Source organism: Vipera berus (genome assembly GCF_964194415.1).
Source record: "Vipera berus genome assembly, chromosome: 1".
In the NCBI taxonomy this organism is placed as follows: Eukaryota; Metazoa; Chordata; class Lepidosauria; order Squamata; family Viperidae; genus Vipera; species Vipera berus.
The window spans coordinates 100,495,909-100,566,544 of record NC_138202.1 but is presented as its reverse complement, the minus strand read 5'-3'; the positions used below and the strand labels follow the sequence as shown (position 1 = coordinate 100,566,544).

At 38.6% G+C, this 70,636-nt stretch overlaps 1 protein-coding gene across 1 annotated transcript; it reads left to right on the top strand.

The window, feature by feature from the left end:
* Positions 1-13,812: 13,812 nt before the first annotated feature.
* Positions 13,813-63,547, top strand: SWAP70 (switching B cell complex subunit SWAP70). Its single transcript, XM_081323656.1, has 12 exons — positions 13,813-14,335; positions 32,651-32,791; positions 39,889-40,062; positions 40,956-41,183; positions 48,287-48,433; positions 48,775-48,883; positions 49,574-49,755; positions 52,507-52,614; positions 52,774-52,940; positions 53,829-54,027; positions 55,277-55,373; positions 57,220-63,547. Exons 1-12 carry the CDS (start codon positions 14,237-14,239, stop codon positions 57,327-57,329), a joined length of 1,761 nt encoding a protein of 586 aa, XP_081179782.1. The 5' UTR covers positions 13,813-14,236; the 3' UTR covers positions 57,330-63,547.
* Positions 63,548-70,636: the final 7,089 nt, after the last annotated feature.

The following is a 70,636-nucleotide window of genomic DNA, read 5'->3' as shown; positions in this document are numbered from 1 at the left end:
CCTCCTAAAATATGGGATGTACTTGGCATCAGGGTTAGTACTAGGCCAACCACCAAGAACCCAGGTCATAATGCTTTTGAGAATATGGTCTTTTTTAGTAGCCTCAGCTATTTCTTTAGCAGTTAAGGGGCATTCAGGAATTTCCTGTAATGACATAATTTGTCCTACTGGGGCAGGGTCCTCCTCTGTGTTGGTTAAAGGCAGTCTACTAAGGGCATCTGCATGGCCCATTTCCTTACCAGGTCTATGTTGCAGTGAGAATGAATATGCTGAGAGGAAAATTGACCACCTCAGCATTCTGGGAGACATTATTTGGGGTGTCTGTTTATCAGTGGTAAACAGTCCCAATAATGGTTTGTGATCAGTGAGTATGGTAAAGTTCCTACCATAAAGGTAATCATGGAACTTTTTTACTCCTGCCACGATTGCTAATGCTTCTCTATCAATCTGTGCATAATTCCGTTCAGCTTTGGTAAGCGTCCTGGAATAGTATGCAATTGGCTTTTGAATGCCCTGACTATCCATGTGACTGATAACAGCCCCCACACCATAAGGTGAAGCATCACAAGCTAAATAAATTGGTTTATTCTCAATAAAATGAGTAACTGTGGATTGGCTTGAAAGAATATCTTTTAATGTTTGAAAACTGACTCTATGTTTATCTTGCCACTGCCATGGGGTTTTTCTATCTAATAGTCTATGTAGTGGTTCCGCGATGGCAGCTTTATGTGGCAAGAATGTATGATAAAAATTGACTAATCCTAAAAAGGCTTGTAATTCCGCCTTGTTTTTTGGTTCTGGTGCCAATTTGATTGCCTTAATTTTATCAGGTGTAGGGTGAATTCCATTTTTATCTATCCTAAATCCTAAAAATTCTGTGGATTTAACTCCAATACAGCACTTTTCCTTTTTTAATTTAAGTCCAGCCCTCCTAAATCTTCCCAGTACCTGTTCCAGACGCTCAGCTAATATTTCTTCATTTCTTCCAGCTATTAGAACATCATCAAAGTAAGGGCATACACCAGGTATGCCCTTTAAGGTCCTCTCCATCACCTCCTGGAAGATACCTGGAGCTGCTGCAATACCAAATTGCAGTCTGTGGACTCGGAACGCCCCCTTGTGGGTAACAATAGTTTGAGCTTCAGCAGCCTCCCTGGAAACAGTAAGTTGCAAATACGCCTGCGCCAAGTCTAACTTGGCAAATATGGCGCCGTCCTGTATCGTGGCGAGGACCTGCTTCACCGTCGGGACCGGGTAAGCATGCTTTTTCATTCCTAGGTTCAGGGTGGCTTTGTAATCAGCGCAGATCCTCACATCCCCATTAGGTTTAAGGGGTGTGACGATCGGCGTCTCCCACAAACCACCCTCGACCGGTTCTAGAACGCCTTGGCCTACAAGCTTATCGAGCTCGGCCTCGAATTTTTGCTTAAGGGCGAAAGGCACCCGTCGGGCCTTAAGCCTGATGGGTTTAACCGATGGGTCTAAATTAAAATTAATTGGGGGTCCTTTATATCTACCCAAAGACCCATCAAATACGTCTGCGAATTCATCGCAGACAGATTTGAGGGTCTTATTATTAATAACGGTGTTTATTCCCCCGACCCAAATTCCCAGGGCAGGAAACCAGTTAAGGCCTATTAAACTAGTTCTATGGCCTTCTGTAACTATTAAGTCTAGTATTCCATTAAACCCCTTATATTTAACTCTAAGGGTAACTTTTCCCTTAATTTTTATTGGGGTTTTTTGGAAGTCTGCCAATTGAATTTTGGTTGAACTAAGTGGAATTTTGCGACCACTTTTAAGTTCAATCTTTTTAAGGGTCTCACTTGAAATTATGGACACTGAGGCCCCAGAATCAATTTCCATTTTGCAAGGAATTCCTTGCAACTGGACTACGATTTTTAATTTTGATCCCAAAATGTGATTTATTTTTCTCTTCCCTATGTGATTAACTCGTGCCACCTCCCCGCGGTTGGGGTATTGTGCCCAAGGTCTAGGGGTCTCCTTGCCACTATAGTGAGGGGTTACCTTACCTTCGGGCCAAACGTCGATTTCGTGTAGACGATTGTCGCGTGCACGACCCCTGCAAATGGCTTGAATGTGGCCGGTCTTTCCGCACAATCTGCATCTGGCAGAGCGGAATCTGCATGTTGCTCGGGCATGATTTCCCCTGCAGCTTCCACATCGGTTGTCGCTGTCGCGCTGTCTAGCTGGAACTTCTCTCGGTTGTCGTTGCGGTGTTGTTGGTTGTCGTTGTGGTGTTGTTGTTTGGAATTGGCGACTCGGTTCTGGTCCTTCACTGTGGAATGGTTTTGCCGCCATTTTTCCAAACCGCCTGGTGACTTCGGCTATGTCGGCTTCCCATTGTGGGTCCACCTCCCCGCAGTCCACAGGGCTTTCTTGGTTTATTTCGGCAGAAGCAGCCATGCTATTGCGGGGGGGGTCGTGATACCCAGTGGATTCATAAGTCAAAAGTTCATCAAGGACTTCTTGCAAGTCGCCGGTGGGCTTTGCGATAATTCTATTTTGTAACTGCTCGTCGCGTAACCCGAGCACCACTCTGTCCCGGATTCTTATTTCTAAGTTATCATATTTACAACGTACCGCTGCTTCTCTGACTGCCGCAACGAATTTTGTTATTGACTCGGCCGGTCTCTGATTTCGTTTTTCAAAGATGCGCCGCCAAAAGAGTTCTGATCTTCTTGGTGTAAAATGTACCTTTAATTTGGCCAGTAAGTCGGCGTACGAAACGCTTGATACTGGCAATGGTTGACAAAGTCCCACGGCAACCCGGTACACAGGTGTGCCACAGATAGTCAGTAAGGCAGCCGCCTTTTTCCGGTCGTCGGTTATGCCGTTCACTAGCAAAAATCCTTCGACCTGTCCCACATATTCTTCCCAGTCCTCTGGGAAGTTTGGATCGAATTCTTTTAAAGAACCAATTTGCGCCATTCGGAGGTTTGAGGATTCCGCCGCGGCCGCTTGCGGTTGACTGTGAATTTTTTAAATTTTCCGCTTTACGCGCAGCTGCTTGTCGCCGATCCTTCACTAGTCCGCCGTCTATCCCACCTTTGTCGCCAGTTGTTTGGTTCAGACAGACGAATGACTCAGTGAGGTTTAACAGCAAAAGGTTTATTCAATACACATATGTCAACTGACAACTGTCAAATAACTCTGGCTTTTATACTCGAGCTGTTTAAACTGTATCCAATCACAAGCCCGGGTTTTCCCGCCTTTACAACATTAACCAATAATTGCACCAGAATCTCCCGCTTCAAAGGAACCTACTTTGCAAGAAGCTACTGACATATTTGCAACAAAGCTACTGATATAACACCTAGTGTCTCCATGGCTTACCATGACCACAAGCTCCAACACTGTAGATGCTCCTCTAGTCACCAAATCATTGATTAGCCCACCAGCATTCCTTTGCAGACCATAAAGATTTTTAATTTATCAGTGTGGGCCTTTCCCTTCTACACGTTGCACAGACCTCTTCTAGATTTTCCTCTTGCCTTTCCAAGTTAACTCCTTGGTTTGTTATTGAGCAAGAATTGACTTTGTAGGGAAGCATATTATCATTTGATGTATATTTAACATATGTTCTTTTATTTACCGATTATATAATATTTGTATGCAATCCACATGGCGAGGTTTGGGGCAACTTACAATAAAAATATTTTTTTAAAATCATAAGATTAAAACATAAAAGCAGGGTTTTTTTTCTCATTGAACGCTCTAAATGGCATTCTGGCACCTTTTTTTGCACACACACAAAAAGCTTTTGCACAAGCTATGCTACTCCCTCCCTCCCACAAGCTATGCTACTTGGGAGCTGCTGAGAGCGCCAAAAGACCCGGCCAGCAAACGTTGCACCGGCAAGTTGTCTGTAGCGAAGGTGAGTTGGCAGGAAGTTTACATCCCTCCCTGCTGCCCAACTACACCATCTCAACTAGGTAAGTAAGAGAGGACAAGAAGTGGGAGGTGGGTTCTGCGGAGTCCATGTGCACTCCTTCCTTGTGCTCACTTGTGTCAGCCAGGCTGGTGGCCTACCCAGTGCTGGACCTGTGCCACCATCACCTCGCCCTGCACGCCTAAGTGGCCGCCCTGCATCGCCTGGCCTGCCATGCCTCCGCTGCCTGTCCCGCACAGCCCCGCCATATAGAGCGGGCCCTGTTGCTCCCACTGCACCAGCCCGCTGCCAACACCCCTCACGCCCATGACCGCAGCAGCGCTGCCCCCCCTCCCCTGCCCAAGATGAGAGTTCCGGCACCTTATTTTTTTTTTAGAAAAAAAGCCCTGACCAAATCTATAGTTTTCTGGAGACCATTCTTTTTTGAGGATAGTTACATTTGTCCTCTTCAATTATTTGGCAAATTCTGTACTATATTTATGTAGTTTGGATCAGACTGTTAGTACGTATCCAGGATAAAATTTATCTGAGGCTAATGCTTTAACTTGGGAAAGCCTTAAGTTTTTTCATATTGCAGGGATCAAGTCAAGTAGAGCTGATTTCCTCCATATTACTCTACTCCCTGAAAGAGAGAGTGATCGTCGGCAAAGCAAGTCACAAGTTTCTCACAGACTATGTGTGGTAGATTATTTCCCTCCTGATCCTGTCATAATTAAAATCCTTCACCGCTGCTATTTCATACCTCCTAGAAAGGTCTGCATTTTTTAAAAAACAACACAATTTTTCCTCTTTTCTTTATCATAATTACCATGTTCATTTTCCCCCTCTTTTATTATTTTAAAAGCAATAATAAATAAGTCATATTTCTCTTCATATATGTTATGAGTTCAAGCTCATTTGAACTCTTATAATGCTCATAGTCTAAGCATTAATAAATAAGCAACAATGGCTATAATCTTCATAAGCAAATGTTCTTCCTGTTAATTATTTTAAAAATCTGTGGTCAATCCTTCACTTCCTTCTTGAGTGTGCAAATTTTTATCTGAACTTCTCAGGTCTGAGTTTCCATTTCCAACCCTACCAGTTTTGCTTAAAGCTCATCAGCCTTATGTTTCAATATAATTAGTTGAAACATTTCCAGTTTTTTTATTACGCAACCCATCTTATGTCATTTTCTTTATCCAGAAAATATAGCCTTGAATCATAGAATCATAGGGCTGGAAGGGACTTTGGAGGTCTAGTTCTAGCTCCACCCACCATGACAGGAGACCTTGTATAAACATAGACCAGGGGTAGACAACCTTGGCTCTTTTATGACTCATGGACTTCAACTGCTAAGCACATTTGATTTGTGCTTAGAATGTAAGCTGCCCTGAGTCTTCGGAGAAGGGCGGAATATAAATGGGATTAATAATAATAATAAACTCCCAGAATTCCTGAGCCAGTCATGCTGAGGGGAAAGGGAGTTTTCAAGCTGAGCCATGCTGGCTCAGGAATTCTGGGAGTTGAAGTCCACAAGTCATAAAAGAGCCAAGGTTGTCTACCCCTGACATAGACAAATGGTTGTCCAATGTTTTCTTGAAAATCTCCAGCGATGGTGCACCCACAACTCCAGGAGGCAAGCTATTCCATTGGTTAATTGTTCTCAGTGTCAGGAAGTTTCTCTTTAGTTCTAGGTTGCTTCTTTTTCTAATGAGATTCCACCCATTGCTTCTTGCCCTACCCTCAGGAGCTTTGGAGAATAGGTTGATCTCCACCTCTCTGTAGTAGCTCCTCATACAACAAAAATAGCTATCATGTTACCTTAATTCTTCTCATTAGGCTAGTTCCCTTAACTATTCCTCGTATGATTTATCCTGCAGATGCCTTGTATCAGCATCTTTTTTGTATTGTGGTGACCAGGCTAATGCCTCCTTAAGTAACACCAGCTGCCTGCAATTAATGCAGGTTCGCATCCCACCAGGCTCAAGGTTGACTCAGCCTTCCATCCTTCTGAGGTAGGTAAAATGAGGACCCAGATTGTTGGGGGCAATTAAGCTGACTTTGTAATAATGCTACTTGGGGTGTGTGTGAAAGCCCTAATAAGCAGGCATATACATAGAATGAAGGCTACTGCTAAGCTTGTAAGCCGCCCTGAGTCTTCGGAGAAGGGCGGGATATAAATGGAATTAAAATTAAAAAAATAAAAAATATATAAAGTATAAAGTATAAAGCAGTACTATAACTTCTCGTAATATTGATGCTATTCCTCTGCTGATGCAGCCTAGGGACCAAATCTCTTACCTGATACTATTTCATTTGGTTACTCTTCCTTCCTTTTCCAGTCCCCTTCCATGGCACAATATTCCAATCCCCATCTTAAGTGCTTTCTTAAGTTCTAAATCTTCTTCCGGTCGTCTAAATCAGCTCTCTCTCTCTTCTTAGTGTTTTCAGAAAGGGAGAAAAGCATTTCTCTCTCCATTTTCTCCACACCATGCATGATTTTACTACATCTGGATCATGTGTATAATGTTCCTTCAGTTAACTTTTCTCCAAGCTAAAATGCCCCAATCTTCTAGACTTTTCTCATATGGATGGTGCTTGAGACACATAATTACAATTATGCCTTACTCCTGGGAATTGCCATTTTACAATTGCCAAACCCTGAGCTGTCATCTTTGTTGAGCTCTCAATACTACATTTCTGAGATCTTTTTCCTGGTTGGTTGAAGACAGTTCAGATACCATCAGTCTATATATGACTTTCTTTTGGTGGCGTGGGGGTGGTGGTGGAAGAATCCCATTATGCATCACATTAAACTGCTTTGCATTTGCCATTTAAGTGACATTCACTTTTCAGAAGCTCTTCAGATCACTCTATCACTCTGAATAGTTGCATCCAGAAATATGGCCAGTTCCCAATTTACCCTCAAGTCAAGATCATTTTTCAAATTATAATCCTCTGATTCTTGAGGCTCCAGTGAGATAATTGTCCATATATTCCTGTTATTGACTTTCTGGTCGAGTTAGCAGTCCATACAATGGTTGTTTTTTTCATTCTAGAGCTGCTTAATTTACTCAAGAGCTGTTGACTGGGTTTCCCCCCCCCAAAGGCTTTTGGAAAATCCAAGTATACAATGATAAGAGGTCATCTTTATGGCTGGATCTGCTAATGATCTTAAAAATTATAGTAGTTTAATAAGGGAAGATTTAAATGTTGAGGATCTCTGCTAATTCCTTCAATTAGGCTTGATCCTATTGCTTAGTTTGCCATTTATACCCATGGAATAGATGTTGAACTTTTTCAAGTTTTTCCAAATCTTTTTCTCCTTTAAAAATATATTCCTGCCTCTGGCACAGAACAAAAATTAAAGAAAAAAAATACTTTTGGTAGATAGTGAGCAATTTTACATTCTGTAGAAGAGTAGATGCTCTCAGAACCAGAATTGTTTTTTTTATCGTTAATCCCTCAAAATGATCCAGAGTCTCTATCTGAGTATCTCAATTTGCTTTAACAGTCTCAACTTCCTCTCTGGAAAAGTATAGGTCTGTGGTGGTGAACCTATGGCACGTATGCCACAGGTGGCACACAGAGCCCTCTTTGTGGGTATGTGTGTTGTCGCTCCAGTCCTAGGCCTTCAGCTGGATTTTATAAAACCTTTTTGCTTTAGGCCTCCACCGCCGTGTGCAAAAAAAAAGGTTCAATCAATCAATTTCAACTTCTCATGTGGAAAAAAAAATCTCGCAAAGTTGGAATTGATTGATTGAACTTTTTAGTCCCACCCAGTCTGCTGTTACCAGTCCACCCAATGGGCCATGCCCACCCAATTGGCCACACCCACTCAATTGTCCATGCCCACCCGGTACCCGACAATACTTAAGTGGGTTTTGGGTTACAGTTTGGGCACTCGGCCTCTAAAAGGTTTGCTTTCACTGGTATAGGTCATGTCTCCACCTTCTACTGTAAAGACAGGTGGAAAGAATTAATCCAGGTTTTCTCTAATCCTCGTATTTTCCTTTTCTTCTGTAATGGTCCAAAAACTATTCTGGCATTTTTTTCTGATTCAAATATATTTAAAGAAGCATGTCTTAATGTGTTTTGCCACATGTTGGTACAATAATCACCCGCCAGTGTTGTGTGGGGCTGATGTGGTTGTGGGGCTTCTATTCTCTGAGACAGAAGACAGCTATACCAGAGGTTCAACCAGAGGATTCAGACGAAGAGTGTTTCTCCCATAAACAATATGGTCACAAGTATTTTACAGAAATCCATACTAAATTGGTCATTGCCTGGGTCAACAAGGACCGCACTAAGTGCTGGAGTTCCAGGACATCTCATAATAAATGGGATATAGGACTGAGGATGCAGGATTAGTGGAAGAAAAACTGTTTACCTATTGCAATTGTTCTGTTGAAGGAAGTCTTCATCAGGGTTCAGTCCAAGCTGGGGATAAACAACATGGCAACTGCTTTAGAAAGAAGGTTGCATTTTATTGAAGAGGAGGGCGACAGGAAGATGGCTCTGGAAGAAAGAGAGTGAGCACATGTAGGGAGGGAGTGGGTTTTTATACCCTCTGGAGCCTTTTGTTTGGAGTTGTTTCCTGTTCCTGTTTGAAGCTATTTCCTGTGTCATGTATTCTGACCCGAGTCTGGGTGTGGCCTTTGGCATCTGTGGTTAATCCTATTATGTCCTGTCTTAGAGTTTGTGTGGGGTATGTAGATTTTAGGTGTCTTTGTCTTCCTAAGCTTCTAGCTTCAACTTTCCTGAATGGTTTACATCTGCATTTCTATAGAGGTGGTTTCTGCTTGGAGAGGGAGACTTGGGGCTATTAAAAAAACTGGCCTTGCTTTTCTGCCTCTTTAAGATCATTTGAGGAAATATAATTTTCTGCCCTTTTAATATTTCCTTCTCTGGGGGACTGATTTCCCAAAGTACAAAGATTGAAAACAAAGAAATAATGATCTATCATTACAAATCAAGCCCAATGAGAAGAGGATATCTTGGGGTCCAAAGTCCTAGGAACCTATTTTAAGGAACGCTGCTTAGGCTACCTAAAGATGTGGTTTCCTTGTTTTGGAGAAATAAAATAAACTTATTTTGTTTTTTAATTTCCATATCATGGTTTGAGGTATGATACATGTACAGTATGCACCTGGGCAATGTGCAGTTTTGGCATTGTTAAGGAATTTGTTGTGCAGAGGTCTCCTTGTGCTACCAAAGAGTTGCACAGACAAGGAAGGGTACTGAGAGCAGTAAGAGTCACAGTAAACACAAGAGTACACTGAGTTGTAAAAACAAAAAGTAGTTTACTTTTGAGGTGGTGTAAAAACAAAAAATGCACAGTCAAAAATAAACAGTCCATGTCATACACAATAGCAACAGTCCAAGGAGTAATCCAAAATACAAAGTCTTCTTACCAGTCCAGAGGTCAATACACAGTTCAGGTTTACACAATAACAGAGCAAAACAGTAATAGTAGAGAGCAGGGAATTCAGAGAGAGAAAGAAGCTACGTTACTAGGTCCCTCTTATGGCCATGAGAACACTTACACACCCATTGGCCAATTAACATCTTAAAGACATAACATCATGGTTAATATATTTTCAACCCAACATTGTAGGCTAACACCATATGCCTAACAGGCATCAATATAATTAGCTTATTGTTAAGAATGCACAAAACATTCAATGTATGTACTTACTATTTTTGTGCACAGAATAGTTGATTTTGGCTGAATCAACACCTAAGTATTTTGGAAGCTTGGGATCACATAGAGAACAAAATTGTTGCATATGGTAAACAGTTTGGCAGAACTTCTTGAATGCAATGGCTTGTTCCAGATTCAAAACAAAATTTGTTTTCTACTTTGCACATGCTTACCAGTTGTACAAGTTTTGTAATAGATTTCAGGACCAACTGAAAAACTGTCTTCTTATGTATTTCCAAATACATAATACCATAATGAAAACCATTGATACTGAATGCTCTAAGTTTAAATCAAAGCAATTAAAGGACTTTTAAGTCCTATTAGAAACTTCATGGATTACTGCCTTGTCGTGGCGAAGGGGCTTGCGTAATTCAATGAAGCTATGAGCTATGCCGTGCAGGGCCACCCAAGACGGACAGGTCATAGCAGAGAGTTCTGACAAAACGTGATCCACTGGAGAAGGAAATGGCAACCCACTCCAGTATCTTTGCCATGAAAACCCTATGGACAGTACCAAAAGGCAAAACGATATGACGCTGGAAGATGAGCCCCTCAGGTCAGAAAGCATCCAATATGCTACTGGGGAAGAGCAGAGGGCTAGTACTAGTAGCGCCAGAAAGAATGAAGTGACTGGGCCAAAGCCGAAAGGATGCTCAGCTGTGGATGTGTCTGGTGGTGAAAGGAAAGTCCGATGCTGTAAAAAAAATTTCTCCATAGGAACCTGGAATGTAAGATCCATGAATCAAGGAAAGCTGGACGTAGTCAAACAAGAGATGACAAGACTGAACATCGACATCTTAGATATCAGCGAACTAAAATGGACAGGAATGGGTGAATTTAATTCAGATGACCATCAGGTATACTACTGCGGGCAAGAATCCCTCAGAAGAAATGGAGTAGCCTTCATAGTCAATAAAAGAGTAGGAAAAGCAATACTGGGATACAATCCTCAAAATGACAGAATGATCTCAGTTCGAATCCAAGGCAAACCATTCAATATCACAGTACTCCAAGTCTATGCCCCAACTACCAGTGCTGAAGAGGATGAAATTGACCGGTTCTATGAAGCCCTACAGCACCTTATAGAACTAACACCAAAAAACGATGTCCTTATCATCATGGGGGATTGTAATGCTAAAGTAGGAAGCCAAAAGATAAGTGGAATAACAGGCAAGTTTGGCCTTGGAGTACAAAATGAAGCAGGGCACAGGTTGATAGAATTTTGTCAAGAGAATACGATGGTCATAGCAAACACTCTTTTCCAACAACCCAAGAGACGGCTCTACACATGGACATCACCAGACGGTCAACACAGAAATCAGATTGACTATGTGCTTTGCAGCCAAAGATGGAAAACCTCTATACAGTCAGTAAAAACAAGACCAGGAGCTGACTGTGGCTCAGACCATGAGCTTCTCATTGCAAAATTTAGGCTTAAACTGAAGAAAGTAGGGAAAAGCACTAGGCCACTCAGGTATGAATTAAATCATATCCCTGTTGAATATACAGTAGAGGTGACAAATAGTTTTAAGGAATTAGATTTGATAGACAGAGGTTTGCAACATTGTACAACAGGTAGCATCCAAAACCATCCCAAAGAAAAAAAAATGCAAGAAAGCAAAATGGCTGTCTGAGGAAGCTTTGCAAATAGCTGAGGAAAGGAGGAAAGCGAAAGGCAAGGGAGAAAAAGAAAGATATGCCCAATTGAATGCAGAATTCCAGAGAAGAGCTAGAAGAGATAAGAATGCCTTCTTAAATGAACAGTGCAAAGAAATAGAAGAAAACAATAGAATAGGGAGGACCAGAGATCTTTTCAAGAAAATTGGAGATGAAGGGAACATTTTATGCAAAAATGAGCATGATAAAGGACCAAAACGGCAGGGACCTAACAGAGGCAGAAGAGATTAAGAAGAGGTGGCAAAATTACACAGAAGAACTATACAAGAATGAGCTTTACGTCCCTGATAATCACAGTGAGGTGGTCACTGACCTCGAGCCAGACATCATAGAACAGACATGTCAAACACAAGGCCCGGGGGCCGGATCTGGCCCACAAAGTGGTTTCATGTGGCCCGCGAAGCCATCCTGGAAACAGTGAGGGAATGGCCCCCACTGCCTTGGCCCTGGCCCAGATACCCTTCTTCTGCCAGAAACCCTCAGATCTGTCCCACTCCTGCGCAGGCCCCCATAGGCACCCTTGATGCGAACAATGTAGAGCTGGCCATGCCCACCCAATAGGCCATACGCACTCTAGCCACGCCTACCCAGTAGGCCATGCCCACCCTGGCCATACCCACCTGGCCCCTTGAGGGCAACCACAATGCTGATGCGGCCCTCAATGAAATTGAGTTTGACACCCCTATCCTAGAATGTGAAGTGAAGTGGGCCTTAGAAAAGCTGAGCAACAACAAAGCTAGTGGAGGTGACAGTATTCCAGCTGAGCTATTCAAAATCTTAAACGATGATGCAGTAAAAGTACTACACTCAATTTGCCAGCAAATTTGGAAAACTCAACAGTGGCCACAGGATTGGAAAAGATCAGTTTACATTCCAATTCCAAAGAAAGGCAGGGCCAAAGAATTTTCAAACTATCGCACCATTGCACTCATTTCTCATGCTAGTAAAGTTATGCTTAAAATCCTACAAGCTAGACTCCAGCAGTATGTGGATCGAGAACTACCAGAAGTACAGGCAGGATTTCGAAGAGGTAGAGGAAGTAGAGATCAAATTGCCAACATACGCTGGATCATGGAGAAAGCTAGAGAGTTCCAGAAAAACATCTACTTCTGCTTCATTGACTATGCTAAAGCCTTTGATTGTGTGGATCACAACAAACTGTGGCAAGTTCTTAAAGAGATGGGCGTACCAGACCATCTTATTTGTCTCTTGAGAAACCTATATGTGGGCCAAGAAGCAACAGTGAGAACTGGACACGGAACCACTGATTGGTTCAAAATTGGGAAAGGAGTCCGGCAAGGCTGTATACTGTCGCCCTGTCTATTTAACTTATATGCAGAGCACATCATGAGAAAGGGAGGGCTAGATGAATCAAAAGTTGGAATTAAGATTGCCGGAAGAAATAGCAACAACCTAAGATATGCAGATGATACCACTCTAATGGCCGAAAGTGAAGAACAATTAAAAAGCCTCTTGTTGCGGGTAAAGAAGGAGAGTGCAAAAGTTGGGTTGAAACTAAACATTAAGAAAACTAAGATCATGGCATCCGGCCCTCTCAATTCCTGGCAAATAGATGGGGAAGAAATGGAGGTAGTGACAGATTTTATTTTCCTGGGCTCCAAGATCACTGCAGATGGAGACTGTAGCCAAGAAATTAAAAGACACTTGCTCCTTGGGTGGAAAGCCATGACAAATCTAGACAGCACACTAAAAAGCAGAGACATCACCCTGTCAACAAAAGTGCGTATAGTCAAGGCTATGGTCTTCCCAGTTGCAATGTATGGCAGTGAAAGTTGGACCATAAGAAAGGCTGAGCGCCAAAGAATTGAGGCCTTTGAACTATGGTGCTGGAGAAGACTCCTGCGAGTCCCTTGGACTGCAAGGCGATCAAACCGGTCAGACCTAGTGGAGATCAACCCTGACTGCTCTTTAGAAGGCCAGATCCTGAAGCTAAAACTCAAATACTTTGGCCACCTAATGAGAAGGAAGGACTCACTGGAGAAGAGCCTAATGCTGGGAAAGATTGAGGGCAAGAGAAGAAGGGGACGACAGAGAATGAGGTGGCTGGATGGAGTCACTGAAGCAGTAGGCATGAGCTTAAATGTACTCCAGAAGATGGTAGAGGACAGGAAGGCCTGGAGGAACGTTGTCCATAGGGTCGCGATGGGTCGGACATGACTTCGCAGCTAACAACAGAAACTTTTTAACTGATAGGTTGAAAAACTTCTTTTCTGTGGGTTCTTGCATAGCAAAGCTGTACCATCATGGTAGACAGATGTTGTCCAGGAAGCAATAGTGGCATACACATAGCAAATGAAGTCCTGTATTATGTTCCTTCCAATTTACACCAGGTAGAGAACAACAGGTGATATTTTTCTTTTCCAGTTTCAAATCTTTTCCATTTTTTCTCAGTTCTTGTTCTCCCCCCCCACCCACCCCGTAAAGTAAAAGGAAGACGACGGGAAAGCTTTTTTGAGATCAGCGCCGCGTCCCACGAAGGCTGCAATTATCCACCCCAAAGGTGGTAAAACACGAGAACTAGACAGGTCTGCGGCGAAGGGCAACGTTTTAATATCAGAGTTCACCCGGATTTGAGGAAGATCTGCCTGAATTTCTCTGCATTTTTCTTTGGAAAGGCTTTGCAATTTAGTCCCGCCCATCGTCACAGATGAAGTCAGAGCCTGGTCTGGGAGGAAGACGCCTGTCCTCTCCCCTTGGGTCCTTCTCTCTGCAAAGCAGCGCTCCCGGTCCGAGCTGAGACGGAAGCACAGCCGTACGACGTTTTCGTAAACCTGGCGGTGCGTAGGCCGCTCTCTTCCTAGAGCGGCCGTCTGCCGGAGCCTGCTGGAGGCAGCCGGGAGTGGGCAGGTCGCGGCTCCAGCGGCACACCAGCTCCCTCCCGGGAGGCGCGCTTTGAACCAGGCGCCGGGAGGCAGAGAAAGAGCGCGCAGCGACGGGCCATGGGGAGCCTGAAGGAAGAGCTCCTGAAGCCCATCTGGCACGCTTTCACCGCCCTCGACTTGGACAGGAGCGGTAAAGTCTCCAAGTCGCAGCTGAAGGCAAGTCAAGGAGAGACGGGAGAGCGCCTCGAGCCCTGAACCGGGCGAGGGGATGGGGCGGCGGGGGCAGTTTCTGGGGAGCCCTTTCGCTGCCCCCCCCGGCGGAGCCTTCCCTAGGCACTTCCCCTTTTTGGCGGACCCGGAGAGCTTTCCAGGCTGGGGTGAGAGCGGCAGGGAGGGGCGACAGAGAGTCAGGTGCTGGGCTCCATTGCTAAGCCCAGCTGGCTGGCCCACCTAAAGTCTTCTCCACCAGGAAAGCTTTTCCTTTGCTTCTCACAGTGACTTTGGGAAAACGTTCTCGGAGCATTTTGTCTTTTGGACTCAGAGCTAAAACAGAGAGCGTATCCCTTAGGATGGGAGGTGTAGTTGGTACAGGCAGCTGATTCCTTCCAGGGTGAGATGGCTGTATTTGCAGAGAGGCTTCATTTTGGGCATACTTCTTACAGGACCTTACTTAAGAACCTTGTTCACATTAAGCCATTGATTGCTTCATCAGACTTTATTAAATAGCAATAGCACTTAGAACTATATACCGCTTTACAGGCCTCTCTCTAAGTGATTTACAGAGTCAGCATATGGCCCCCAACAATCTGGGTCATCATTTTACTGACCTCGGAAGGATGGAAGGCTGAGTCAACCTTGAGCCGGTGAGGAAGGCGATTGTGTGGGTTCACACAACGTGCTGACCGTAAAGCGTGTTTTGGAGTCCCAGAGGCTGGGCTCAGCCAACACTTGAAGCTAAAGCCAAATAAACCATTAGTGAGTAATTAGTGAGTAGGATATTTGAACCCAGGCAGGATCTGGAGTTGATAACTCTTGATTACAGTACTCTTAGGCTCATTTTGGGAGAATCCAGAAATCAATGTATGTTCTTTCAAGGTGGGCTTGCCTATTGTAATAGTCCCTTCCCCAAGCCCACTGTTTTGTTTCTGTAGGTTGGGAGACTGAAAAAGCTTTTTTCTTCAGATGACATTTTATTTTTTGGGGGGGTCTAAATGAAATAATTCATTGGCACAGGACCTGATGATTTCAAATTATTAGCCCATCTTTATCGAGAATTCTAGAGGAAATCTAAAAAGAGAAAATACTTCCCCCTTGATATCTGAATTAAGGATATTATGTAGTAACTCAGATGCTCTTTTGTTTTAACTAATGTAAATCAATAATAAAAATACAAGAAACTAGTGTGGCATTTATATATATTTTCTATGTAGCATGACTTTTAGGGCCGCTTGGCTATCAGCCATGCTGTACTTCAGGTAAACATGATGATGTTGGCTAACTAATTTTGCTATGTGCTCATTTTGTAATTTAGGATGAGTTCATTGTCCATTTAATTATAGGTATGCTAGTGTTCTGTAAATGCTGAAATAGCTAAATGTGCATGTGGGGTGGGGGATTAATCTCAAACAGCTTGCATGTCAAAATGTACACATGCAGGTGCTTCAATGCAGATTGAAAGTTACATCCATGTACTCAAAATATTTGGTCTTGTGGATAGACTGTTTAAAGACAGTGTTACACTATTAAGCAGTAATTTATCTTAGATGGTCAAATGAGACATACTTGTAAAAGGACAACAAATTGTTAATGATTGATCTCGTTGCATTTGTCCAAGAGAAGAATCTGGGCTAGAGTGCCTAATTTGCATGGAAAAAATAAGGTTTAGTCTTTCATAGTTCCACATAAAACCTGGAAATTCCCTTCTCTTGAAGAGCCAGTCAGCTAGACAAAACTGCTTTAGCAAGATTAATGCCTTGATGCGGAGTAAAGTAACTTCTGCTGTTTTCTAAATTTTTGCAGCTTTGTGATGTGTTATTTGTCTACCTCAACCCTATCAAAATATTTTGGCTGTTTCTAAGAATGTTCCCTAATACACCTTGTTGTGGGTGTAGATATGTGAAAAGTGAATCAAATAAGATAAAGATGGCCTTGAGTTGACTTCGGCTTCTTGGTGACACAACCACAGTGACATGGAAAATAATATGCAGTTTTCTTGGCAAAAGTACTGAAGTGATTTTATTTTATTTTTTTATTTTAATTCCATTTATATCCCGCCCTTCTCCGAAGACTCAGGGCGGCTTACAAGCTTAGCAGTAGCCTTCATTCTATGTACATGACTGCTTATTAGGGTTTTCCACACACACACCCCCAAGCAGCATTATTACAAAGTCAGCTTATTGCCTCCAACAATCTGGGTCCTCATTTTACCTACCTCGGAAGGATGGAAGGCTGAGTCAACCTTGAGCCTGGTGGGATGCGAACCTGCAATAATTGCAGGCAGCTGGTGTTACTTAAGGAGGCATTAGCCCACTGCTCCACCAAGGCTAGCCACCAAGGCTTGCCATCTCTTCTGGGATATTTTTCAACTTCCCAGTTCAACTTCTAGGTTTGATATTTATTTATTTTACATTTTATCCCACTTTTATTATTTTTATCAGTAACTCTAGGTAGTGAACATATCTAATATTTCTACCTTCTTCTATTTTCCCCACAACCACCACCCTGTGAGCTGTATTAAGCTGAGAGAGAGTAACTGGTCCAAAGTCAACCAGCTGGTGAGACTAGGACTCACAATTTCCTGGTTTCTAGCCTGATGCCTTAACCATTAGACCAAGCTGGCTCTCCCTGATTGTCACAATCCAAGTATTAACCGAACCAATTTAGTTTCTTAACCCAGACATCGTAGATGTGTTTAGACCAGGGGTAGGCAACCTTGGCTCTTTTATGACTTGTGGACTTCAACTCCCAGAGGAATTCTGGGAGTTGAAGTCCACAAGTCTTAAAAGAGCCAAGGTTGCCTACCTCTGGTTTAAACTAATGAAAGTAAATAATTGTTCTTATTCTAGAGTTATCTCTAATTGATATATTCTAGTTAATAAAATGTAGCTTGAATTTTGGGAACAGTTTAAGAAAATATAAAGCTGGCTTACATAAAAAATACCTTTTAGTTCTTGGGTAGAAAGTAAAGAATCTAGAGAGAGATTGAGCTTTTCCTGTTTTTTCCACACACTGATCCCTTTCTTAGTTGCCACTGGTTTATAGTAAAGTAAATTAAACTTAGTAGTTTTAAGAAAACGTACGGTGGAGGAAATCCATATAGGTAATCCTCATCTTACAACGGAGCTTATAATGGAGCCCAGAATTTTTATCATAAATCAAGACAGTTATAAGTTGAGACAACCAGGTGACTGGACCCAATTTTGTTATTTGTTTTGTGGTGTCATTACGTGAACCAAAGTATTCCTATGGATGTGTTTTTTTTGCTGGAAAACAAACAGTGTTGTAAATTGTGGACATGTGACCATGGAATGCTACAACCGGACATAAAAAAGAGCTGGTTGTCAAGCGCCTGTCATATGACGTGTGTCCGTGTTGGAACTCTGGAACTTCAAAGAATTGCTAAGTGACTGGTTGTAAGTTGAGAACTACCTACATATGGCTTTTAAAATTGTACTCTATTCTTGAGGCACCCACTTTCTGTTTTACCATATCCAGTTTTGACCTTCCTCTGATTGCATGAACTTCCCCCAAAAAACCATAAAACCCACTTTATCCTAAAGGAGTTTTAGGTAAGGCTTTCCCATCACTTGTTATTAGGTACATTTAATTGTGAGGGATTAAACCCAGAACTGCTGCAAAGTTCTAGTACTGAAGTGTGGTCCTTTTATCAGTATTTCAAATAATAGGACAAGAAAAATGGTTTGACATTTTGAAACAAAGACATAATTCTACGATTAGTTTGGGATGTGGACCTCCCCTGTTTAAAATTTTTTAAGTGATTTTAGCACAGTGATATCTGGCACATATAACTATTGAGCAAAAAATTAAATTTGGCTTAGAAGACTGCCATTTTTGCTGTAGGAGTGTCCATTCAAGTACTGACAAATTATAATTGCTCATCACTGTAGAACTTTTTGTTCTGTGAAAATGAAGAGCGTATAATGTTAGCTATTTCAGGCCATGATTGGACTGCCAGGCACAGTTGGAATGAAGCCATTCTTATTATAAGAAATACTCTGTCGTTGTAATTCACATTTAATGCTGCAAAGCATAAAAATGTAGCATGTCTTACCCCCTTCCATTCAGTTGGTTGTTGCTCTTTCTACGCCAATGGTCTACAACATTCAGACACCCGAATGAAAAAACTAGCTTTTGTTTCAACTCCATGTGGAGTTTACCAAAGGGAGATATTCTGTACTGGAGATGAAATAGTACAAGTAGTCAAGAGCTCCATTCTTGCTATACACTCTTTGGAGCATTCACCATGGCAGTCTTGCACAGTTTTTAGATCTTTGATCTGCAAATCTGGATGTATTCCAGCAGGCTCCCTTGGCCCTCATTTCCTCTGGGTAAGCCAACATTAGAAATGTTTGAATAGGCTTCTACACCTGTGGAATGCCTCGGATAGTAGATCATTGTAACATCACTAGTTTGGCTGGAGTCTGTGCTGGCAACTGTGAATTCTGTTAATAATTCATGGCAGTCTTAAGAGACAGGACTGAATGAAAACCCAGAATTCCTAACTGTATTTGTATGTGTTCTGAAAGTTGTCTGTGGAATTTTTATGAACATTGCTTGGAATCTTACACAGTTCTTCAAAAGTGTTCTGTCTTTTTATTTAAATTGAGACTATGGGTAGTAATTTACAAAGGGTTTTTAGAGCTTCCAAATTTTTATGATCAGTCTACACCTCAAAAGTAATTCCCCCCCTTCCCAAAAATGGTGCGGGGTTAGTAATGCCCATCTTACTAAAGCCTCTTACTTCCACATGGCCCATCTCCTGTCCATGTCAGTCAGCTTTCGGGATGTGTAGGCACAAGGTTGTAGCTCCACCCTGTGATTTTTTTTTTTGTAAGAGGACAGCACCCACGGCTATCTGCTTGAATGACGAACTGCTTTTCAGGATCAGGGTGCTTAATGACAGGTTCGGCTGCAAAAAGACTTTCTAGAGTTTCGAATACCGCTTGGCATTCTAGCGACCATTGCAGAGGCTGACAGAGTCAGGGTTTCCCCACCTTTTCCCATTTTGAGTAAATCAGTGATTGACATGGCTATCTTTGCAAAAGAGGGAATATATTATGGTAAAAGTTGGCAAATCCCAGAAAACATTGAAGCTGCTTACGGGTCCATGGGGGTTGCCATTCCAGTACTGCCTTCACTTTAGCAGGTCCATGTCTTTTTCCTCACTTGAAATCTGGTACCCCAGATAGTCAAGGCGTGTCTGGTGAAATTTACACTTTGACAGCTTTGCATACAGTTTGGCTTTTAACAGTTTCTTTAGCATCTCACGGACCAATTTGGTGTGCTCTCCCATGGTTTTGGTATAAATAATGTCATCAAGAAAACTAAAAAAAAACCCTTGTATAAATGGACATGGAGCACCTGATTTATCAATTGCATAAATACAGCTGGGGCCCCCAATAATCCAAAAGGCATCACTTTAAATTGGAAGCTTCCCAAAGGACAATTGAAGGCGGTGTTCCACTTGTTCCCCTCCTTAATACGGACCCAAAATTATGGCCTAAGTCATCAGGACCACCACAAAATGAACGATTTCCCAATGCTGACCCATTTCTGTTAGGTGGAAAGCAGGTGTACCTCCAATAAGGGATCCATCAGCTTGCTCAAACCTCATGGGTAGGGGCAGCTTGGCTTGAATCCCCAGCTTGAGCACTGTGGACAGGTTAATTAAGCACCGATGTTTAAGTTCATATGGGTCTCTAGAATATTAGCTTGACAGGAAAGGCAAAGGAAGGAATGGGTTGACTCACCATTGGATCTTCCTCGCCTTCCTCATCACTGTTGTAGGACGCCGGCATCTGTAATGGCTGTGGCTGGGCTCTTGCCTTGGGCTTGGCAAGAGGTGGGATGTGCAATAGCTGGGTGTTGATGTGCCCAGTTGGTCTTCTCTCTTCCACCTCTGGGAGTTTTTCATGGCTTTGCGGTGGCAGTTGGTGCGCTTCTGGGTTGGGGCTTGGGAACTGGGCACTCCACAGCATGGTGACCCATGAGACCACATCGGTAGCATTTGATAGGAGGCCTGGCTGGTGCTTGGAGGATGCTGGTGTTCATAGTGCCCTGGGAATATCAACCAGAACAGTGTATCTCCTGGATGCGTAATGGCTTGGGTTCGGCTGTGCCTGGCTTTCTGGGGCAGTCCAGTTCGATGTCCAGCATCACTGCCATGCTGTACCACTGATACGATTGGTTACGAACACCCCAAATGATACAGGCTTGGAGTAAGTCGTGGTTTAGCCCCTGCTTGAAGTAGTTAATCAGCAATCATTCCGGCCCCTGCCTTAGCTGACCGGCAACTCGTCTGAATTCACTAATGTATTTCTTAGCAGGGCAGCCTTTTTGCTTCAGATGATGGATCTCCTTCTCAACCAGCAAGGTCTGGGATTCGTTTTCAAAATGACCTATTAGTTGCTCCATGAATAGGTTAGCATTCTGCAGTTCAGGAGCCCCTTCATCATGGAGGTTGGTCACCCAGTCGGCTGCTTCCTCCTCCAAATTGGCCACCATGGCAATCACCATCTGAGCATCATCCAGGTAGGCATAAGCGTAGCGATCTAGATGAGCCCACACTTTGTTCAGAAAGAAGAATAGTTTCTCAGGGTCCCCATCAAAGGTGGGCTTGGTGGGAAGCGGCTCAAATCGTGGTGGGGCCATCTGCACCTGCTGCTAGGCTGCCTGTTGGTCCTGGGGACATGGCTGAACCACCCTCCAGACTTCTCTTGGCCGGGTTTCTGGACTGGTGGGTTGAGGCTGCGGCAGCGGATTGGGTTGGGATACAGGGCTTGACATCACAGCTGGCTGGGGAATAGGTGAGGTGGCACGGGCTTCTGTAGTTGGGCTGGGACTCTGGTGAGGGGTTGGAAGTGATGGCATTCCCTCTCATGGCACACACATCCTGGGAGTCGGGAACCATCACTTTTATCTCCAATCTGCCAAATTTCTCCTTCAGCTGCTCAAGTGAGAGGCTGTGGACTGTGGACTGGAACTTCCAGTCTCCAGAGTTGTCCCCTCCGATCGATCCCTTTCCCTCCTGGTATGCTGCGGATGAAAACCCCTAGGATGGCAGCAACAGGAGTTCCTCTTCAGCAGCAACAGGAGCGCTCCTGAGCTGAGGGGCAGCTTCGGCTTGATAGAGGTCCACTAGGATCGTAGTTCCCCTCTGCGGTACCAGCTTCCCAGGTTGGATCAACTGGGATTTTGGCCGAACCCCTGCCAATGACGCCTTCTTGGTGGCTGGAGCGGCTGCTTGCGTTCCAACAGCTGGAGTTCCATTGTGGCTGGGAACGGCTCCATTCTTTTCATCGATCCTCAAATCTTTGCCGAGTCTTTACCGCTCTTCCAAAGGATGGGTAGGCAGTTGGGGCCCAGCACCCTGGAAAAAAATTAAAGTTTTGGGAGACCTGGTTTAATGTCATGTTTCCGAGTGACAGAGACGAATAAAGCAGAACTCTGAGGCTTGAAAATCCCTCAAAAAACATGTTTATTAGTTACAAAGTATCGGCACGGTCAAAAGTGAAACCAAGTCTGAATACACAAGTAACAATTGCCCAATTACAAAGTTTAATGTCCCACCCACAAAACTATGCAATCAACTATGTTCCCCAATATACTCATTTGGTGGGCTTTTTATGCAACCCCTAATCGCTGGAGCAATAGATGACCTTGGTTCCCACGGGACAGAAGATTATTTTGACTAATGAAGCACCTGGGCAAGCCCCATCCCTCTGATCCATGTGGCAACCTCAAATGGGGAAAAATGGCTGCAGCCATGCTCATTTGCAGAGTTGACAATGAGATTGTTGTCTTGAAATTTGAGAGTTGATTTGATATCATGGAGTATAATGGTCAGGATGAACACAAATATCTTGTGCATCCTGTTTCCTATGTTTCTTTGTCATGTCCAAAATACAACACTTGCATCTTTTCTTTTGATAATGGAACCTATCATATCTATCATATCTTCCTATGCACACTGCTTACTACAAGGAAAAAAATATTACTTCAGTTTGGACGTTGTAGAGAAGAATAAGGAACAGGAAGAACTAAGTATTTTCTGCATTACATTGAATAATTGCTAGCAAAGTGGGTGCTGTGTCAGTTTTCTGTGTGAAACTGCAGTGAAAGTTTATTAACTATGTTGACAGTTTCTAGGGCAGAGGTGCAGCAGGCAGATATAGAAGCTTCTGTAGTTTAAGTAATCAAAGTGTTATAAGTATTTTGCTTAAGATTGTAGCATATTTGCTTTTACAGTACTGTACTGTACTCTAAAATAGTTGCATCATGAAGTGTAATTAGGCTTTGAAACTAGATTATTTTGAGTGTTGCTCCTCTATTTTTTGAATATTTTTTCAATATTAAAACAAATCTGATGGATAGTATAGTATGTATATCTTGAATCTAAATATATAACCATTTTTTCATTTAAAAGGTTGTAAATGTTTTGTTATGCATGTGACAGGTTCAAAACCTGATGGACTGCTTTCTGGCTTGAGGGAAGTGGAAATAATATTAGAAAAGATTTACATGTTGACAACGTAACAAATCAAATCTGTTGTGTCTTGCATTTTTTAAACCCACAAAATATTGCACTAGCATATTCCTATTAAGTACGTGGCTTTTGTGAGGGGAGGAGGCAGAGGCTTTGTCCTCTGTTGCTGTCCTGTTGTAAATTAACCTATCCATTCTGCAGTCTTTGTTGCCAATTTAGCAGAGTCTAAATTATCTTTAAGGGACGCGGTGGCTCAGTGGGTTAGGACGCTGAGCTTGTTGATCAGAAGGTTGGTAGTTTGGCGGGTCGAATCCCGAGTGCCGCGTAACAGAGTGAGCGCCTGATACTCGTCCCAGCTTCTGCCAACCTAGCAGTTCAAAAGCACGTAAAAATGCAAGTAGAAAAATAGGGACCACTACGGTGGGAAGGTAACAGCGTTCCGTGCACCTTTGGCATCTAGTCATGCCGGCCACATGACCACGGAGACGTCCTCGGACAAACGCTGGCTCTTCGGCTTTGAAACGGAGATGAGCACCGGCCCCTAGAGTCGGAAACGACTAGCACGTATGTGCGGGGGAACCTTTACCTTTACCTTTTTAAATTGTTGTTTGAGAGATGGATGCTTCAAAAGTCTGTCTTCTTTCTCTTGCACTAGAGTAGAGGTCCCCAACCTTTTGGGTACCAGGGACTGGTTCCGTGGGTACCACGGACTGGAGGATGCATGATTTTGTGTGCTGCCTGCATCCCGCAGTTGGGGCTTTGCTTGTATGTGCGACCCGGTTGCTGGCATGCTGCGGCCTGGTACTGGTCCATGGACTGGGGGTTGGGGACTCCTGAACTAGAGCATCCTGCCAAATTAATACTACACAGAACTAGTCTATAACCATAGATATTTTAACACTGCAAAAAAGGCTGCAAGGTAGGCAACCACAATAGTTTTAGGGTAGTTCTTAAGGTTAACATTTCTATTTTATTCAAAGAGGAAATGGTGTAAGTATTATAGGCAGTGAAGCAAGAAGGCATTCTAGCATAGAGGAGGAAGTGCTACAATGAAAAAGTAGTGGAAATTTAACAATGTTTGGAACAGAGCTGTATTCATCTCTGTTAAAATAATATTGTGCAGGATATTCTTAATTACTTGGAATGAATGATACACCTTATAAATCATAAATTGTAAAACATTTTTTTACTAAAAACTGAATTTCCTCAAGGAGAATAGCTCTAAGTAAAATCTGCTCAGAAAAATATTTCCACGTATTGGAACCATGTTTTTTTAATTAATTAACTTTTGCAAAGTTAATTATGTAGAAGTCTGAACTCAGGTGAGGGTGCTTTGTTTGGTGAGAAGAACTCAGGTGTGATGGCAATAATGCTGGCAGTTCAAGGACGCCGTATCTGTAATTTTCTATATTGGGAAAGGTACTTCGTGAGTCCTTCAGATTATTTAATGGAATTTTTATCTGGCTGCTCTAACAGATACACTCCTTCAACATTTGGGAGCATGTGGGGGTAGGGAAGATGCTTTGTTTTATTTGATAATTCACTGCAGTGTCCTTTATAACTTCTCCTTTTAAAAATAGTCTACAGTTTGCAGCCATACTTGGCTCCAAGTATTAACTTATAAATCATGTAGATTGAATGCTAGTTCTGACATGAAGGTGGATTGTGAAATCTGCCTTTTTCTACTAAAACAAAGGATCCCCCCCTTAATAACAATGTGAAAAAGGATGGTTACTATAGAAAATCTTCTAGTTTGAGAGAGGTTGAAGCTTTCTATAATCCCATTAAGTTGCTTTTTAATATTATATTTTGCTGATCAATGCTGATACATTAAATGCAAATCTACAGAGATAGAATATCTTTGCTCCAATCATCGGTAATAGAGGATATTTAGACCAGGGGTCCCCAACCCCTGGGGCCTGTGGCCTCTTTGGAACCGGACCATGGAAGCAGCAGGCAAGCATGCATGCAGCTCTACTTCTGTGTGCAGCGGGCAAGTGGGGGGCACATACGCAGCACAATTGGTGTGAATGGCAGGCGTTTGTACTCGCCGTTTACACAAATGGAGCTGCATATGTGCTCGTCCAGAACCATTCCTCTCTCTACCATCTGCCAGTCCGCAAAGCTGGAAAGGTTGGGGTTTAGACAGGACATCAGAATTATCATCCTGTATATGTTTTTAATTTACAAGTTTTTCTTTCTTTTAATAGTACCTTACTGCATCTTACACGAATAATTAAAGGGATGATTAACAGAATAACAGAATCAGAAGGGACCATGCAGATCTTCTAGTCTAACCTCCTGCTCAAGCAGGAAACCCTGTATCATTTCAGACAAATGTTTGTCCAATCTCTTTTTAACAACTTCCAGTGTTGGAGCACCCATTACTTCTAATTATTTTCCTTTACCCTGTTCCTTTGTAATATTATTATTTTTGGTTTCTGTTGCTTGCATTCCCAGGATGTTTTGCAGTCACTCTGGTCACCTGCTCTTGAGTAATTTTTACGATTACCTGTAAAAGCTCAATCTGTAAAATAAAATTGTGTATTGATTCATGATAATCATCCATCTCTTTAAAGCAGGCATGTCCAATCCATGGCCTGTGGGCCACATGCAGCCCAGAGAGCTAGTAATGTGGCCCCACAATATTGTAAACTTTTAACAGAAAGTTTGTTATTTATATTCACTAACTGTATTACATATTTTATATGGCAGCCCAAGACAATTCCTATTCACTCAGTATGGCCCAAGCAAATCAAAAGGTTGGACATCCATGATTTAAAGCCATCCTATCCTTCTTCTTCAAAGCCCACCTTTCCTTTCCTTAAGACTGTCATAAAAAATATCTTGGGTTTCATGATTCTTATCTTGGAACAGGTAAGCCTTCATGACAGAAAGGCTACCATTGAAATGCCATATCTCTTTTGCTAGCCGGTGTTATAATTTTACTCGATAGTAAGTTCTTAGGACCTAGGGTAGATTTATACTGGTGCAGGAAGTATTTCAAGTTATCTATTTTAAGCTGATAAGCACAGAATTAGCTAGGAATTTGTTACAGAAGCAACGTTATATGCTTTGATAATAACCAGATTGGACCATCTTCAAAGGCATTCTTCATTACTTTTATTCTTGTTTTGCCTCATAAAGGATACTATCCATAGAATTGGACGAGCATATAGAATACCAGCCTTCTGCATTATTGACATTGTTCTATCAAATTATAAACATAGAACATTCATGAATAATATTGTAAGAACTTAAAGGTAGCAAACATAGAAGGGAGTCAGTTCAGTTTATCAGGGTTGGGTGAGCATTAGAATATTTGTAGGTTCTGAGGGTTTCTAACAGAGGAAAATGTAGCATTATTGGTTTGTGGTTTGATGTCATGCCAAGGTTATTGTAAAAGTCGCCTGGTCGATGTCTCCAGTTCCTTCCTTTGTCCTTTGAACTTGGTCCAAAACATTGTTTGGGCTGCTCTGGACCTACCACATTATTCTTATGTCTCAGTAAAGCACAGGATTCTTCAGGAGGTCATTATTCAAACCATTTTTAACTACTGGTGGTTGTGTTTAGGATCATCAATAATGAATACCATGGTACAGGTAATCCCCAGGTTAAAAACCATCCAACTTACAGACAGCTCATAGTTATGAGCAGGCTGCTGGCTCAAAATGGCAGATGGTACTCCCACTCCTGAGCTGATGATCCGCCAAAGTTGCACAGTGCCTCCATGAGTGTCACAAAGTAGTGTGTGCATTTTTAATATATACTATACAGCCTGTTTTCAGTGGTTAATGAAAGCACTGAGCAGCTGCAGCGGTTTGTTGACGATTTTACCTCATGAATACTCCCGTTATGTAAATCATATCCCTTCTGATATGCAAGAAGGAACATGAATGCTCCTCCTGATATGCAAAACACACCCCTTCCTGTATGCAAAACAAGATAGAATGAGAGTACTGTGATTTTTTTCTTTTTTTCCTATCTAAATTGTGTATAGGACTACATACATACGCACACAGATTTTCTTTCCCTTTGTCTTCAGAGTATCTGATGATTCTGGTTTACATACACATTTGAGCTAAAGACAGACTTAGGAACAGAACTAAATGAGGACTATTTGTGTGTATATTGCTTTATATACTGAATGTACATCTGTGCTTTATACACAAAAACAGTAAATATAAAGCTTTTCATTCAATGAAGGGCTAAGAATGCCTAAATAAAATACTTATGTTAAAAGTTAAATTAAATATTAAAAAACTATTATTTAACTTAATTTTATAACTGTATTTGTTGAGTAACTTTTAATGTAATTTTTACAGAAATTGTATCAAATTACATATGAAAACTGGCTTTTAAATATATAATAGTGTCAATTTTTTGAAAAATCAGTCAAAATTGTTATTTTTTCAATAAATGTAAAACAATTGTAAAAATGAATTCTTAAAAAATTACGTTTATTGAGGTTCATTTTTAACTTTTGCTTGATATGAGAAAATAGCTTTTAATTTCACTATTTTACAAAAGAAAGTAATGTACCAAGAACAATTTAATGGAATCTCTGAATCTAATACTTTTTAACTAAAAGTTCAATTTTTGGTATAATATTTATTTCTAATGTCTCCCTTTGAATATAATATAGATCAATTGTTTCTTTTTTTTCTTAACATATTATTTACTGAACTAAAACTATGTTCATCCATATAAGATTTGGAAGACAAGTCAGTTTGCCATTTAGATCACAATAAACAATATTTTCAAGGATACCAATGGTTGCTATGCTATGATTTTGAGGTTTATTAATCGATTGATAAAAAGTCCTCCAATCATAGTTATTTACTTGCCATATATTTTTGGAGCTGATCTTCCATACATTTAGCATATTTTCCATGAACTCCGTATCAGTGATTCTTGTGTGATACCCAAGAAAACCCAATGAGAGAAATGTGTAGTGAATAATAAGATTTCATGGAGTCCTTGATGCTTTCTGAACTTGGTTGTTTGCTTGCAGATGTCTCATTACTTAGCTAGATAACATTTATCAGTGTGATGTTGCCTAGTTAGGTAACAAAATGTCTGTACACAAACAACAAGCTGTGAGAGCATTAGGTTTCTGTTAGAGATTAAACTTGATTTGGGTGACAATATTATATAATGGAGTAAAAGCACCTTTAAGGAGTTAAACGGCCTAAGGGTGTGGCTGTAATTATTCCACATAAAAGAGAGTTAGATGTTACACGTAGTTGCTCTTGTATATGTGTTTGATGTTAGTGTTTGGATACCTCTTGTTCTCTTGTTTGCTAACTTGATATTTATTCTCTCAAGAATCAACTGCTTGCTACAGTGTATATTGTTTTTGATATTGGTAAGCAGCTTTTGTACAAGTATTCTTTTGTATTTTGATACTATGTTTTTTATGGACTGACTTTTATGTGCATGATACTGGATTGATACTTGGACTATTTCTTACTGTGTTTCTTTTTGTTGTCTGAGTAAAAATAAGTTATAAAACTCGTGTTAGTGCATTACTGTTTGTCCAATAATTCTCAGAAGGTCTAACAGGGAAAGACGACAGCCTGATCGTTTCGAGGCAGGTTTAATTTGTCAAATAGACATTGAACCTTCTAATGTTGAAGAAATAAAAATGTATCCTGAGAATGAAAGAAAGAATTGGAAAGTAGCTATGGATAAAGAAATAAAGTCTTTGCAAGATCTTAATGTTTATCAAGAGGTTAAAATACCTAAAACAGAAAAGGTAATTGGATGTAAATGGGTTTTTAAACTGAAAGAAAGTGTTACAGGAGAGGTAATACATAAAGCAAGATTAGTTGCTCAAGGATTTGCACAGAATAATAGTGATTATGATGAAGTATTTTCCCCAACGTTAAGAGCTTCCACTCTTAGGGCTGCTTTAGTTTGGGCAGCAAATAAGAATTATAGTATAAAACATGTAGATATTGAAACTGCTTATTTGCATGCAACATTAAACCATGATATATATATGAAAGTTCCATCAGGAATAGAAAGTAAGGTAGGGTACTGTTGGAAACTGAATAAGAGTTTGTATGGTTTAAAACAGTCAGGTTATGAGTGGAATAGATGTTTAGTAAAAGAGTTAAATAGTTTGGGATTTAAAGCTAGTATTGCAGATCCTTGTTTATTTATAAAACAGCAAAATAGTGAATTATCATTGTTATTATTATTCACTGATGATATTGCTATTATAGCAAAAGATGAAACAGAAACTGAAGGAATAATTTCAGGGTTAAAAAGGAAATTTAGAGTAAAAGATCTAGGAGCTATTAGTCATTATCTAGGGCTGGATATTGTCAGGACTAGTAAAGGATTTAAACTGTCTCAAGCTAAGAAAATTAATGGTTTGCTGAAACGTTATAATATGGAAAACTGTAAACCAGTAAAAACACCTATGGTTCAAGGTTTTGAGAGTTCAGCAGATAACAGCAATGTCTTTGATAAAAAGATATATCAATCATTAATAGGCAGCTTGATGTATTTATGTAACTGGTCAAGACCTGACATAGCATTTACAGTTAATCATTTAGCTAGATATTGTGAGAATCCTACAACCAGATGTTGGCAAGGTGCGAAAAGAGTTTTAAGATATTTGAAGCACACCATACATTATTCTCTATATCTAGAGCCAACAAAGGAATTGGAACTAAAAGCATTTGCAGATGCTAGTTTTGCATCTGATACTGTAACCAGGAAATCCACTTCAGGATTGGTTGTATTATTGGGAAACGCTTTAGTAGGATGGAGGTCTAACAGACAGAAGCATATAAGCTTATCAACAACTGAATCCGAATTTTCTTGTTTATCTTTATTATGTACTGAGCTATTGGTATGGAAACAATTATTGTTTGATATGGGTTTAAATTGTAATGAACCAATAAAAGTGTATGAAGACAATCAAGCAGCTATAAAATTAGCAACTAATGCTGCAGTGAAAACTAGATCAAAACATACGGATCTACGGTATCTAAATGTCAGACAATGTGTTAAAGATAATTTGATTAAACTGGAATATTGTGCAACTGAAGATAATATTGCTGACCAGTTTACTAAAGCTCAGGGTGCTATAAAGCATAAATCTGTTTGTGATATGTGTAATTTGAGATTGTAAAAATATATGTATAATATGCCACCCAAAAGGGGAGATTGTTAGAGATTAAACTTGATTTGGGTGACAATATTATATAATGGAGTAAAAGCACCTTTAAGGAGTTAAACGGCCTAAGGGTGTGGCTGTAATTATTCCACATAAAAGAGAGTTAGATGTTACACGTAGTTGCTCTTGTATATGTGTTTGATGTTAGTGTTTGGATACCTCTTGTTCTCTTGTTTGCTAACTTGATATTTATTCTCTCAAGAATCAACTGCTTGCTACAGTGTATATTGTTTTTGATATTGGTAAGCAGCTTTTGTATTTTGATACTATGTTTTTTATGGACTGACTTTTATGTGCATGATACTGGATTGATACTTGGACTATTTCTTACTGTGTTTCTTTTTGTTGTCTGAGTAAAAATAAGTTATAAAACTCGTGTTAGTGCATTACTGTTTGCCTAAAAGTCCCAGTACAACTTCCACTGTGTATTAATAATACTCTGTTAAACAAACCATTTTTTCAACAACATATTCTAACAGTTTCTACAGTTCAAACCTGAGCTACATATTTTCTCTTCTGTTGGAATAAGAATCTCAAGAATAATCCTAATGAATGATAAGTGACAAAACAGAATCTCAAGATTTTGTTTGTTGCTTATCATTCATTAGGATTATTCTACAAACCTCTAATTAAATAGAACCAAATTTGATTATGGGGACAGAAGCCTTCAAAAGAATATTAATTCAGCAGCATTAGTTGAAATCTTTGATAATTGCAAAATGACAGGTGGTCAATGACATTAATCTTACTAATAATATGTACTACCAATGATGCAAGAATGTAAGTCATGGCATTTGGTGATTACATCGTTATGCAAATGCTATTATTTGCTCCTCTCCCAGTTGTCCCTCTCCTAGTTGATGGACATGGATTGAATTTGAAAATGGGCCAGAAAAAATATGCCTGCATATTCTTTCTGTGAATCGTATGAGAGCAACATGCAGATGTTTAGACTCCTGCTGTATGCTCCATTCCAAGACTCTTTCTTCTTCTCCTCCTCCTTCTGGTCCTGTAACCTACACTGGAGATTATGCAGCCTCCTCTGTGATTCCCAAGATACGCACAGGCATTCAACATGAGGGGAAAATACATAAGTGGAGACCCTCCAAATATGTGAGCAATTCGGAAATAAACCTGTTTGGTTATCAATGACAGACACTCGCAGATACAGAATTTTTATTATACACATTAGAAAACTATAGCATTGCATTACTTTTCAACATAATCACCATTCAAATTGAGGCACTTGTCATAACGTCTTACAAGGTTTGTAAGTAGTAGTAGTTGCTCAGTGCCAAATCTGGGCTATGGGGGAAGGGCAAGCATTATTGTGAACCAACACCACACTGGAAGTGGTGCCATAGAAAATCCTGCCAAATGGAAGATGCCAAAGGAGTACTGCAAGTGAAGTTCATGGAGTGTGGTTCAACCATAAATTCAGAAACTACTGTGAAACATTATGAAAACTCAGACAAGCCATCCATAACAAGCGTCGGGGCATGCTGACTTCCGGTGTGCTGTTGGTTCATGATAATGCTCACCCGCATGCCACTAGATACATCCAAGAACTTTTGAAGCAGTTCCATTGGGATGTTTTTGATCACCTGCCCCCCCATAGCCCAGATTTGGTGCCGAGCGACTACTAATAAGGAATTTTAAACCTTGTAAGACGTTATGACAAGTGACTCAATTTGAATGGCGATTATGTCAAAAAGTAATGTAATGTTGCAGTTTTCTAATGTGTATAATACAACTTCTGTATCTGTAAGTGTCTGTCATTGATAACCAAACAGAGATTTATTTCCGAATTGCCCTCGTAGTTTATATAAAGTACATAATTATATATACACATACAGAAATAACATGTTTTGTTACACAAAAGAAAATACAGATGGATGCTGCAGATAAAAGAGTTTAGAAAGAAATTTAGAAGTCATGCTTTCCTTACTTTTGGTTCTATAAATTTAAAAATAATCAACTGTGGGAATGATGATCTGGAACGGTTTCCAGGCTTTCAGTATTAAAGGTACCCCTCCTACTCTTGGTTCTTTATAATACATTTGCTGAATATGTGGGCTGTAAATATGCAAATCACTGGCTTCTAAAAGAACTGTCATCTATAAATTTCTTCCTTCATTGACAAAGAGATTAGGTACTTTTGTGTGTGTTAAGCATTGGCAAGGGAAAAAAAAGTGAGCATCAGTTGCCAATTCTGGAATAAATGGAAGAAAGATTATGACCATCCACTTGTGGAACAGATTTTTCAAGCCTAGAATTGAAAAAGGTTTACATGCTCATTTTCAAGCCAGTATAATTTTTTGGTGTAGTAATTGTTCTGTATGAACTCCTAAGTTTTACAATGCAGGTATGGTCAAATGGTCTTCCCTTTTGTCATTCATATATCTCATTAATTCCAATAGAGTCTGTATTTTCTCAAAAGTAATATTGCAAGCGTTTCCCCTCCTTAGTATTTAATAGCATCAGGAATTATACAGCATCCCAGAAAAAAATAATAGCAAACTATATCTGTATTGTTGTCCAGAAATCTACATAAACAGGTATGGAAAATAACAATGAAATCATATTAATTGATATTTTTCCCCTCTATTTTTAGGTCCTTTCTCACAACCTCTGCACATTGTTGAATGTTCCTCATGATCCAGTGGCCTTAGAGGAGCATTTTAGGGATGATGATGAAGGTCCTGTTTCTAATCAGGGATATATGCCTTATTTAAATAGATTCATCTTGGAAAAGGTATGTGTGTCTCTATTCCTAACAAGCGTGGTGAGTTTTCATTTAAGCTTTTGTTCTTTCCAACCCAACAAAATACTGGAAATAAGTAAGGTCTTTGCCTTGGAATTCTGTTAGTAACCGCTCCAAAGAATGAACAGAACGGGGCAGGAATGGCTGGAGACACCAAAAAAAGAAAGACTAAATTTGGAAATGGGAAGGACCCAATCAGGAGCTGAAGAGAAAAAGTTCCTAATGAATAAAAAAAGAAAATCCCCCATTGCTTCCCTACAGGGAAAGAAGTTGACTCAGAATTTATCAACTGTCTCCCTCTTCCCTCTAATTATTTGACTGAGAACAGGATCTTTGCAGTCTAAAGTGTTTCCTTCCTGAATATAGAGTATATTTTTACAGCAATACTTGCAGAGAGAATAAATGGCATTATAAGCCTAGATTTACTTCAAAGAGAAATAATTGCAGATGCCCTAATATGGAGGAAACTAAAAGTGTCTTAAGAATTACAATTGTAAAAAATGAACATTCTGCCAAGGCTTAACTTGCTGTTTCAATAATTATTAAATATAGGATATTAATGAATACAAGAGACGAATAACTACTTTTATATGGTTTGACAAAATTTAAGATCTTACAAGATTTAAAAAAAACTTCAAACTGTATTATCAAGCCAGCTATATCTAACTTAATCACCAGACTAGCTGAGAGAGAGCAGGATTTCCAAATGGTTTATATAAACACTTTTAGCTTGATACAGTGTATAACAGTCAATAACAATTCAATAAGCAGTAAATCAAAAATGTGGAATAGACATAGAAGAGGAATTAGCTATGATTTAGCACCTGTTGCTTTGTTATTACTCATGTATTTTCATGAAGATAAAAATGGAAAGAGAATGGCAAAGGAAATTTGTAAAAATTGCAAGAATTGTCAATAAGACAAAGTTCTATGAGTTTCTCTGTCTGAAAATTATCAGAATTATCTAACCTCAAATAAGTAGTATTGTTCTAAAGGAATTACAGAAACAAAGCAGTATATTTAAAGATTTCATTGAATTGAAAAATTGTATAACACAAAACATGGAGCACATGCTGGGCTTTTATTATAGGTATATATAACTCAGAAACATAAGATACAGATCAAAATAGGTACATATCAAAAAGCTCCATTGTATAGATAGTATAAAATAACCTTTATTGTCACTTTTTCTGTGTACACACTGGCACACATTAAAAATGAAAATCTGATGCCCGCTCTCAAAAGAATTATATCTATATATATGAAAGTGTCCTTCCAAGTGAATTGAGAAATGGAATTGGGTCTAGTTGTCTTCTCTCTGTATTGATTTGAAGGCTTTCTAACTTATATAATAATCTAAATGAAACTTATACATTATTTTTTTCTAACAAAGCTAAATAACAGATTTAAGAGAACCATATTTATGTTGATAAGTCATTGGATGGTTTTTAGTGATTATACTGTCTAGATGAATTGGTTTTAGTAAACATAAATACTTGTATGAAGTTAGGTCATTAGGCAAACTATGCATGTCATAGAATGTCAGACTCTACTTATTTTGAAACAATTTAGAGTGTTGATGAGACAAATTATTTCTTGAACCCAAGCAAGAATACCTTAACATTTTTTGGTCTAGACTCTAGACCAATAAAACATAGTCTTAGCTGACTGCATGGAAAGCATGGTTTTCTGATGCTGTCATACTATGCTTGGTTGATTTTTTTGTTTGGGTCTTTGCAAAATTTATACAGATAGTACTCAACCTACGGCTGTATTGGAGCCTGTCCATTACAGTTGTAAGTCATGACTATTGTAAAGTGGGTCACTCACATGACTGATCTGATTTTACCTTTTTTGTGGTGGTTGTTAAGCAAACCAGTTGTTTGCTATGGTCTAGTTTTGCCAAAAACTGGAAGTAAATGTTGCGTTTTCAGCAAAAAAGTTGTAAAACATGGTAATGTGTTTTCAGCATGCTGCAAATGGCTGTAAATGTGGTCTAGTTGCTGAGCACCCAAAATGCAGTAATGGGACAGGGAGAGAGGGGTGGTCATCAGAACTTTGGTACTAGGTTATAAGTTTTCCTGGGGAGGACTGTTGTTACTTCAAACAGCCGCTAAGTGACTGGTCTAAGTCAAGAAATACCTCTGTGCTACTTCAGTCATATATTTAAAGCAACATTTGGGCACATACTTATTCTGTCATATGTAAAGCAACAAAATTGAGTGCAATTACTTAATTTGGTGACAACAGTGGTGCAAATGTTAGAACCATCTTGACTGCTATGGTATTACAGTTTGCCATCATTATTAAGATACTTTTTAAAAATTAGAGCAGGGGTCTCCAACCTCTGGTCCATGGACTGGCACCGGGCTGTGGCATGCCTGAAACTGGGCCGCGCAAACAAGCAAAGCCCCATCTGCAGGATGCAGGCAGTACATGAAACCACACCCCCTCCGGTCTGCGTAAAACCTCTTTCCACGGAAGTGGTCCCTGGTGCCGAAAAGGCTGGGGACCTCTGAATTAGAGGATATAATAACACTTTGAAAAACCTGTTTCTGCTCTTTTAAAAATGTGAGTACCAAAATCTGGAAATAGAATAAGATGTAAATATTTTAAACCATTTATATTTAATAAAGCTAAACATATTTTCTGAGTGAAGGCAACGTGTTTAAAATGTGGAAAGTTCAAAAGGTGAACTTCCTTGTTCTGTACTTGTAATTACAAATAAAATCCCCAGAGCTTTATTTTTTTCAATGTTATTTCATCATTTTACTGAAACTCAGTGATAGGTGAATACACCTAACTTGGAAGCCGGTAATAAATACCTCAGAAATCTGATTTCAGGTATGAGGAAGCTGTAGTATCATTTTACACTCCTCTGAATATCTGATTGTGCAAAATGAGTGGATTTTCTCCTATGCACAAAACTGGATGATTTTAAGAATCTGCCTTCATATTAAGTATGAACCAGTTGCCAAGCGTCTGAATTTTGACCACATGACTCTGGGGATGCTACAAAAGTCATAACGGTGAAAAATGGTCACAAGTTGCTTTTTTCAGTGCCGTTGTAACTTTGGTCACTAAACGAACTGTTATAAGTCAAGGACTACCTGTATATGACTGATTTCTCCTTTAAAGCTACATTGGAAAGCAGTTAGTTTCTGGAGAGGAATTATCTCAGCACTTGGTAGCACTTTAAAGAAGGGTTCCTGAATAGACCTCTCTATCTATCTGCTTCTTTGACATTGGAGGAGGTGAGAAATATGCTAAGTCCTAAAAAATGGTTGCTTCTCAAAACTGTGAAAGCTTTAAATTAATGATTTCTGGGGAGCCAGTTGAGAAGCAGTTTGGTGTAGTGCACAGGTCTGCAACCTGCGGCTCCGGAGCCGCATGCGGCTCTTTCAGCCGTCTCCTGCGGCTCCCAGTCCTCTGCCATGTGCAGTCCAAAAAAAAAAGTGGGACTAAAAAAGTTCAACCAATCAATTCAAATATGCAGGGTAAGTGCATATCTCGCCTTGGCTCCACTCTTCAGTCAAACCCTGTTCTGCGCATGTGCGCATGTACACGCATGTGCACACATTTTTTGCGGCTCCCAGTTTTTCCTTTTGTGAGGGAACCGGTTCTGAGTGGCTCTTTCACTGTTTCAGGTTGCTGACCCCTGGTGTAGTGGTATAAATCACCCCCCCAAGGCTAGACATGGTGGGGGGGGATTGTTGAGTTCTAGCCCTGCCTTAAGTCAAAGCCAGCTGGATGGTTTAGGGCCGGTCACTTTTTCTCAGCCGTAGGAAAAGCAGTGCCAAAAATTGCATGGACCTGTCCAAGTAGTTGCTAGGAATCATCAATGTCTTGAAGGCACAGACACACAAAATGCGAACAAGTAAGATTTTCTGTGTGTAATTATTACAGCCCTTCTACAGGATTCTTTCTTTCCTAAACACAGGCTATTTTCCCTAGGAGAAGATAATTTGCAGAGATTCAAAGAAGCAATTTTGAATTACCAACATGATAGGCATTTGTGTTCTGCACACACTTGTAAACAACACACCATCTTTAGCTGCAATATGCAAATGTGCCAGTTCCTGTTTCTTAAGGAAAGATAGTGGTAGATTAATTTAGATTGGAAATTTAGCCTAGAACAGAAATTAATTTGGTCTCAAACAAGACTAGCTTCCCTGCAGTTTGCATAAGGAAAAAGGTTTTAGTTGGTTTCAGGGTAAGCTTGTTTTCAGTGCAAACTCCATGCCTGGTGGTCTGTGCCAGGTTGGGAACACAAGGGAGGAAAGTGACAGCTCCATTTCCTCCCATATCAATGTCTTTATATTAATGAGATGAAGTAGAATATGATTGGCCTTTTACCATGCTCTTTAATGTGTACTATATAGCTTCTTATTGTATATGGATCAACCTGGGTGTATTGATTACTGATTGAAAAACCTTTTTGGTTAAAGTGACACAGCAGTGTTTTAAGAATGCAGAGTTTTCTGGGCCTACAAACCAAGTATCACTATATTGTGTTAATTTAAATACAGTTTCTTAGGCAATGAGGTTTTATGGAAAGAATGTATTTTACCAATTATCATATACATTTTCCTTACTGCTTGCTTGGACTGAAATCTAGAACGTTTATTTAGCTGTATTAAGAGCACTGGCTCTGTGCTATCTATACACAGATTATTCAAGATAATTTTCCAGTGATAATCTTTACAACAAAAAGAATAAACTCTTGGTTAACATGACATTTGTTTTCCTGTTTCACATTTCTCCTGCAAAGCACCTTAACCATACCAATTAGATTCACTAAATACTTCCTCTTATGCTCTAGATGGCAAATGAATTAATTATCTAGCTCAGTGGGCAAGTTTCAGCCTTCAACAAAATGTGTACTGTTGAACTGAGAGTGAAGTGGAAAAATGCCCAGGCTGGCAGTTTAGCAAAAAGCAAAGAATAGTACAGTTCTTTTTTTATTATTATTACAGTCTAGATTTTGAATATGAAACTTCTAATTAAGAGTAAGTTATGTTATATCAGCAAGTATGGTTTTTAAATAATTAATGCTTAAAGAACATTTATATTTGAGTATAATGTGGCCTAGAGGGCAAAAAAAGGAAGCAAAATCAGTGATTGTTATAAGAATGAGTAGCATGTATAGACTGAACAAAGCATTATTTTGCTGGTATTTTCAGTGTAATCAAGAGAGGCATGGGGCCTAGTGTTGAAGATGCTTGCCTTCCACTCGGAAGGTTGAGAGTTCAGTCCTTAGGTAGCGGCAAATGTTTCTCTTTCAGGGCGCAAAGAAAAAAATATCTGCTGCAAACGCCACGTAGGTGTCAGGAAGGGTATCCATCCAGGTAAATGCTCAGTTCCATTCAGTCACTCCAGCTCTACCCCAATTAGGATATTAAAATGTAAAGGTTCCCCCGCACATGTGTGCTAGTCATTTATATTTTTTTTTGCAGTGTAATCAAGGGGAGCAGATGAAGTACAATATTTAATAGCTGGAGAGGGTTTTTGTGTTTAGCTCCAGATGTCTGAGAAAATGCTCCTTTGCTGTTGGTTTAGGAGTGGAATTCCAACATCTTCCCACTGTTGCTATTGCCATCTTGTGAGGAATAATAATTCAACGCCAAGGATGTTGGAAAACAAAACAAGTTTTATTAAAGCTTTTGCAAAAGCGGTGGAACTCTTGGTAATGGCAAATCCCAGAGTCCACACTTGAATCAATTTTTGCATAGGTTTTTATACCCTGTCCCGTACATCACGCCACAGCCTTCCAAAGTGAGCCCAGTTGATAGGCCCACCCGGTCACATGGTTTCCCACCGCCTAGCAACCATTACAGTTACCAGACCCTCCAATTATTAGATCAGATGCCCTTTTGTTCCTATCTTATCTTCACTCCCTTTTCTGTGACATGATTTGTAACATCTTGCTAACTCGGGGGTATAGCCTTATCTACAAGGTGAACTGTTACCCAAGCTGGATAATTGCAATTATAAAAGATTTATGTCTTCCCTTGTTTTTCTGTAAGAATGCCTGCTTTGCATCTAGAAGCTATGTGTGTAACAGAGTTCATGCTTTGGTTAAACATGGCTGCACTTTGGTTCTTACCGTATTTTCCGGCGTATAAGACGACTTGGCGTATAAGACGACCCCTCAACTTTTGAGATGATTTTCAAGATTTTTCTTCTTATACGCCGGAAAATCAGCGAGCCCGGGAAGGCACGCCCTCCCCTCTCACTGTGGAGGAAGCAGGGCAGGCTGACGTCTGGCGGGAGCCCGCAGGGCAGTCCTGCGCATGCGCGCACTCCCCGGCTGCTCCTTAGCAGCCGGGGAGTGCACGCGCACGCAGGACCTTCCTGCCGGCTCCCGCCCGACGCTCTTCCCTCTTGAGGCAGCATCGCTCCCCCGGCTCCTAAGGAGTCCTCGGGGATGCTGCCTCAAGAGGGAAGAGCCGGCTCCCGTCCGACGCTCTTCCCTCTTGAGGCCTCAAGAGGGAAGAGCGTCGGACGGGAGCCGGCTCTTCCCTCTTGAGGCAGCATCCCCAAGGACTCCTTAGGAGCTGGGGAGCGATGCTGCCTCAAGAGGGAAGAGCGTCGGGCGGGAGCCGGCAGGGCAGTCCTGCGTGCGCGCGTGCGCAGAACTGCCCTGCTGGCTCCCGCCAGACGCCAGCCGCTGATTTTCCGGCGTATAAGACGACTGGGCGTATAAGACGACCCCCCAACTTTTGAGGTGATTTTCATGGGTTAAAAAGTCGTCTTATACGCCGGAAAATACGGTAGTTATACTTTAAAATACTAACCCTAAGCAGTTTTTATAAAGAATAAGCCTTATATAAAATGAATTCATAAACTATATGTTATTCTACAATAGTGTGCACGATTCTAAAAGTATCCTTTAAGTCAGTATATATATATATTTCCTCTCTATTCCTTCATCTTATTATATCTCCTTTCCTAAATGTATCTTAGGTAAGTGCCTCTATATGCCTATTCCTTTGACAGAAATGGAACATTACAACATGTACATTTCTTGTGTACCTCACAATCCTGACTGTATTGTATCTTGTACCATATTTTTTATTTTTATTTAGGTTCAAGACAACTTTGACAAAGTTGAATTCTATAAAATGTGTTGGACTCTATGTGCCAAAAAAAACCTCAATAAAACCCCCTTACTCTTTACTGATGATGATGCTTTTAAAGTGTGGGTCATCTTCAATTTTCTATCTGAAGACAAATATCCATTAATCATTGTGCCAGAAGAGGTATGAGTTATTTCCAGTATCTTAATTTTTTTTCTTTGAGCTAAGTAGAACTGATGACTTTTTACAGTATTTTTTACATATAGGAATAATTTCTCTCCACTGGTTTTTAACAGAAAAAAATAATCCATCAATTTTGTTTATGTTGGTCTTTGCAACTATACATATCACCGAAACAGGGCTATTTTTCTCTTAAAAACTAGGCTGATGACAGCAGTATCTCAGATGAGTTTAAAGGAGAACAAAGAATCAGTGGCTACAAATCATGATGGTATTATTTCCATATTATTTCCAAGTCCAGAGACCTTTCACATCCCACTAATGGGCTTCTTATAAGCACTGGATGGATGGCCATTGGGGAAATATAACTGAAGACAGGTAGACTTACTTTCTGAACACACTGATCTGTTCAGGAATGCAATAATTTATTAGCTTGAAAACTGCCTTAAAAACAGATTTTTTAAAATGTACTGGTAACTTCCAAAGTTAGTTCAACATATGTTTTGTCATGTAGTTTTCACTTTTTTCTTATTCTGGCCAATATTTTGGTCATATGAGTGGTACAAGAGAGACAATTTCATTTAGTGTTTAAGGCACTACACTGGAAACTAGGAGACTTTGAGTTCTAGTCCTGAGACATGAAGCCAGATGGGTGACTTTGGGAGAGTTAGTCTCTCTCAGCCTTAGGAAGGAGACAGTGGCAAACCATTTTCAAAAACATTGCCAAGAAATATGCAGGGGCATGTTCAGGCAGTTGCCAGGAATCAACACTTATTTGAAGGAAGACACACAAAAAAGTGCAGTTGTGCAGTGTGAGAGATTTTAGAGCAATAGTTAAGTTTTCCTACGCATATGTGTTACATTCATTTAGCTGTTGTGTATCTTTTTCTGTACAGATTGAATATTTGCTTAAGAAGCTGACAGAAGCAATGGGATTAGGTTGGCATCAAGAATTGTTTGAACGTTACAAGATCAGTTTAGATGCTAATTGGGAAGGTCTTTCTGCTTGGGAATTGATTGAACTCATTGGAAATGGTCGGTTTAGCAAAGGGTTGGATGGACCAACAGTATCAATGGGCATTAATGAAGTCTTCAGTGAACTTATACTGGATGTATTAAAACAGGTAAGCTCAGTATACACACAGATGAACTTGAATGAATTATGCAGCATTATTTGTGCCTCATAAAAATGCATGGGAACAAGCCCATTTTTCATTTAGAAAAGCTGTTTGGTGAGTAAGGTTTATATGAAAGAAAGTGAAAATTCTCAGTATAAAAATCACTGAAATTCATGTAATCTGAATATATTTTCTTGTGTCAAAAGAAGTGTGCCTTTGCTAGATGGGCAGCTATATAAGTTAGATGAATAAATAAATTTTGTTATTTTAACCAGCTTCTGCAATTCATAATAAGTTAAGAACTCTGAACTGAAAAACTTTTGCTGTGTTCTCTATGAAATTTAAAGTCAGCATCCCTATCGGACAGATATTCACTGCATCATAGAACTTCTATAACAGTAATTCCATGGCACTATTTCTGACGAAAACATTAACAGTTTAACATGGGATTTTTGGCCCACTACCAAATATGTGTCATGAGAGGTAACGTGCCATGTGAATTTTTTAACCCAGATTATAATTTTCTATAATGGTAAAAATTATAATTGATTATATTAGATATTACCAATAAAAAAATAGGTTTGACCTCCAAGTATCCCTATACTTGTTTAGGGCTAAGCTAATTTACCCCAGACAACTTCAAGTCCTCTAGTGTCATGTAAACCACTTGCTGAGGATTTGCTGAGCTTTACACCCAAGACTGAAATGATATCCTAGATCAGATCTGGGCATTTTATGGCACTTGGGCCACATTTGGCCCTTTGGTTGTCCCTGCCAGCCCATGTGAGGTCAATTGGAAATTAGAAATCAAATTTAAATAAGTGCACTGCAGGGGACAGAGAGCTCCTTCAGTCAGCTAATTGCTACAGGAGGGCAAGGAAACAAAGCTTTTTCCTGCACCTGTGCATCGCTTGCTCGCCTGAAGCAGCCTGAGGCGGTAGTGGTCATCATGTGAGGGAATCCGGGCTTGCCCATCCACCATTGTCTCAGTAAAAGCGTGGAGCACAGCAAGGAACTATTGGTTTGACCCTCCACAACAGTCCCAGGTCCTTGTGTGACCCCTTGAGAAAATTTATTGTCCATCCCTGTCCCTAGATAGGCCATATGACAAAGGAGCCTTTCTAAGAACTGTCATTATCTGTTTCCTTGCTACTTTTCTCACATGAGGTAGGCCTGAAGAAAAGAAAAGAAGGGAGGGTTTGGGAGGCACCCAAAGTTTCTTACTGGTTGTTATTAGAGGTTTCAGCTCGGTTGCACCATAGATTTTTCTCCTGGCAGAAGGGACATTTTTTTTTTAAAAAAGGCAGGAAATCAGGAGAGAACTGGCAGCCGTACAGCCTCCTTAATGGCAGAAAAATGACATTTACTTTATGTTATGTTTTGCTGGCACATGAAAATGACTGTTCTTGGCAGAGTGAATAGCAATAGCACTTAGACTTACATACCGCTTCATAGTGCTTTATAGCCCTCTATAAGCGGTTTTACAGAGTCAGGATATTGCCTCCAACAATCTGGGTCCTCATTTTACCGACCTCGGAAGGCTGGAAGGCTGAGTCAACCTTGAGCCAGTCAGAACTGAACTGCTGAATTGCTGGAAGTTGGAAGTCAGCAGAATTGGCCTGTAATATTGCAGTCTAACCACTGTACTACCACGGCTTTTATGGTGGTATCATACATGTTTGAGATACATTGATATATTATATTATATTATATTATATTATATTATATTATATTATTATATTATATTAATTATATTATATTAATTATATTATATTATATTATATTATATTATATTATATTATATTATATTATATTATATTATATTATTATATTATATTATATTATATTATATTATATTATATTATATTATATTATATTATTATATTATATTATATTATTATATTATTATATTATTATATTATTATATTATATTATATTATATTATATTATATTATATTATATTATATTATATTATATTATTATATTATTATATTATATTATATTATATTATATTATATTATATTATATTATATTATATTATATTATATTATATTATATTATATTATATTATATTATATTTATTATATTATTCTTTTATTTATGTAAGAAAATTTAAGAAGGCTTTTCTTTAAAGCAGGAATCTCAAACTTGCCGCATCACGTGATGTATCGTGACATATCGCAACTTTTTTCTCCTTGCTGAAGCTGGGTTGGGCGTGTCTTCTGGGTGACGCATCCAGTCTGCGGGCCAGCAGTTTGACACCCCTGCTTTAAAGGAAAGTCTAGCAGTGTTGTAAATAAATAGATGCAGAATTCTGACATACTAAGAGATTTCCACAGGTTGTAAATAAAGGAGAAAAAGAAAAGATAGACTAATAATTTTATTTATATTGTTACAATGCTGTGATGATATAATTCATTTATTATCCAATATCTAAGTTATCAATATGCTGTTACCCACAGCCTAAGTAGTAATGTGGTGAACAGCATCTTAAAAGCAAAGAGAACATAGGTTTTACAGAACTTAAATTCTATAAAAATGTATAAACTTGTTTTGCACTTGTCTGTGGTGTCTCATATTTGAATATGACATGAAACATGGAGCATATGAGGGCATAAAGAGGAAGCGTAAATCTCAGAAACCCAGGTGCATGGCTAGGAAGGGGGAAGAGTGGGAAAGGTTTGCTGAAATCACATGTCAATTGTGGTTTAGTTTTAATGCAGCAAAGGCCCCTAAAAATTGCTTGCACATCTGACTCAGTTCTGTCAGGTGATTTACAAATATTTCCCTATGTATAATTTCCTTTGTAAAGCATTGTGATTAAATGTCCTTTGAGCACAGCACAAGATAGATCACAACACTGCATGCAACCAAATTACATTGTTGCCTGAAGCTCTGATATTTTATTGTAAAGCATTTTTTTAAAAAAATACCTCATTTGCCTTTCAAGAAAGTGTTTGCAATTGATCTAAGACATTTAGCTTAAATCTAGTTTTCTTTCAATTTAACTCACTGCTTTACAGGGAGGGATTCAGTAGCATTCTGCTTTGTGCTTTATTTTAAGGATATCTCTCTTACAGTAAAGCATTGGGTTTACTGTAGGGTTTTATATTTAAAAATATGAAATTGTGTGTTTGTTGTGTTTCGGTTGGTGAATTGGCACCACAATTCTGATTTCTAAAAACAAGTAAAAGTGAAAGGGACAATAATTAGTGAGGAAACTGATTTAGTTAAGGTTCATAAATGTTTAACAGACTGGTGGATTGCCCAAAATGAATAACTTTCTGAAAGGCAAATAGAATAGAATATCTGGCTGACTGCGATGAACCATAATAATGAAAAGGCATACCCCAAGGGTAGGCAACCTTGGCTCTTTTATGACTCGTGGACATGGCTGGCTCAGGAATTCTGGGAGTCGAAGTCCACGAGTCATAAAAAAGCCAAGGTTGCTTACCCCTGGCATACCCTTTCAACTCCTGCTTTAGTTGTGTCGTCTTCAACAAAACTCTTTGTGATGTGTCAGGACATTGTGAAAATCAGAACTGAAGGAGCTTGAGACTGATAGAACAGTGGATGGTGATATTTATATGTTTGAAATGAATGTCAATATCCAGGACCAGATAAATGACATCCTAGAATATGAAAGGAATTAATCTAGCCAAGCTCTTATCCGGTATCATTGAGGTATCCTGAAAGATTTGTGAATTGCCAGGTGCTTGGAAGATAGTAAGCAGTGTTCCCATCTTCAGAAAGGGGAAAAAGGAAGAGTTAGCTGACTGTATGCTAGTCAGTGTAACATTGGTATCTGGGAGAGCCAGGTATCTGGTTTCCCACCCAGACATTAGGCCCCCACAGCATATGAGCTTATTTAGTGTGGTGGTTGTTTGTTTGTTTGGATTTGCTCTATGCATACAATGTACATTTATTTTCCTTTATATTTAACCAGTATTGTGCTTATTTTATTAATTAAAATGCAAAGCTCTATTAGGATACAAAAATTATATGCCTGCCTGTAGAATGTGAGATATCTGGCTTGGTAATAATACATGTGAAAAATAACTTGGGAGTAGTACAGGTAATCCTCACTTACTGGCTGCCTTGTTTAATGACTGTTTGAAGTTACAGTGGTGTAAAAATAACAGCTTTGCCACCTGTCCTCACATTTATGACTGTCGCAGCATCCTGTGGTCAAGTGATTTTTGTGCTTCACAAATGAATTCTGATAAGCAGAGCAAATGGAGAATGAGAAAGTAAAATTTCAAGTTGCAATGTGATGTCTTGCTTAACAGCTGCAGTGACTCACATAACAAACACATGGGAAGAGACATTATAAGTCTGTTATGGTCATACGATTTTTCACTAAGTGACCACAGTGCTAAGCGATGGATTTGTTGGTTCCAATTGGGGTCACTAAGCAAGGACTACCTATAATGGATTGCAAACTGAGTATGAACCAACAGTGTAAGGTGGCTGAAAACAACAAAATACAATTTCAGGCTGCATCAATAGAAGCATAATTTCAAAATTCAGGAAGTAATATTTACACCCTATTCTGTTTTTACTGCATCTTGGGTATTGTATCCAGTACTGAGCACCACACTTAAACATGAAAAAAACTGGCATCTATTTGAGAGAAGCGCAATAAACTGTAACCTATAAATAGTGATTGAAAGTTCTGGTAACGTTTAGCTGTCTTTCTTTGGATATCTGAAAGAATGTCATATAGAACAGAGGTCCCCAACTTTTGGGTACCCAGGGACCGGTTCCGTGGAGAAAAGTTTTCCGTGGACCAGAGAGTGGGTGCTGTCTGCATCCTGCAGATGGGGCTTTGCTTGTTTGTGTGGACCGGTTGCTGGCATGCTGTGGCCCGGTACCGGTCCATGGACCGGGGGTTGGGGACCCCCGATATAGAAAATATGTATTCCAGAATGTAGGACATGAAAAAATGAGTTTAAATTACTGGAAGGCAGATTCTGCTTGAATGTTAGGAAAGGAAAAAGCCTCTTAAGAAGTGTTTGACAGTGGAACCGATTATCCAGGGAGATGGTGGGTCTCCCTTTTACCAAATCGGTTCAAGTGGAGGCTGGATGGCCATTTTTCTGGGATGCTTGAATTTGGATTTCTTTATGATTAGGATTTTGGATTTGATGCTTAGATAGCCGTTTCCAAATTTGTGTTTCTAATATGAGTTCTCTTTCATATTGCACATTTTAAGAAAGAAAAATAACCTGGTGGGTATTTACAGCGCATTCAGAAAGTATTCAGACCCCCTTCACTTCTGTCAATTTTGTTATGCTGCAGCCTGATTCTACAATTGTTAAAATTCATTTTATTTCTCCTTAATCTACACTCAGTAGTACCCCATAATGACAAAGTGAAAACAGAATTTTAGAAAAAAAATTCAAAAATTCTGTTTTCACTTTGTCATTATGGGGTACGGAGTGTAGATTAAGGAAAAAATGAATTTCAACAACTTGAATCAGGCTGCAGCTGAACAAAACTGACAAAAGTGAAAGGGGTCTGAATACTTTCTCAATGCACTGTATGTTAATAAAATTGGGAGACAGCAAAGATTCACGGGCTAATTCAGGATTTTCAGAGTCTTTAGTATCTAGTAAATTATTTCATTTTAAATAATAGGATGATCTATATTTAAATGTGAATTTCTCTCTCTGTCTCACATCATTTAAATAGCTTACAAAGTGGATGATTTCTAAGAGGTATGTGCTCTTATCTTTTAAAATGTACAACAGTCATTTGATACTGAATGATACATAATGAAGATAATTTGTGCTCTTCAAAGACCACAGTTTTGTTTACATCATGTAATCACTTTAAATATATATTTTAGATATTAAATATTGTTTATATTTTAAGTAAACTTCCAGTAGAGAATGGAAGGATGCATATCTCTGTACTGGACTTGATCTTCTGTGTCTTAGAATCAGATGCGAGTGGACCAATTAAGGAATTACTTAAGAAAAGTTATAGTTCACCATACAGGATTTTTTTTTATTTTTTTTTTAATCCCATTTATATCCCGCCCTTCTCCGAAGACTCAGGGCGGCTTACAATTTAAGCACAAACCAATGTGCTTAGCAATAGCCTTCATTCTATGTATATGCCTGCTTATTATATTATTATATTCCACCCACATAGATAAAACATTCATGTTATGATTTTGCCTATGTTTGCCATCCTAGGGGTGGGGCATAAGGAGACAGATTTATGCAAAAGTGTTGTTTCCATAACATTTAGCGAGATTCTATGGTGATTCTGAATTGTTTGAAGTTGTAGCTGGGAGCCTTGTTATATGCTTCTTCCTCTGTGAATTTGCTGCCAGCCATTCTGATTTGAGACATGGTTATTCCCACTTTTTCAAAACATAAACATTGTACAGGTCTTGTACTAATGTTCCTACATTATATAGGGCTTGTTAATTTAATTTTTGCTACTTCATAGTTTTCAGATCAAAATTAATAATTATCTTCCTTATTTTCTAATCTGTAAGTAGAATTTGATGGAAGAATGAACTAATGAATCCTTTTCCATCTTCAACGTTTTGCTGTTTACCACTTTAGACTTGGGAACTGGGATGGTGTTTTCTATTGGACTGAAGTTGGGAGGCGGGGTTTAAAAGATATAATAGAAGGACCCAATCAACTGGTCAAAAGAGCTTTAGAGTCAGTGAATTCACACCTGGTCAGGTAACCAGAATAATGTATTGTAGAACCTATTGCTTTTCAGCTGCTAGCAGTAGAATTTTTAAGATAACAAATTTTTTCATAGGTAGAAATAGTGGCTGAGTGTCAGCTGCAGAGAGGACTTCCTGTCCATTCAATAACTATCAGGGCAGGTGTTGTTTTTTTGTCTAAGGATTTGCGTTTTTTTCTCACTGAAGATAAAAAGTTGAATTACTCTGATGGTTTTTCATAAACTGGGCTTGTTAAAAATTATGTTTAAATGCCTACAGTGATTGGATTAAAAAGCTTGATTAATATCTGTTGAAATAAATTGGCATTTATTAATTGTATCTGGATTTGGGATCAGAATTTATACGTTCCAAGTTAAAACAATGTAATAAAGTAATTACTTCATTGTTTTTATAGGGTTATATGTGGAAGAAGGGTCACAAAAGGAAAAACTGGACAGAACGTTGGTTTGTTTTAAAACCAAATGTTATATCATACTACGTTAGTGAAGATTTAAAAGACAAACGAGGAGACATTGCACTGGATGGCAACTGTACTGTAGAGGTAAAAATAAAGAAATGATTGGAAAATAATACTTTTCTAGATGATGAATATGAAAATAATTTAACTTACAGATTTTTTTATTTACCCGCTAGATAAATTCTGGAATACTTATTTGGATGGAGAATACAATGGAGTGCTAACAGTAGCGCTCATGAAAAGAGGAAAGAAATCTTTATTTTTTGAAATGTTCCATTCAGGATTTTTTCTTAGTTTATGAAATACATATCATTTGGGATGTTTCATATGTTTAGAGGCTCTGAACTAACAATATTGTGAATGTCAGTGTAATGTCATATTTGCCATGCTTCATAGGAAACTAAATCTAATTTTCTCTTTATTAGGCCTTGTCTGACAGAGATGGCAAAAAATGTCTCTTTCTTATAAAAAATTTAGAAAAATGTTTTGAGATTAGTGCCTCTGATAAGAAGAAGAAACAGGAGTGGATTCAAGGTAAACTTTTACTACTTTGCTTGATAGAAGCCAGCTGGGTAGCTTGTAAATTCTGTTTTTCTATTCACTGCTTAGTGGACCCTCCTGTTCATGTGCCTGTTGTGAAGTCACTTGTAAATCTGACTGTTAATAAGACTATAGATATCTTATTAAACTTCAGGCCAATGAAGAGAATGGACAACCATTTGTCTGAAATGGTATAGGGTCTCCTGCCTGAGCATGTGGTTGGACTAGAAGACCTCCAAGGTCCCTTCCAACTCTGTTATTCTGAGTTAAAAAATTCTTTAATTACTATTTCAGTTTCTCTCTTCTGGCCAAATGTTTTTGCTCTGTATTACATATCTGATTGTACATCTCACTGGTTTTACCACAGACTAAATACCCACCCCCCACCCCATTCAGTGATTGTGGTGATAAAATGTATTTCATTGTATGGAGAGCTGACATTATTGCAAAGTACAAATTCTATTTGATATTAAACTGTTTTCATTCTGACATTTCACAACTATAATTATATATCTCTGTTACACTATTGATATTGATACAACATGGGGCTTTTTTGGCAAACAAATGTGATTTTATTTTTAAAATTACTGATGAAGCTCTAATGTTAGGAACTGAACAGCACTGAAGACTGAAAAAGTAGGGGCTTAAATTAGAAAGATTATTGTGGCTATTCTCATTATTTAGCCATTCAGACAACGGTAAATCTGCTGAAATTGAAAAGCCCCTCACCTCATAAAGAGGCACGCCAGAAACGGAAAGAATTACGCCAAAAACTGCAGGCAGAACAAGCAGAACTGGAGAGGCAAATGAAAGAGCTCCAAATAGCAAATGAGAATAAACAGAAGGAATTGGAAACCGTCCGAAAGGTAAATCTGAGATGTTATAACATTCTACAATGTAGGATTAATACTTTGGCTGTAAATTGTATTTCTGAGGCCATGGATTTGAGGGGACTGTAGAAGTCCTTGTTCTTCTTAGTTCTTCTTATTCTTGGTTGATGATGTTATTAAAATTTGTCATTCTGGGTAGTAGGTTTTCTGATTTTTTGCCAGGCTCACCTAGTTCATACAGCAGAGCTGTCAATGTACCATGTCATGAGGAGGTTGTTCTTCAGGTAGCTCACTGCAGAACCTGACATTGATTAGGACTGAGAGGGATTGACTGGCCCAAGGCCTCATAGCTAAGGGGAAACAAGCCAGTCTACCCATTCCTTGTCCAGTAGCTTAACCACCACACTGTGATTCATGACTATAGCAATGTATATATTAATATATGGAAATAATATAGTGTGCTGTCCTAGGAAAGTGCCTTGAACATAATTGTCCAAAATCAAGCCTTCAGGGCATCAAGGAAGCAGAACAGGTTAGTGAAGCTTCTTCTTAAGGTTTCTGTCACAGCATTGCCACAGGGAATTGGTAACCTTGCATCATTCTTAAATATTCCTGGAAAATGTTACTTTATGGAAAAACTGAGTGGGCAGGAGAAAGTGTTTGTCCCCAATTTGGGTGAATACAGATGTTTTACTGGATTTAAAGAAAGCTATGTACTATGCTATGTACTGAAACCACAGAAGTTCTCGTTTGGAATGGTAATACAGAGGTGACTTTCCCAGTAATTTGCACATTTTTGTAATTTGCACATGCTTGTTTTAGTTGTTTTACAGTTGAGAGGTCAGGCACTTGGTTCAGCTTGAAATAATGTTATAAACCAGGGGTCCCCAACCCCCAGTCTGTGGACCGGTACCGGGCTGTGGCATCCCAGCAACCAGTCTGCCCAATCAAAGCCCCATCCATGGGATGCAGGCAGCACACACAACCACACACTGTCCAGTCCACGGGAAAACCTTTCTCCGTGGAACTGGTCCGTGGTGGCCAAAAAGTTGGAGACCTCTGTTATAGACTAAAGAAATGATAAGAGTCTCTGTTTTTCCCCCCTCCTAATATTGGTGGAGCAGTGGGCTAATGCCTCCTTAAGTAACACCAGCTGCCTGCAATTAGTGCAGGTTCGCATCCCACCAGGCTCAAGGTTCCATCCTTCTGAGGTAGGTAAAATGAGGACCCAGATTGTTGGGGGCAATTAAGCTGACTTTGTAATAATGCCGCTTGGGGTGTGTGTGAAAGCCCTAATAAGCAGGCATATACATAGAATGAAGGCTACTGCTAAGCACATTGGTTTGTGCTTAGATTGCAAGCCGCCCTGAGTCTTCGGAGAAGGGCGGGATATAAATGGGATTAAAATTAAAAAAATTATTTTATGCCTATGAAAGCATAACTGTCTTTAAATAATAACCAAGACGCCAGCTCTTCATTGACAGCTTTGATCACTACAGGGTCGGAATTGTTCAGATATTTTACAGCTAAAATTTGACATATGCACATCTAAAATATCTTTAATGGTGATTGTAGAATAAGACATGTTTTTACATCTCATATGTAAAAACAGAACCTGAGTACTTTCAATGTAAAATAAAATGAGCAGTCAAGCAGAGAATAAATACACAAGAACCGAATATAGCACATAAAAGCTATGCTTTATGTATTTCAGCCAGATTCTAAAGGAAAAGTTCCAGTATTTGTCAAGTAATGAATCCAAGAAAATTGAGATTACTTGTGTAATGAGGCAGGAGTATTGTATCACTCTGAAGTTCTAGAAAAACTTTCTATCATAGATGTAGGATTTGGGTATTTGACATTGATGGTGGCTTGCTGTATTTTTTTAGGCAGCATAGCAACCTAACAAAAGCAAGAGTGAAGTCAAGTTTGTTGAATTAGTGTGTTAATTTAAACCTAAAGTTTAATCGTTGATAGAAAGAAATGCCAGTTCAGCCAAGCCAAATTACCTGAGTCATTGAAATGTGCTTTCCTAACGGCAGATTGAGAAAATTAGGAACCAATAATAGTGCTACTGTAAGCATTAAATTTTGCACAAGTACTCCTTTATACTATTTCCTTATTTTCATTTAACCAAACCATTCAGGAAGTTCTAATTATGTGTTCCTCAAAATATGTGGGGATTACTTTACTAGAAAAATTCACTTCCCAAATTTCTCATACTTTTCATGCAACAAAATACTATAGTTTACTTATTTTGACAGAGCAAGTTTGAGCTAGAAGGAATAGTTTTTGCATGAGTTTTGAGCAGTGACTGTGCTATTTTTGGAAACACTTATCTCTAGCTCTACAGAAACCTATGTAGAGTTTAATCTTTTACCAACTTTTTATTGTTTATGCACCATTTTAGAACTGATAGCGGTTGATCTTTTCAGAATGTTTTACATGAAGCCTCAGTGGAGACTTGGAGGTCCTTCCTTACTTTACTCCCTTCTTGATGCAAATCATTCTTTTCTTTTTAATTTTGGATATATATATATATATTCTATCTATCTATCTATCTATCTATCTATCTATCTATCTATCATCTATCTATCTATCTATCTATCTATCTATCTATCTATCTATCTATCTATCTATCTATCTAATTTCCCATTGATAAAATTTTTGCTTTTATAAAAAAAAATATAAGAACTATGTTTATAGGTACATACTGATAGTTTATCTGTACTTCCTTATGTACATTAATTGGAAACAGATGCTAATTGTTTTCTTTCTTTGGCCCAGCAACTAGAAGAGGCAGCCACTCGAGCATCAGAAGAAGAGACAAAACGTCTGCAGACCCAAATGGAATTGCAAGATCGATTCAGTCTTGAACTGGAGAGAGAAAAAATGGTATATGTCAGCAAAAGAATGAAGCGGTTTCTTTAATGATATATTTACAGTGTGCACGTTTGGGCAAAAAGGAAAAGCCAGCACACTTTCTTCTTCCCTCTCATAGAAATAGGAAGCACTGCTTGTCCTGAAGGATAATGAAAAATTCTTGTTTTCTAGGTAAGACAGAAAATGGAAGAACAGGTTGCTCAGAAATCATCTGAGCTTGAGCAGTACTTAGTGAGAGTCAAAGAACTTGAGGAAATGTATAAGCAGCTACAGGAAGCTTTGGAGGATGAGAAACAAGCCCGTCAAGATGAGGAAACTGTCAGGAGACTTCAGGCCAGGTCAGTGTGTACTTTGATAGAGTTGGATGCTAAGGCTGGCAGTCAATTATGTTCCAGAAGGAACGATGGCAGAGACATAGAAACTGCAGACTGCCCAAGTAACCTATGTTTAAAAAGTGTCCTCTGTCCTTGAATCATTTCCCTCTTTCTGCTTCTCAGCATATTATAGTACCACAGATAAGTAAACAAAATATGTCATGTGGAGTTGTTTGTAGATCAATAAATAAGTTGAAGCAAATGGATGTAGCATATTTAACTGAACTATTGGTAGTCCTTGACTTACGACTCTTCGTTTAACATTGGTTCAAGGTTACCACAGCCTTGGAAAAGGACTTACCTCTGTCCTTGAAGCTATGACTATCTTACCTCCTCCATGGTCATGTGAACATAATTTAGATGCTTGGCAACTAGCTTACATTTATGACAGTTGCGGAATCATATGGTCACAATCATGATTTATGAGCTTCCCAGCTAACCTCTGACAAACAAAGTCAATTGGGGAAGCTGAATTCAGTTAACCATCATATGATTCAATTAGCCACATGATTTCCTTATTGACCATGGTAAACCTCATTAAATTGCGTCCAGTCACATAATGGCTTGGTTTATGACCACATTGTTTAGCAACCAAAATTCTGGTTTTGACCTGTAGTTATAAATCAAGGACTACTTGTGGATGCTAAATGAGGTAATGAAAAAGGAAACCACCTACCTTGTGTGTGAGATGCTTTCATTTCTGAATGTGATTGCTTGATGGGCTTGAAGTGCAAAACTGAGCAATTTCCGTGGAACTGTTTTAGGTTATATGTTTTCTTGACTAATTAGTCCATGCGGGAAAAGCATACATGTTGTGTCAGTCCTGAATTAATATGTCTCCTTGGCTACCAGACTGCTAGAAGAAGAGACAACCAAGAGAGCAGAGTTGGAAAAGTGGCATTTAGAGCAGCAACAGGCCATTCAGGTGACTGAGGCAGAAAAGCAAGAGTTGGAAAACCAGAGAAAAATGAAGGAGCACGCTCTACAGATCGCCATGCAGCACTTGGAAGAACTGGAATTAGAGAGGAAGCAAGCCTTTGAACAATATGAGGTGAGCTAGTGTAGCACTCCTAGGATTATACGAAGTATATGAAAGGGACACTTTGCAAAATATGTTAATAATAAGGGTCAAGGCAGTTGCATTCCTCAGAAGGCTCAGTGTGGGCTTTGTAAAGCTTTCCCAAGTCATCTCCCCATAAGCAGGTGTGCACAACAGCTTGTCAGCAGTCACCTAAATGTGTTCAAGTGTTGGTAACAGGGCTATCTAAGTCATTTGATTTATACCTTCTTTAAGATACCAGACTGTAGTGGCTCTGGCCGCTTCACGGAATTGAATAATTTCTTATTGGTCATTTATGTTTATCCAGTATATTTATTTATTTTATTTTATTTTATTGCATTTATATACCGCCCTTTCCCTGAGGACTCAGGGCGGTTTACAGGGAGTTAAAAATCAAACATACAAAAGTTAAAAACCAAGTTAAAAATATTAAATCAACCCTGTACTATTAAAAACCCCAATTAAAATAATTTTCTCCTCAGCCTGGGCCCGAGAGCTCAAAGAGCCAGGTCTTCAGGCCCCGGCGGAATGATCGGAGGTCGGGGGCAGTCCTCAGCTCCACCGGCAGCTGGTTCCAGAGGGCAGGCGCTCCCACTGAGAAGGCCCTATCCCTGGGTGTCACCCGCCGGCAATCTCTTACCGGCAGAACCCTGAGCAGACCCTCCCTGTGGGAGCGCACTGGGCGAAGGGCGTTTGAAGCCGGCAGCAGGTGTTCCCTCAAATACCCCGGACCCAGGCCATGTAGGGCTTTATAGGTAATAACCAGCACCTTGAATATGCAGACATAATAATAGACATTAACTGAAAATTATCTGTAGAGAATTACCAGGATAAAATATTTGTACCAGTTTGGTTCAATAGTAAAATGAGCAGAGATGGATCAAAGATAATTGTGACTAAAAGCCATATCAGGTATAGATTTAAGAAGCTGATGAAACTTGGAAAAGTTATTGTAGCTAAGAAATCATGCCAATAGGGATATATAGTTATGTCCCAGTAACTTATGGGAAGCTTAGCAGCTGCTAAGATTGGGTTTTATGGGCACTGTGAATATATTATTTACAAATGTTTGCAATTATGTGCTCCTTCATGTGCTGACCTGGGCTGATCCCTGCTCACATCGAGTTAAAGCCCATCCTTTTGTGATCTTTTGGAGAGATGTTCTTGTTGTGTTGTTTTGACAGTCTCTGTTGCAAAAAAAATATGTTTATGTATAATGTTAATGTTAATTCTGTTTTAGGAGGTAAAGAAGAAATTGGAAGTAGCAGCAAGCAAAACTAAAAGTTGGAAAGACAGAGTAGCTCATCATGAGGGATTAATTCGATTAATTGAACCAGGTAGGAAACAATCCTTTATTTTGTGAATCAGCATTCATGCAGCTATTTTTATCTTAAGTAACCCATTATGATTTCCAAGAAGTCTGAATATTACTGAGTCAGCCTAGGCTGCATTTCCTGTTTAGTGTGTGCTATTGTCTGGAGAAACATAGCTGAACCAAATTCCAAATAGAAGAAAGGAAATCAGTGCAAACACTGCCAGCTGAGATTTTTAGATGTCTTCAAGTCAAATTACTCATTAGCCTCATCATGTCATAAAGCTCTGTTGGCCTTTGTTCTTGAGGCTTACAGTATTTACAACATTTACATTATTTTGATTGTTCTGCCTTTATATTTATAACTGTCCAATTATAAGTGCTCTATATAAGATTTATGTTGCAACCAGGATAGAATAATGTATGTAACTAGGTTTATTTACTTTCCCCTTTATGGAAGCTGAACTTCTGAAGGATATTTCTTGAAAGATTTTTAATGGAATTCAACCAAGCAAACGTGTGATAATCAACCCCTGAGTTAATCTGCTGTACAGAGTATAAGCTCTTAGTTCAACAGGAAATTTTCAGTCAAATGAATTATGTTATTGTAATGGCATTAAAGTGCAATATAATCATTATTGTCTATAAGTATAAATTTATCAGAATGCTCTTGAGAGCAGCTTTGATATGTGAGCACTACTAAAGGTTTTAGTAGTTGTTTTAAATTTAAGTCAAGGTGCTGGGAATAAACATTTTCCATAATGTAGATCACAATATGAAATTGAAATTGGACAGCACAAACACATTGGACTGACTGTGATTTGTCATAACGCAGAATGGTGTGCAATCTTCAATAAGATAATTTTTATATCCAGAAGATAGCTGAGCAATCAATTTAGATATGTCACTTATATGTATTTTTGCATCCAGACTGATGGATGGAGTCCCAAGTGGCCTCAGTAGTAGTGCCAACAACATAACTTTACCATTGGCTCAACAATAATTCTTCCTGAGCAAGATAGTCTAGCTCAGGGGTAGGCAGCCTTGGCTCTTTTATGACTTGTGGACTTGAACTACCAGAATTCCTGAGCCAGCATGGCTGGCTCAGGAATTCTGGGAATTGAAGTCCACAAGTCATAAAAAGAGCCAAGGTTGCCTACCCCTGGTCTAGCTACAGAAGCAACATTTTTAAAACTATTTAATTAGACTATTGTAACGATTTATATGTGGATGTTTCCTTGAAGGTTTCTTGGAACCCTCACTTGATGCAGGTAACAGCATCAGGATTTAACTGACATAGCCAGACTTTGAACACGGTATATTTCATGTCTAATTGAAGCTGTTAGTTTTGCTTGCAAATCCCTAAATGACATAGAATTCCAAATATGAACGCTTTTCTGTCCCTACTTGTGTCTCAGGAACTTTAGAAAGAGGTCACCTCGGTTAAAATTTATTGAGGAAAATGCACTATACAGTAAAGGAGAGAAAGGAGTCAAGATAGACGGACACCTTTTGATGGTGCATTAATTTTAGAATATTCTTAACCCTAGCAATAAAACTGGTAGTGGCATTATGATATATTTGGTACAAGTCAAAATTTATTAATTTGAAAATTCATGTTGGGTTGAACCATTTTATTAATATTCTTTGCTTTATTTTATTTACGTTTATTTCAAACCATCTTGGTATACATAAGGATGAAAGCATTTAAAAATATTTTTATTTATATGCTTTTGACTGGGTGCATTTTTCATATACTTTCCCCAACTATATTCTCACATAACCAATCATAAAGCAAAGTTAGAAGAAGATTTTGATACGTGTAGTAAATTAGGTTTAAATTACTAAATGTAAAATATTATGTCTTATAGGTTCCAAGAATTCGTATTTGAACACTAATTGGGGACCAGCGGCCTTCACTGAAGCTGAACTTGAGCAAAGAGAGAGGAGTTGGAAAGGGAAACGGGGCACTTCTGATTAGCGAAAGTGGCTGAAATACATTGGGGGCAGCACAGAGCAGAAATCTGATAATTAAATAAAATATTGTTATATCAATTTATTGCATATACTGCACGCTAGCTCAAGATATGTAAAGAATTTAAGTACAAAATATAAATTCTACTGCACAACATGAATTATAACAGAATTTCTGAGACAGCTAAATGTTTACATAAATTGTTTGAATAATTGTGTGGAGTTAATGAAAATGTAAACGTCGTAATTTAAAGTGTGTTCTTTTTAAATTTGGAATTGGACAAGTTGAATGAACTAGAACACATTGGGAACATAATGAGCTTTTATACATGTATTGATAATCTAGGCTGATTAGAAAACTATGAACTTATCCTACTTTATATCTGGGGCAATAAAAGCTTAGGTGAGCGTATGTGTTATCTTTGGTTGATCCAGGCTAAAGGTACATCGAGAGATATAGCAGTTTGGACCAATATGTCAGAATATTAGTGGCACAGTGTGTGTGACTGAATTGCTTTTCCCATGTAAATACAGAATATATTCTCAAGTAGTAATTTCAGAATCTTAATAATTGTGTAGTTTGAAAGGGAGAAAAAGAAAGAAAAATTGAACAGCCTACAGCCTCCTTTTGGTTTTTTTATCATTATACTCATCTCCTGAAGAGAACAGATAGCTGAATATCATTTCTGATTTTGTTGAGAGATGGTTAGGATCTTGATCCAGAAATTTATAATCTAATCTTGGCCATGTGAACATATGCATAGGGTTATAGTTTCAGTCAACCAATTGATTTCACGTATAGTCCAATTTTCCTGATTTCACGTATAGTCCAAATACTACTAAATTATTTTGCAGGTAAATGGAACATTAATGTATTTAGACTTAATGACATTTATATTATCAGTAGATTCTCAATTATTTCTGGAATAAAATATTACTTTGAAAAAGAGTCAGCTAATCATTTAGAATCATGCGAATGCTATCAAATAAGTCAAAATTAGCAAAATGTGCAGCATGAATAATGCTGACTGAGTTTGAAACTTCAAAATTTGGGCCTTTTTAAGAGAAGAAGCTCATAGATTAGCAAAATTCATCTCAGACATCTTCTTCCCAGGTGGAAGGAATCTTGGATTATATATGTTTTTGTTTTTAAACTGTGTTGTGGTTTTGGTGTTTTTTTTTTGTAAAAAATTGTGTCTAAAAAGGCAAGATACGAAATAGTGAACCAACTTTCAAAATAAGAAATGAGCAACTATAAATGGATTACAACAGTGTTAGCTGTTATTATGATGGGTGACTGGAATGGTGTTCTGGACTCAAGACAAGAAGGGATCTTTTAAAAATTCTCCTAATCATTCTAAATTGCCTAAAGCAGGGGTGTCAAACTCAATTTCATTGAGGGCCACATCAGCATTGTGGTTGCCCTCAAGGGGCCAGGTGGGTATGGCCAGGGTGGGCGTGGCCTACTGGGTGGGCGTGGCTAGAGTGCGTATGGTCTACTGGGTGGGCATGGCCAGCTCTACATCGTTCGCATCAAGGGTGCCTATGAGGGCCTGGGCAGGAGTGAGACAGATCTGAGGGTCTCTGGCAGAAGGAGAGTCTCTGGGCCAGGGCCAAGGCAGTGGGGGCCGTTCCCTCACTGTTTCCAGGATGGCTTCACAGGCCACATGAAACCATTTCGTGGGCTGGATCCGGCCCCTGGGCCTTGTGTTTGACATGTCTGGCCTAAAGTTTTTTTTGATTTGAAAGATGACTTGGAACTAAGAGATATCTGGCGGGAACGGAATGTGGAAGATAGAGATTTTACTTTTTTTTCGGATAGGCACCAATCATTTTCTAGAATTGATTTTTTTTAATTACTACTGATCTTTTCTCCAGGGTCAAGAATGTTAAGATCTTTCCTAGAACATTGTCGGATCATAGCCCTGTATGGTTGGAGTTATTTGCTGAAGATGGGAATAGAAGATCTTGGAGAATGAATGAAAATTTATTTAGATATGAGGTGCTTTTGCAGAAATGTAGAGAACATTTGAAAGAATTTTTTGCTTTGAATATGCATAAAGGTACATCGATGGAAATGGTTTGGGATGCTAGTAAAGCTTATATGAGAGGGGTTTTGATTCATATGAATAATAGATATAGGAGTAAGCAGATGAAAAAACGTAAAGAGCTTGAAGAAGAAATTAAATTGAAGGAGAAAGCTTTTGTTTTGAACCCGTCAGATAAGGGATTAAGGGTTTCTATAAATTTGTTGAAAGAGCAATTTAATATGTTAATGGCTGATCAGGTTGCAACTAATTGGCGTTATGCGAAGCATAATACGTTTTGTAATGCAAATAAGCCTGGTAGGTGGTTGGCTTATCAATTAAGGAAGAAACAGAAATTACGTATTATAGAGAAAATAGATTATAAAGGTAAAGAGGTATATCAACAAAAGTTGATTAAAAAGAGTTTTTTAGATTTTTATACAAAGTTATATGCTAGTGAAAGTATACAAGCTTTAGATATAGATAAATACTTACAGGAAGCACATTTCCCTAGACTTTCAAATGAACAACGGAAGGAGATGAATTGTTTAATTACCTCTGAGGAAATTATTTTAGCAATTAAGCAGTTAAAAGTGGGTAAGGCTCCTGGTATGGATGGATTATCAGCAATTTATTATAAGATATTATTTGCAGAGATGATAGAACCATTAAAGGAATTGTTTAATAATATCCAGATTGGAGGAGAAGTGCCTCCGTCTTGGAGAAGGGCTTTTATATCGCTGATTCCAAAGGAGGACCAAGACCTTACCCAGCCTAAGAATTATAGACCTATATCGCTTTTGAATACAGATTATAAGATTTTTTCAAAAATATTGGCAAATAGATTAATGCAAGTTTTGAAGCAAATGATTCATAGTGATCAGTCTGGATTTATAACTGGAAGATATATGAAATATAATGTAAGACAAATTGTTAGTTTAATTGAGTATTTGGATAAGAACAACCAAGACCCCGCGGCATTGATATTTTTGGATGCTGAAAAAGCTTTTGATCACTTGAATTGGCAATTTTTATTGAAAGTTGTTGATAAAATGAATTTTGGGGATAAATTTTTACATTTTCTTAGGGCTATATATCAACAACAATCGGCACAAATTATAATTAATGGGGGATTAACAGAGGCATTTAAAATTGAAAAAGGCACAAGAAAGGGATGTCCCCTATCACCATTGTTGTTTGTTTTAACATTGGAGATTTTATTGATTAAAATTTGTGAATCAACTATAATAAAGGGAATAAAAATAAAACAGAATGATTATAGGTTAAGAGCCTTTGCGGATGACTTGGTTGTCACATTATCTCAACCGATTCAATCGGTTATAGACTTGATGGAAATTATAACTCAATATGGGAAAGTTTCTGGTTTTAAGGTAAATAATAATAAGACTAAAATATTATCTAAAAATTTGACCATGAATGAAAAGGAAATGTTAGTAAAATTGACAGGTTATGAAATAGTGAAAAAGGTTAAATATTTGGAAGTATATATTACAGCCTCTAATGTGAAATTATATAAGAATAATTATGAGACATTATGGCTAAAAGTACAAAAGGATTTAAATAATTGGAAAAAACTACAATTATCTTTGTTGGGGAAAATTGCAGCTGTTAAAATGAATGTTTTACCAAAGTTTCTCTTTTTGTTTCAAATGATACCTATATTGAAAAAAGATGCTATCTGGATGAATGGCAGAAGGGTATTAATAAATTTATCTGGGCGGGGAAAAAACCAAGAGTTAAACTTAAGATTTTACAAGACGCACCGGAAAGAGGAGGACTTAAGGTGCCTAACTTGAAATTATATTATGATGCGGTGGTTTTAACATTGGTTAGTGATTGGCTTAATTTAACAAATAAAAGAACACTTTATCTTGAGGGATGGGACTTATTATATGGGTGGCATGCATATTTAATTTATGACAAAAAAGTTGACAAGGCTTTTAAATCTCATATTTTAAGAAGTGCTTTATTGCGTGTCTGGAAAAAGTATTATTATAAGTTAAATTGTAAAATACCAATTTGGGGGATTCCTGGACACGCGATAGAGGGTGTATCTATGGGTGTGAGTTTGGATATGAGTTCTTATAAGGAATTACTTAGATTGGTAGGGAATGATTGGCAATTAAAGTCGTTAGTTGAGTTAAAACAAGAAAATATTGTACAGTCCTGGTTCCAGTATACTCAATTGCAAGCTAGGTGGAAGTTAGATCAGAAGGTTGGCATTACACTACTGGATGAAAAATTGGTAAAACAGATCAAAGATCAAAATCGAGTGCATATAAAGAGAATTTACAATGCTTTAATAGAATTGGATTCGAAAATGGAATTAGTTAAAGATTGTATGGTAAAGTGGGCTCAAAATATTCAAGAACCGATCCCATTGGATATATGGGAGGTAATTTGGGTTAGAAATGTAAAATTTACCCAGGCCCAAAACTTAAGAGAAAATTTTTATGAAATGTTTTATAGATGGCATTTGGATCCTAAAAAGTTGTCTTATATGTATCCTAATTTACAGCCCAAATGTTGGAGATGTGGCAGTTTGGATGCCACTTATTTTCATATCTGGTGGACTTATAGAAATCTAAAAGCTTTTTGGATTAAAATTTGGTGGAACATTCAAAAGATTTTTAAGAGAAAGATAAAGTTTACCCCACAACTATTTTTATTGGGTGTTATTATTGATTGTGATACTAAAGAAACTAACATGATGTTGAACTTGATAACAGCTGCAAGGTTGGGCAATATTGGAAGAAGGATAGCTTGCCTACTATAGAAGAATTGACGTTTAAAGTGTCAAATTTAGCAGAAATGGCTAAGATTTCTGCTTATCTGAAGGATCATTCACAAGAAAGATACATTTCGGTCTGGAGAAGATGGATCGATTATATTCAGAATAAATATGGAACCAAAAAGTTCCATTTAGCTTATGAGTAAATTTTAGATTGTTATTATTATTAATAGTTTATTATAGCGGAATTTTTATTAGTTTTAATTAAATGGTATTATTATTTTTAGTATTAGTATTGTTTAATAACTTGGATATTAATTTGCTTATGTTTTTATTTTTATTATGTTCACTTTTATTTTGTTTAAAGGGGAGTTAAAGCGCATTATGAACTTGGTTATTTATATAGTTGGTTAATATTAGTTAGATTATGATTATTATATTTGTAATCCTGTATTCAGCTTTGGGAAGTGGGGGAGGGAGAGGGGGGGTTTGGGTGGGTTGGTTTTGGGGATTATATTGTAATTTTTACAAAACTTTTTAATAAAAAAAGAGAAGAAGCTCATAGATTAGCAAAATTCATCTCAGACATCTTCTTCCCAGGAGGAAGGAATCTTGGATTATATATGTTTTTGTTTTTAAACTGTGTTGTGGTTTTATTGGTGGTTTTTTTGTAAAAAAATGTGTCTAAAAAGGCAAGATATGAAATAGTGAACCAACTTTCAAAATAAGAAATGAGCAACTATAAATGGATTACAACAGTGTTAGCTTCTTTGTGTAGTTTCATTTTTTAGGAGTGATCTTGCATCACTTGATTGGTCACTGAAGCAATGATACCACCATATATCAAAGGAAAAGCTAGCGGCTTAACTTTGGGGCCTCCACAAAGAATGGAAATAGTCCACTTCACATTGATGTAAATAATTTCTGTATAGGCAACGGTAGCCTGTCAGAATTGGCAACTAGGAGTTGGATTGTTTTATGAAGCTACATCAAAGGGAGCCATTACTGAAGGTCATCAAAGTGAAGCATCAGTTTGAGGCTTTGCACAAATCTTCATTTTTATTTTGTAGTGTTTTGCTAACTGAAAAGTGTTTATAAAGTAACTTCAACCTGTTTAATGAGTATTATAGTTTAATACTAAATTTTCTTAAATGTGTAGTTACTGTATGTATAGTAATCATGATTTTTTTTATGCTGTTGATATAGAAATGTTCTTGGATAGGAACTAACAGTACTGTACTAGGAGCATTGTATTCTGGTACATCCTGAGAAACCAGTTGAGCTACAGTATATTTATAATATCAAAACTACCAGATCATTGCTATTAATTTACAGTAGTTAAGCTATTGTGCTAATTACTGTTAAGAATTAAGAAACTGCCAGTTTTTCATATGTTCCATTTTGTTTTTGCTTTAGTATTTGTTAAAATAAATAAGAACAACTTTAGTATTTGCACATTTATTCCATCTTATGTTTGGCTTTGAGTTGGACAGAATGGGTTATTAAATGCAAATTTAAATATTTTTTTTCCTGATACAGCCACATTTTCTTTATGGTACTTAATACTCTTGTAGGAAAGGGATACCTGACAGCATAAGGTAATATTCAGTAGAAAAACATCGTCTTTGATTTAATTTAATTTTTAATTCCATTTATATCCCGCCCTTCTCCGAAGACTCAGGGCGGCTTACAAGCTTAGCAGTAGCCTTCATTCTATGTATATACGCCTGCTTATTAGGGCTTTCACACACACACCCCAGCGGCATTATTACAAAGTCAGCTTAATTGCCCCCAACAATCTGGGTCCTCATTTTACCTACCTCGGAAGGATGGAAGGCTGAGTCAACCTTGAGCCTTGTGGGATGCGAACCTGCACTAATTGCAGGCAGCTGGTGTTACTTAAGGAGGCATTAGCCCACTGCTCCACCAAGGCTGTCTTTCTCGACAGCATTTGGTAAAAGTAAGCTGTAGGACAGGGATGTCAGACCCGCGACATCACATGATGTCGTGCGACATATCGGGACTTTTCCTCCATTGCCGGCAATGGGGTGGCTACGGTTTTGGCATGACGCATGTGGCCTGCAGGCTGGCAATTTGACATGCCTGCTGTAGGACATATTAAGCTACTATAGGGTTTTAATGCCCCCTTTTTTTGCTTAAAACCCTATCAAATATCCTCTAACAGGAAAAAAAACAAAAATGGGAAAAATCAGCTAAAAATATATGCCTTTTGGAGTAACTTCACTACTTTGTTTTTGTGGCCTTCAGAACTGATTTAAAAATACCTTTATCTTAGCTACAAGTATTCTTTCCTGTTGTAAGATATGTAAGAGTTATGTTGATACATTGATTTACACATGTACTTCTTCATTAAAGGACATGAAGGAACAAATATCAGAACAACTCAGTCCCATATAATATGGATGATCATGATCTCAGTCCTTAATTCACAGAGGCATTTTATGGAGAATGCATGAAAACTATTTGAGGAGACAATTTTTCTGCCTTTAATATGGATTGTGAGCTACAGAGATTTTTCCTTCACCACCACCATCTATAGTTTGGTCAAATGTCTTAATTTTTATGAATTAACAGAAGATATTCTGTGTAGATGGAAGATAGCTAAATTACTGTTTCTCAATCTTGGCCATTTGAAAAAGGGTGGACTTCAACTCCAAGAATTTCCTAGCCAGTGCATGCTGGCTAGGGAATTCTGGGAGTTGAAGTCCACTCCCCTTCAAAAGTCAAGGTTGACAAAAACACTGAACTAAATGATTTCAGGAAATGGATCTGTATCTGTTAAGATAGTCCTGAGATAGAGTAACATTCTCACTCTATATTAGGCCAATTTTATGAGAGGGCTTAATACTTTCACCTATGATAGGGCTTAATACTTTCACCCGTTAAATTTGCAGGGCCTTTCGCTCCATTTAATTTTCTACTTGCTTTCAATTTTATTCTTCCATTTAACCTACTTTTAATCAGATAAAACTAGCTGAGCTCAACTGAATCATCTTGATTATTATGTCTTACTCAGAAAGGGAATGTGACTCCTTAGCTAGCATGTCAGTTCTAGAAAGATTACACCAAATGACCTCATGCCTTGTGCATATTAATTAGTTCATTTTACCACAAATTTGACTAGTCTATTGTATTTTCTGACCCTTGTAGAAAAGATATATGGCTTTATTGCCCCCTAGTGGTGTTTTCTAAAGGAATCACACAGACCAAAACTATTACAATTGAAGTAGAGATCAGTCGAATGCAATCCAGTCTGAATTAATACATGAGGGGGAATCACTTATGAAACAAACCTTTGTCAAAGAATCAGTTTTCTAAACATGAGAAAGGGTTGAAAAACAAGAGATTCTTTTGCAGACCTCCTTATACATATAATCATTTTATTTGCTTTTACAGGCTAGGTATTATAATTTTCAAACAAAGCGGAATAAGGATATTAAGGGAAGAAAAATTTAAAAGAATAACAAATGGTATAGATAATATAAAGACTTAATGAATTACCAAAAAATCTGAGATAAGCCACAAATCTAAAATATGCTGTCAATATAATACCATTAAAAGCTTGAAGTTCTGTAAGATATAACCAATTTCTAGATAAATCATGTATTGGTTGAATTTTAAAAATATTTAGTTAGAATAATTAATTATTATAAGGAAAAATATGGATAATACATTGAGTACTGCAGATTATGTGTAGGTTAGTTTTCAATATATAAACTAAAATTCAAATTTTAGCACATTTCCATGTATAAAATTGTAATTGTAATGTAAAATTTAATTCCAAACAATACTGTATTATATATTAAACTTTTGAAATATGAAGTAATTCTAGACATTGAAGCTTATTCCCACAATTCAGTTAGCCATTCTGCCATAGACAGGATCAAAGATTTTTTCCAATAAACATAAAACCTTTGCAGTAACTTATACCAGCTCAGTACACTGAAAAAATGTATGATTTAGTGAAGTTTATTCAGGATGAAGTTGGAATTATGACTATGAAATTAACATTGTTCCTTCCTTGTTTTTCATAAACTGAGTAGCAAACAAGATTTTCTGACCTATCCAATTCCAGTCTGTTGCAATTCACTGATGCTTAATACCAATGCATAGGAGTTTCATTTAATTTTTCACTGTGTTGTCCTTACTTCTAATTTTCAGTGTTCCTGTTGTAATTCTGCTTTTGGACTTTCAAGATTCTTTTTTAGCATGGCAACATATGCAGCTAGATGTCTCAGAAAGCTTAATCTACCAATTTCATAAATACCATTAGTAATTGAAAAGCTCCTCAGCTCTTCCTCAGTAGCGTGTTGAGTGCCCTTTGACCTGAGAGATCCATCATCTTGGGGCTATATTGTTAACTACTTTATATTATCTATGTTGTTTTCTTGGTAAAATACAAGAATGGTTTACCATAGTCTTCTGCATAGCATGAAACGATGCCTTTGCCATTGCCAGTAAAGTGATAATCTGCCTCCAGCATCTTCCTATATTGCTGTTGACTAATTTAGGTGTATAGGTGATTTATCTGGGCACCTTGGATCATCTTCACGCCTTGGTTGACCCTGCAGAGATTATAATGTTTATTGCCCTGTACACCGCCCTGAGTCCTTCGGGAGAAGGGCGATATAAAAATTTAATAAATATAAATATAATAAATATACTTTTGGCATGCCCTCCCACCATCCTTTATCACCCCTCTTAGGAACACCCTCTGCTCCACAATGAGGCACCATAGCACAGAGGTCCCCAACCTTTTGGACACCAGGGACCAGTTATGTGGAGAGAGGTTTTTCCATGGACCGGAGGGGGCGCAGTTTTGTGTGCTGCCTGCATCCTGCGGATGGGGCTTTGCTTGTTTGTGTGGACTGGTTGCTGGCATGCCGCGGCCTGGTACTGGTCCACAGACTGGGTGTTAGGGACCCCTGCCATAGCAGGACTTGGATATCTATGTATGGAAGTTTTACTAATATATTTTAAAGGTTTATATTAAACTCTAAATGGAAAAACTAAATTTACAATTTTATGTAAATGACTACTTAAACAATGACACCAATAAATCTATAAAATGAAATGGTAATTTGGCACAGCACTGGGAGAAACCTTGTGCCAAACTAGTTCTGACATAATTCTTCAAATAATCCTGTTTTAAGGAGATTACGAGCTCTGTAGTAAAGGCTGCATCACAGGAATTGTTTTCAGTGGTTTAATTCTGGGAAATTGTAATAGAAGTGGTCATACTTGAATATAATCCTGTTGTGTACTTGAGGATAATAAGTGAAAGCATTTAAGAGAACCATTTTGGTATAGCAGTTAAAGCCATAAAATAAGGGGAGATTCCTAGGCTGGTCTTAGCTATGAAGCCAGCTGGGTTACTTTGGGCAGTCACTCCTCAGTCCTAGGAGGTGGCAATGGAAAAAGTGCTTCTGAAAATGTTGCCAAGTAAACTGCAGGGACTTGTCTACACAGCCACTAGGAGTCAAAATTGACTAGAAGGAGCAAAAGAAAAGAAAAAGATTAAAGGTAGTGTGATTGCAACTTTGGCATCATCCAGACAAAAGAGTGAATTGTCTTTAGTTTAAATAAGACCTGGAAATACCAGGCAAGCCTCTTGCCAAGAATGAAGGATCAGAATTGCTAGAATTGATTTTGTGTGTGTGTGTGTGTGTGTGTGTGTGTGTGTGTGTGTGTGTGTGTGTGTAGGAGGCTTCATATATTGATTGTGCATGTGTACGTGTGAGTCCCAATCCTCAGAATCTGGGGAGGGGGGGAAATTATTTGGAAATTTCACTTCTGCTTACATCCTTGATATTGCCACCTCACTATCATGAATCCAGAGGCTCTTGGGTTTGTATTTGTATGTATTTGTACATGCATGCTGTATTCACATTGCACTCACACATATTTAAGGGCCTCTTGCCAGCTACAAATGTCGCCTAAGACTGGTATAAAAGGTATGTGATGGATCAGTGACCAGGTTTGTTTAACTGTCCTATATGTTCATGAAAACCAAAAGCATTCGAAACTTTTTTGAAAGCATCTCGGTAAAACCATGTATTGAATTGCAAACAGGTTGAGTAAACCATAATGAAAATAAACATTGTAAACATGCTGTGCAAACACAGTCTTACAGGAGACAGCAGCAGCTCTTACTGACACTGAAAAGATTATGGAGTAACTAAGAAAACTCAGAAAAGATTTTTGGCTTTTTATGTATGTCCTCCCCATATTGTTATATGCAGGATCCCCAGGGTAAGAGAGATCTGTTTAAACAACCCTCTCTCATTAGCATAAATCCTGTGAGAACGTGAATGTTTATTACAGAGATCAAACATGGAGGTTTCTTTCATTTAAAAGTGATGTACCTTGCTTGGATAGAGCTCCTATTCAAAGCAATCTTAGCCATCTGTTTCCAGGTAAATAGGGTTTCAGCCAAGAACTCTGCAGGGCCTCCTCTATTTTTTTTGCTTGCATCACACCAGGGCTGCTTGCCAATTTGCCTCCTACACAAAATATGGCAAAACCACCTACCAGCTGCCTGTACTAGTTCCATTTGCCTGGCTGCAGGGTCTAGAATGTTACTAGGGCAAAGGTGATGATTTGAGTTTAAGTTGTGTTTTTCTTTCAAAGAAACCTTTGAAGCACATTCCTGGTTTTGAAATTGAATCTAAAATAGGAGTGTAGAACCTGGGGCTCCCTAAAGCTTGGGTGTAGCTCCTGAGATCATTCCAGAGTTAGGACGACATTGTAATTTTTGGTGTGGGAAAAAAGGGCAACCAATTCATTAGGTAATCTTATTCATTGCATTTAACTTTAAATGAAAAAAAAGTAAAATTAGGTTTAGTTTTTGTTCTACTAACCGCTAATTGCATTCCCTCCCTTGCAAAGACTGCAAAAAAAAAGTATACCCCATAATTATAGCACATGGGCTCAATTTGGGTGGAGGGAGAAATATTCTCATTCAACTTCCTTGTTTTTTGCTTAGGTCCCACATTTACCACTGACTCCTGAATCTTTCATCCCTCTGTTCCTGCTGCCAAGAGTCAGTTGGGATACCCATTGTAATAAATAAATAAAAGCCAAAATGGGGATATTCTTAATGATGAAATGAGCCTTTAGGAGAGCTTCCACTGACATTTTAGGCAGTCTTCAGCATTAAGAATGTCCAACTGAAGTTTGACTCTAGATATGGACAGGCTGCCTATTACTAAAAATGGTGATGGGATTCCCTCAGATGAAAGGCTGAAGCTGCACAATGCTTTCAGGAATTGCTGAAAACAGGATATATATTAAATTGTTGACTCCAATACAAACAGCTCTTTTTGCTAATTATCCCAGCACTGCAGGGGTGAGCATTCCCAAAACCACAAGAGTGGGGGAAAGGCCTGTAAGATTTGCCTTGTCTTTGTGAGTTAAGTTCTGCAATCCTTCCCTGCCATTTGGGCTCACCCAGCTCTTTGGGGTCTGTATGCTGTAAGGTAAGCTGAAGTAAAATCATAAGCACAATAGCAGTCACATGATTTTCAGTTAGTAACTGCTTTGCTTAATGCCCAGTTGTCAGTCTGAATTGCAGCCATTAAACGAAGACTATCTGTAGTCCTTTACAGAGTCAGGTCCAAAACCTTTAAAGGCTGCAAAGGCTTTAATGATTAATATCAACATTTTAAATTGAGCTCAGTAAATCACTGGCTCAGGTGCAAATAATTTAATGTGTGCCGCTTGTATCTTAATTTGCAGAGAATGTCCAGGTACAAATCTGTGGTTAAACAAACATAAATCCATGGCTAGTTTCTTTCTTTCTTTCTTTCTTTCTTTCTTTCTTTCTTTCTTTCTTTCTTTCTTTCTTTCTTTCTTTCTTTCTTTCTTTCTTTCTTTCTTTCTTTCTTTCTTTCTTTCTCCCTCCCTCCCTCCCTCCCTCCCTCCCTTCCTTCCTTCCTTCCTTCCTTCCTTCCGCTTCTATGCAGAGAGCTACAAGTCTTGGGCTAGCACGTCTGGGAGATCCTTTAGGTTGGAGATGAGGTGGAGGATTATTTCTTTTTTTATACTTCCCTTGACCAATTGTGCTTTTTTAATAATGTTGTTTTTAATTTTCGGAAAACATCCAAAGTCATTTTTGGAGTTGGATGGCTTAGAAGTGGGACAAATAAATAATAAAATTTGCACTGATCACAGGTGTGTTGCAATAAGAAAGGATGTAGCCAAAGCACAGATAACTATTGCCAAAATTAACCAGCTCAGAGAAGATTGCAATTGGGGCGCTAGATGCCAAATGTTTTGTTTTTATTGTAAATTGGACATGGATTAGACTAAGCCTGCACAATTTGTAGAATGGAAAGGACCACACTGATTAATTAAAAACCATTGTGAGTTGCGAAGGAATACCTGGCAGGCTGATTAGATGTTTGGCAGATAATGGAATGGCAACAGTACTGGAGCTGGTGGCTGAAATCTATAGACATTGCTTAGCGGCACAATTTTGGGAGTGATGGCAACAGTGGTAGTGAATTTAGTGAC

Coding starts and splice junctions, on each gene's coding strand:
- SWAP70 (XM_081323656.1), top strand. CDS start 14,237: ATGGGGAGCCTGAAGGAAGAGCTCCTGAAGCCCATCTGGCACGCTTTC. Junction 14,336..32,650: donor TCTCCAAGTCGCAGCTGAAG/GCAAGTCAAGGA, acceptor CTCTATTTTTAG/GTCCTTTCTCACAACCTCTG. Junction 40,063..40,955: donor TAATCATTGTGCCAGAAGAG/GTATGAGTTATT, acceptor TTTTCTGTACAG/ATTGAATATTTGCTTAAGAA.